Here is a 60948-nt window from a genome sequence, read left to right as displayed (position 1 = left end):
AATGGTTGGATTAAAAAAAAAACTCTCACCTAATAGAAATTCTCTTTTTTTTATGATGTGCACTGATCCAGTGAATTTGGAAGTTATTTTTTTTCTGGCACCAATATAACATTCAACCTCACCTTTAAATGCTGATGCAATCATTTAATTTTTATGTGTCTTCTGCAGAGTTCACCGTCTGTCAAATCAAAACTCAGAGCTGCTGAGTATTTCTACATGAGGCAGCGGGTCTACCGGGACTCTCTGGTTGTTTACCCTTAACTTGAAAAGAAGCTGGAATGCCATCTAGAGTAAGTATCTAATTGTTATGTATCCAAGGCATAATCACTTTAAATATCACATTAAAACAGTTAATGTGTAGTGTAATCAAATTTAATCAAGGTTAAGAAGTGGAAATTACACTTCTTTACTTGAGCTAGCTTGAGCCTCATCCTGTACTGGTTTCTCATTCATGGATGAAGTCTTCACTATATCCCTCTCAGTGGCAATTCTCCATGGAGAGGCACTAAGACCATATTGACCTATATTAGTTCATGTATTTTCAGCATACAGTATGTCTTCAGCTATTCTTCCTTGATGTGACTCAATATCCATAATCCCTTTGTGTGGGTTGGATTGATCTTTTATTTGTGTCTATGTCACTGGATGGTTTCCACGGCCAGGTTGGCAGGTTGCTGTCAATGTGTAACCAAGGTGAGCCAGCAGGGTCACGTGACTCACAGGATTTCACAGGGTGCCATTGTACTGCATTTGCCTTTTTGTACAGTACAAGATGAAATGTTACAGGCTGATCACATACGGCAGGGTAATGATGAATCATAACAGGAAATTAAAATTTAAAACATACCTTTGTTGAAGTGTTTGAAAGCATCAGTATGAACTTGTTCTAAAAGGTGTGTGTGGATCAGGGTTGTGAAAGAAAACGGTAAAGGCACAGTTTGCTCTGACAAAGTGGCAGCCTGGTTGGTTTAATGACATTTTAAGAACTTCATCTGAATATCCCATTGAGCCTAATGAGGGATACATCCTTTTCCCTGGAGCTAAAGTCCTGTCTCTGTGGGAACCGACTGATAGCAGGTAGACTTTGCCCTGAAGGGGAACCAACACTACAGGAAGAGCGACAGAGCTGATTCCTGGTCGTCACAGAAGAGGTAAGACACGTTATAATGGATTGTAGTTGTAATTTATTGATTTATGTGAACAAATCTGTAACGTCAAACAGCAATTGATCACTTTTTGAAGACTTGAACATGAGAGCTACTTCTGAAAGTGCCTCATTAATCATATGTCAGAAGTGATGTTGAAGTCTTTCGGGCCATGTAAACGAACAGAAACAAAGTCCACTTCATGTCATTCAAATGTTAGAAAATGCGTTTAAACATATTTTCACCTCGTTTCTGTCCAGTCTGAACTGCGGAAGCTTAAATAGGAAACAAAAGTCAAAATGGGGTTTTAGTGGCAGGATGATTTATTGCTGCTACTTCAATAGTCATTATTAATTACTTATTATCAGTCATGTGTATGTGCAGCGCTGATGTCTTGTGGGCTTAGTAATGATTTTTTATCTACAGTTGTGTAATTGTTGCTTTACTGTAGTTTTATGTCATTTGATGGTCTTTGTGTAGCTTATTATAACTTCATTTCTTTTCTGATTTATGCAAAACAAGGCGCCTTAAACTCGCATGTCTTCAATATATATGCAAAATAAATCCCTGAGTTTACTGTCTGTCTGTCTCCCTTGATGACAACTGAATTTCCTCTGAGATCAATTAACCACAACCTATTTGGCCATTAAATATACATACAGCTCTATTAAATGGAGGCTTAAGGCCATAATTATGGATGTTAGTCATGGATGGCTCTCAGTGTTTGTGTGATGCATCATTTTGTAATTACCCATTTATTTGTTCCACACTGACGTTACCCCATTTGCCAATTTAACATCACCGATGAAAGCGCTGACACTGTTCAAAAGGATGCTTTCGTGTCTCAGCCAAGACCTTAACTTACCTGTCTGTTTCTTCGCTGGCAGTTTTGTGCCTCAGTCAGTGAAAAGATCTGCTGGCTTTTGGTGGAATGGACCAAACTAATGGCAGCAGTAATGGCGGTTATGGAGCTCGTCCCCCTCCGTACAACCCTCAGGACTACAGAGAGAGTACTTACACGGGGGTGAGCTATCAGGTTAGTGGCTGTATTAGAACATGTTTATTTCAGAAGAAAGAGGAACGAGGTAGTGAGATAAAATCTGGTTTCGCAGATTAAATGTTCAACTATTATGTACAGCATCAGCCAAAATCATACACTGGGACTTTGATCACAGGATCATTATAAAACCTTAATCATAACAATGTCCACAAATACTGTTTGCTCATTTGATTACATGCAGATGGTGATTGATTTTTTTTTTTTTATTAATTAACTTTAAAGAGAATATTAAGACCACTGTTTACATTATTTTATGGGGGTTCTTTTTCTAACTTTTGTTCAAAAACATTATTTTGTGTAGCTTGAACTGCCTGTCATGTCCTTTGTTTGCATGGTCCAGGTAGGGAAAGGGAATGTTGCGGTGGTCTCCCCTCCTGGCACATATGATAACATGGTCCATCCTGAGGGTGCAGCTGCAGCTGGAGGAGACCAGCAGTACGGTCAAGCTCCACCTGACTACTCTCACGGCTTAGAGGATAGCGGCTTCAGCGATGCTGCCATACGAAGAGGTGAGGGCTAAAAGAAGGGAGAAACAGAAAGCGAGAGAAATGAATATGTTTTTGTTTCCATGGTCAGAGCTGAAAAAGGATAAACAGTATTTACTCCCTAATTTGTTTTGCAGTGTTTTCTCGAGATTGATTTGGAATTGAAAAATATTCCCTGATCTATGCTGTAACCTGCCTTAGCTCCTCACCTCCTACACAACACAAATCATTTCAAATGAGAGGATGAAATGCAGGTTGGATGAAAAACAACCATTTTGAAACGTGGTGCAGCATAAACAACCTTACATGCCTGTCTGCTTCGCTCTGGTAGAATTTTGTCATTGTTGTCTGTCTCCTGTCTGTTTAACTCTCTGTCTGTCATGGCTCAATAAGCGTCTGTGCTTCTCTTTTTGAACAGGTTTCATAAGGAAAGTCTACTTGACCTTGATGATTCAGCTGCTGGTGACTGTGGGGATCATCTGCGCTTTTCTGTACTGGTGAGGCTCCATCGCACAAGGGAATTCCTTCCTAAAAGAGAGGAGATCCATGACAGGCACCTATCCATCTATCTACCTTTAGTGTAGTCTGGCAGCATGTAAGAGCAGCCGACATCACAGAGTAGCACAAGTACCATAATTGTTCCTGCAAAAACTTTGAGCATGCAACAGAGAACTGCTCAAATCATCATAAATATGTGAGTTGAGACAAGTTGGTAGAGAATAAAAGAGCATTTCTACCACATAATATTTTTTTTCTGGCAGCAGTGTGAAAGCTTTATATGTTTTGTATAATGGATGTGGTAGAACGCTGCCACAGTCATTTCTTTTCATATATTGTATTCAGCTCCCATGTGCGCAATGCTCTGTCCTCTGTTAATATTTAATAAAATCATTCTACTGCCTCTCTCAAATAAATGGCGCCTCTATTAAACACTTCCCTCTCCCTCTCTTCCTCTTTCTTCTCAAATAACAGGGACACTCTCAGGAGATGGGTGTGGGCCAACTACTGGTTCTCCTACTCCATGATGTAAGCTTTCTAAAACATTCACTTAGATTGTCACTTTCTTGTTTTAACCAGTTGGACCGTCAGCAGATCTCCTGTCTGGTGAGTTACCTGAATGAAAATACCACTCATGGAAATTTACAGAAGTAAATCACAAACTGTCACCCTGGTCCGAATCCCAGTCCAGGAAACTGCCAGCTATGCTGTGCATAAATAATGCACTTGGTGAATTCACATACTGAAGACAGGGCTTTTTTCCCCTGTTTATAGCCTGTTTATTTGCTATTTACGATACACTCTATATTCTCTGTGAAACAGGGCAGCGGTGATGGTGCTCATCGTGGTCCTGTCCTGCTGTGACAACCTCCGTCGTCAAGTACCCCTCAATTTCATTGCCCTGGGCCTGTTTGTGAGTAGAGGCAGTACCAGCCAGGCATCAAATTAAACCCCCACCACACCTGCTCTATTTCGCAGTTTGTTTCTTTTTTTTTTTCTTGTATTTACTTTCCATTTGTCGCCCTCTCCCTCACTCTCTCCCTTTCCCTATCTCAGACTATTGCAGAGGGCCTGATGCTTGGATCTGTGGCAGTGTAAGTGTTTGATTCCAAGGATGAATCCCCACCTGGCGCTGACTCATTTCCACAATAACAACCCTGTTTGATCCATATCTGATGGATGCGTTCGATGCCAACGTTGAAGCCATCAAACCTGATAAACAGTTATCATTGCTGGTTTACCAAATTAAAAAGCATATGGAATCATATTTTGCAGATTTTCGGCTGAAGATAAATTAGAAGCATCACAAACGGTTCAAAACCAATTTTTCTGTTCCAGTGCTTGCGTAAACACAAGTTACCTCTTCCACCTGAGATATATTTCTTTTTTAGCAGCATGTCACTCTGTCAGAAAAGGCATCAGCTGAGGCCTGACTATCAATAATACATTCAAATTATCATATTTATAGGACATTGCCATAACTGAAGCTGTAACTGATATGAAATGAAAATAGGCGATACATTATGCAACGCACATCCGCTGGGGGTCTCTGGCATCACTTTAGCTGAGACATATAATTCAGACTATTAAATGGAAAAATACCACATGTCTTGCAAGAAAGAAATATTTCCCTTTTAGGATAAAACAGAACCCCACAGTTCATGTATCCACTCTGCCTGCTGACTGGTTAGACATGATGCAGTGGGGTGCCTTTCCCGTCGCATGTCTGTTTGATACTTCTGTCTGCAGGTACTTTGCTGCCGAAGCGGTTCTGTGGGCAATGGGGGCAACAGCGCTGGTGTCCTTTGCCTTGAGTCTGTTTGCTATGCAGTCAAAGGTAAGATCTGTCACACACTCTGAGCTCAGTTTGCAGTGGAGTCAAAAGTGAGATTTCATAAACTGCGGCGACTTTGCTATGCAGTCGGTGGTAAATGTCCACATACCGAGCTGTGTTTCCTGTGCAGTCAACGAGAAAGTGTTAAGCTGAGCTGTTGGCAGTGTTTTCTACATGCAGTCACCAGCAAAAGTTCAGAACTCTGATGGGTTTGCTGTCCAGGCAAAACTATGTTTACTGCTGAGATCAGTGTGTTTGCCAATCAAGTTAATTCCTTGTGTCCAGTGGTGGGACAGAGTTAAACCCCTGCCTGGGCTGTCCTCATGCTGGCTGAGGCTCCTACCATAAATCTTGCGTTCAGAAATGGCCTGAAGCCTTTTGTTATTTTCTGAATCCCCCCTCGTCCTTTTTTTGTCTGTCTCTTATCACCATGAGCTGTCTAATAAAGCAAACACATTCTGGAATGAATCTTTAAAAAAGCCTTTTCAGGGACACACTGGGAGACATGATGCTCCTCCAGCGAGATACATTTTAATATTTAAAAGCTAATTTCTGATGCATTTTGTGCAGTGGCACGTATTCCTGAACTCTTATCTAAAACTTGCAATAACACAGTAATTGAACGTGAATGACTCTGATAAAATAAAGAACTTTTTCCTCCAGAAAGACACTTCACATTTTATTTTATATTGTATATGTGTGTACTTTAACAGTATTAACCTTGCAAGATGATGATGACACTGTTTATATATAATAGCTTGTGTAAGTTACATTTAAAAGTTCCATTACTAGTTGGAAAAGTGTTATTAGTAAAAGTCACAAGTGAGGAGACCCTTTGAGAATAGCTTGGTTTGCTCCTTCTACAAATGGCTCATATTCAGAACAAAAGTTAGCGTACAAGCAGCGGGGTAAAAAATTAGACAAGTGAAACAGATGTGGCCAAATTCAAATAGCATTTTAAGTCCCTCTTAATTGCTTCCGAATGCAGTTTGGCATTTCACACATTGTGCCAGTTTTTGCATCTGCACACATTTAATTATTTCTGCTTAGATTTGATAAAACGAGCAAGCAGGTGTCTAATGATTTTACTGAGAATATATCAGCTTTGAAATGCTCTTTCTCATTATTAATCCGCAGTAGGAAGGCAAATACATCAGGTTTAAATAGCCTGCATATCAAAAATAATACTGTGATATTAATAGACCCTCAGCCCATAAAAGATATAGTTATTTTTTATAGCTTCACATTCATCTCGCAGTTTCCAGCATCTCTTGTTATGTAGTTCACTTAGAGCAGCGGGCTATTTTTTGTCTCTGTTGCTGTCATATAAATGCCACACAGACTTCCCTGCATGTTTAGCCACAGCTCCTCAGGTGATCAGTATTAGTGTTGTAGTAACTGCCATCTTTTTTTCCTGTCGGTCTGTGAGGAGCACGCATGCCAAAAGACCCCCTCCACACCCCTCCTCTTTGCCTGCGTTGCATCTTGTTCATTAATTATCCAGGATCAATGTATCCAGAATCATTAGGATTTTGTTGTGTGTTGAACTGCAATATGTCTTCATCATTGTGTAATCTGCGGTGTCTCGCAGTACAGCTGCAATGCAGATGACCTTGAGTGTCCTGGCTTTTGTGGCAATGATGAGTTTAAACGAGAGATGTTCTGTCTACAGTTTTCTGTTTGAGAGGCTCGTCACATTCAGTGTCTGTCTCTTCTCCCCCCTTTTCTGGCACCAGTGGGACTTCACTGCAGCAAATGGGAGCCTGTGGGTGTTTGCCTGGACCCTCTTTTCGTTTGCATTGCTCTGTGCAATCCTGCGATCTCAGGTAAATCAAGGAGCCATTGTGTTTACACCTGTGTTTGGAGTGAGAACAGGTTTGAAATGCATTGCAGCGGCGTGCAGATAGAGGCAGACAGTATGTACAGCCTCATAGATTTTATTCCCAGTATGTACTGTCGCTGACCTATGTGCTGAGCAGACTATAAAGAGGACAGCGTGCACTCTCGAACCTTTCAGCGGTCGCACTTATCTCAGACTGATTCATTTACATGTACGCTAGTGTTTACAGTGATGGCTGTTTTAGCCTAAAGCAGGGAATTTACAGAGATAAGCATACCATTGATTTTAAACTGCCATTTTTCTGAATCTGACCAATGGACTGGAACAGAAAACAAACACTGCTGTCTTCAAGGAGATTGTGTCCACCCTCTATCAGCCTTTAACACTGTTTATTTACTGTTTACAACTATTTACTGTACAGAAAAACTAGAGAGGAAAAAAAGGATAGAAGTACGCTCACTTTTTCAGCTGCGGAGTTAATGGATGAGACTTGCTGTATCTGCAGCAAGCACCAGTTAGACAATCACAAACATTTCATTTTAAATGTCTTTTTAAGAGTCTTTTTAAACTATATATATATCATACTCATTTGTGGTAGAAATAATCACAGATCAGTATAAAGTCATTTGTGTTGCTGAACACCTCTGCTGATTTCATGTCTGATTCTTTCAACAGTATCTTTACATCCTATACGCCTGCCTGGGAACCCTGCTCTTTTCCTTAGTAAGTACACTCAAACTTTGACAGAATATGGTCTTCTGAAACACTGGCTGAAATGAGAACAGACTGAAAGTGACCTTTTAAAATGAAAGAAACCATCACCAAAGAACGCTTAATGTCAAGTGAGTGTATGTGATGGAAGATTTGATCCCCGGGCCAAGCAGGCTGCCACCAGAGTTCGTCACAGTAGTTAGTGTAAAGAGAGAGACTCTGATGTCCTCGTGCCCTTTAATTTCAATTATGCACTGCATAACAGCAGTGGGCTTCATTCTCACAGCCACCTCTCTGCGTGCCTTTGGCATTAACAGCAAATGTTGTGACCCATCCCGTCAGCTGGTGGAACAAACTGCGACTGCACACAGAGCCGAACGGGCTGACAGCAGCAAGTCACAACTTATTTTCAGCTGCACAACTCCGACTTCTCTGATTATTTATATGGTCTGTTTATCTGCACAGTCCCCGCTTTCAATGATAAAAAAATAGTGCCTGTGTTTTCTTTCATACCGGTTCCTATAAACGGTGCTGTGTCTCTTTCATCCCGCAAACATGCTGCCTTCAGACGTCATTGTTGGTAGTGTTGAAGTGTCTCATCTTTCTGTGTTTCTCTGCAGTACTTGGTGTTTGATACCCAGCTTATCCTGGGTGGGAAACACAGGAAGTATGAAGTGTCTCCTGAGGAATATGTGTTTGCTGCTCTCAACCTCTATTTGGACATTGTCTCCTTGTTCCTGCTCCTGCTGCAGCTCATCGGCCTCTGCCGCTGACACCAAACCCCCATGACAGACAAACCAAACACAACACTGAAACACAAGACTCCAACTTACCGTTAAATATCAAACTGTACAGAAAAGTACAAGCGGTATTTTACTGAGTTAAGATTGACAGCCCACTTGAAGCTCACCACACATGCTATCATATTTAAGCATGACAATGTCTACGATCCAAGTCCAAGATGTAAGATGCAACACACTGTGTGCAACATTTTTTGACATTTGGATTTTATGGTGCAGTAGAATGTTTTCCCGCCTAGATATCAAAATTCAGTGTACTTAACATTTGTTTTTTGTGTTGTTTTCAGTGTTGTGTAAGTAGAAACTGAGATTTAAGGCAAACAGAAAATAACTAAACAGCCACTCAACAAATAATGGACAGTAATATTGTCACATCAAAGTAGTTCAGCCATCCTGTGATCTGTGCTGCATTTACCAAAGCTTTAAGTCTCGTTGAACTAATGATCACCGTCGAGAGCATCCGTTTAAATGAAGCTTCAAGATTATAGCAGCAAACCAGATTCCAGAAACCAAACTAACTCCATTAAAGGACAGAATCTGTCGGGTTCAGCACTCCCATAAAACCAGCCGGTTGCTCTGTGATCTTTTTCTCTTCAAAATATGATGTCTGTTCAGAATGTAGGTGTCTAAATGACCAATAAAACTCTAGAGCAAATGTCTCATCTGTATGAATAATAAAAAAAAACAAACCACAAATTAAAACTCAACACATAGTTTATTGGCATCACACGTCAAACATTTTTTCATATAAAGAGGGAATGTATCAAGTATAGACTATGAAAGTGCAAATAGCATTTCAAGGATTAGTTGCTTTACAATAGAAAATCTCAATGAGTTACAAAATGTTATATGCCATTTTAAAATAAATCACCTGGACATTAGAGGTGAAATACAAAGGAAGTACAAATTCCATTAAACTTTCCCATTTCATGCACAGCATACCGTTACACAAAAAGAGCAACATATGCTATCTCCTCCTTTGTTTAACCCACTTACATTAACCAAGTCCAACAAAGTTGGTTAAACCATATGGCACTCACAGTTTCACAACTTCAAGACACTTGTCAAAGCAATCACTATTTTTAGACTTAATGGGTCTCTATACATCTGCTGGAAAAGAGGGGTGATTTACTTCACTCAGACATTAGTCTGTACAATAACAATTAAGCCTTAACTGTAAAACACTGATGTGTTCATTTCATATTGGTTATTCACAATCCATTTTTGTTTAATGGATCAGTTTAATTTCAAATAAATACCTACTTTATATTGCAACATTCCTCCATTTTAGTGTATTCGGGTAAGATACATGATACACATACAGTAGGTCAACTCATTCCAAAGTCAATACAGTGATTTTTAGTTTCTAAACCACAGAAGAACCAACTGTTTCAATGTTTTCACTGTAGGACAAGAAGCCCTACTGCGCCAAAAAAAAACCCCTTTCTTCAAAATATTTGGGAAGAAGATTTGAAAACATAAACCGTTGCCCATTATAACAAATTATATAAAATCAGTGTTATTTGTTAAAATAATACTACTAGAACCAACAAAAAGCCTCATGCTACAAATATTTTGATGGGAAAAAAAAGAAATCAAGAGCTCATGTCTGCACACTACAAACTTTATGTGAGAGAAATAACTTTAAGGTAACAGGTGTTTGTTTTGTTTACACTGTAAATGCTGTGTAATTAGCACTCCGAAAAAAATGTGTGGAAAAGGATTAAATAACGGTGATTGACATAAAGGCACTGTGTCTCTAACTGCGTAGAGAACCGTTTCAAAAACATGGACTCCCCATGTGTTTGAGATGCAATACACATTCACATTTTCTCCATGCATTACCCTGCAGCCCAAAACATCTGCAGAGCTCTAAGAAGGCGTTGCTTATGTTACACTTAAATAGGACCCAGAGATTAATTACAGTGACTTGGGCTTGATTGATTAATTCACTGAAATCTGAATGTGATTGCTTGATTATCTCTTTCTCTGGCCTTTCCTGCGGTGTATAAACAAGACTGCTTACTGTCTACTTAGTCTGTCACGCTCCTCGTTCAGCTGCAGTGCCCAAACATTAATTTAAGACAAGCTACAGAGGAATTCATAATACGCTGTAACAAAGGTGTGAACTGAATGATGCTGAGCGGCCCCTCCGGGCCTGTCAGCGTTTGCTGAAGCTCAGAAGACATTTCCTATTGAAAGTGTTTTAGGACTGAGGCTTTGAGATGAATCCTTGTCAAGTCCATTCTGAAATGTTTGCGAGCAGGCCAGCCCCTGTTCATCTGAATCACTAATCCTTAAAATGTTTCAGAATGTGAATGTTTCACATAATAAAGTACACAACCATTATGGTCTTAAACTACAGATTTACACAGCACACTACAGCTTTTAGATAGTGAGATCTGAAAATTTCACTCAGCCGCCATCTCAAATAAAAATATGGCTCGAGACTTTCACATTAAAGTTCAGCTGAGTTGTAGAGATTGTAACAAGCAGGCACAATTTGCTTTGAAGGATCCACTTGGTGACTGCAAACTGTGCTTTTGCTAGTCAGTGTTTGGCATAAAGTAGGCAGATATGGACAGGAGCGAGAACTATTTCTCAGCCTGTACCCTACAGATTGAATATTGGATATTAATCTGCTCCCTGCGTACAGGTGAAAAATCTCCCACAGACCTGATCCAGACACATACAGTAGGCTTTAACTCCAGTGGAAAAAAAAAACCTGTACAAGGCCAAAGTCTCTACATCTATTATCTCCTCTAGAATTGTTTCAGAAAAAAAGCAACTTCTTCATATTTCTATCAGCACAGAATCATTTTAGGAAATACATCATTGAAAATCATAATCAAATGTAATGTCTGTCCTTCAGTTAGTGCTTTCTTTTCAGGAGGGCTGGGTGGGTGGGTGGGTGGGTGGGGGCTAACTGACAATACAGTGAATACAGGAAACTGATCTGCAATTCTAATCTAAGCTAAGAGTCTAAATACTTCTTCCCCCACTTTCCAACCAGGTACAAACTGAAACATTCTTCATTCTGTATACATTCCACCTGGATAGCTACTATTCCTCAACTCTATTTAATTTGCAATCTCTAGTGGTTTTTGGCCTTTCTGAAAAAGCTCTTTCCCATCTCAGCCAGTCAGATCATACCAGGTGCACTTGCTCCTCCCACTCAGAGGAGCTGGTGCTGGGCAACTGGTCGGATACAGAATCACATCGCGGAGTGTCGACATGGCAGACCTTCGAGCCTCCACGCTCAGCATGGTCTCCAGTTGGGTCAAGGGTGGCCATGTAAGGTAGCGGCATGGTGTCCAGCCCCACTAGGTCTAACTGGGTTGGCCTCTCAGCAACGGCACACTCCTTTTCCTCCATGTCACTCAGTCTCTGAGAGCAGAAACCCATGTCTGCCATCACTTCCTGAGGCAGGACGACGACACCGGCTTTCTCATCATCTTGCAGGCAGCCCCCTCCACCTGCGTGGAGCGCACCCAGGTTTGAATCGGTGTCGGAGGAGGTTGACGGAACCAGAGTGATACCTTGAGGATTCATGTCATGGAACCAAGCCATGATGTTGCCCAGCAGGTTAGCGTTTGCAGCTAACGCAGAGGATGAGGATGGGTCGTGGCTGCCACATGTAGTCGAGTCTACCGTGTCACTAGAAGAAGAGAAGAGGCCTGTCGATGAGTTGCTACCACCTGGAGCAACTGGTATTGGCAAAGAGGCCCCATAGGCCCGGTGGCGACTGTCACAGTGCTGCACAGAGACGGAAACACTCGTAGCAGCAGAGTACTGGCTGCTGATGTTGATGTTGCCAAGTCTTGCTAAGTTATCTCCCAGCTCCAGCAGTTCTGAGCTGCTTAGGGAAGCTCTGGGGAGGACCTCTACACCAGGAGCACTCTGTTCAAGCCTAGAAGGCAGGGAGGTGCCAATAGCGCCAAGTGAGGCTTCGTTGGCAAGGACATCATGGCTGGACCCACTTCCTGCCACCCCAGAGTCCTGGAGTGACAGCTGAATGGCCAGTAGAATGTTAGGGTCATCATCATCCAAGGACCCAAGACCCTGCAAGAAAATAAAAGATAAGCAGTGACAGTGATGCAAAGTACTTGAAACCAGGCCACGGCGGTATCATCCAGTTACAGAGCACCAGCAGTTTCAGACCTGCAGTTAAACTCAAACCTGCACCACCTTTTGGCAAAGAAAGGCTGGAGCAGCAGCAGCTTAGAAGTGCTGATATAGACATGCTGTGCACCCCCTACAGGCAAGGATAATAATGCAGTTTTGCCCTACTGCCAATGGCAGATTTTTTTTTTCCTTTTTTTTTATAGCTATATGCTTTTTGCTGTGTGTGTGTGTGTGTGTGTGTGGTTTTGAGGTTTTACACTTTACAGCTCCAAAATGGGAAAGGATGAGGCAGGCGATATTGTATATTTTTTGCTGTAAACAAATCCCATTAAAGAACCGTGATTTAGTCTCTCTCTGTACGTTCTGACTTCCCCAGTAAGTCTAGGGAGGTTAGACTGAATGGGGAAGTCAGTGTCAGTGCCATGTTCAACAGTGAAGGTTCTCGTATCTAAAACCTAAGACAATTTTACTATTGTACATTATGTACATGTATTTGGTCTTTTTATTTTACCAATTAGAAATCAACAAGATTCACAAGACCAAAGGTGTCACCATTCTCGTACTCGACATCAAAATTTGTCTTGTGGTCCTGTTTTGTACTGATACCAACTGTCAATTGGATTCTGAGGCTGTGACTCTAGAATCAATCTTCTATCTTTTGTATAACTGAACAGTGTGCAAAACAGTAGGTGGAGGTGTGTTAGAAAAATGTTTTCTTAAAAAAATAAATAAAACTAAGAAATGGTTCAGCAAAATCTTGTTACTGCAGCACTGTCAAGCCACAATGACTACAAGGGAATAAAGAAAATCAATTTAGCTACACTAATGCTGAAGTTTTATGACAGTTTCACAAGCTAAATCCTGTAGTTTGAGATGAAAATGGTAACTGTGGACTCACCATCAGAGAACCTTGTCTTCGTTCACCTCCGACCTCATGTGTGTCTTTGCAGAAAAAGAAATGAACAAAAACGCCCGCAGTCAGTCTTTACAGCAGCACTTGGACAGCAATTTAACACATTGCTAATTACCTCATTTAGGAAAATCATTTTCATTTTAGTGAACACTGCAAAATGATCAAGTAATAGCAACCTGACAGAGCATGTGCCTTCAGCATTTTCCCAGGAAATTCACTAATTCAGTGTCTTCGTCTGAAATCAATTAATCCTTCTTGGCACAACAGAACCTGTTAGCTGGCTTCAAAACTGCTCACTCCGTCCATCTATCACTCCACACAGCCAAAAACAAAGCTGCACTGTGATGGAAGACATTGATGGATTAGAAATATTGGCTTGTTGAACTTGAGAAGTTGTGATTTCCCAAAGTTTGGGCTTCTGTACATATCAGTCTATCAAAGACTGAGGGCAGAATACCAGATCAGTGTAGTTTAATTATCACACAATCTACATATATGATATTAGGAAGAGTTCTATTATTGTTTCGTTGAAGTATGCCCAGGAACATACTTTAATCTGGAGAGGTGCTGTCACAAGCCTCTGTGACCCAGGCTTGTTGAACAGCTTGGCAGCAGTGCTGAGTTATTTCCTTCTTAATTTTTTGAGCCAGCCTCGCCCTCCTTACCAATCAGAGAAGGCCACAGTCAGGGGTGGGAGTTCACGGCTGGAAATCAATACGTGAAGGTGTTTCTGGTCTACTACTCCTCTCACACTGAGGCCTCAAGCAATTATTATCTGCCAGAAGTTGTTGTTGTGGCTGACTCACAGGCTGGGAAGTTCCGCTTCCTGCATTAGCTGAGACACAGTGTGCCTGACGAGGATGAAGGTGAAGGGCCAGAAGGAGCGGTTTGCTTTTCTGAACTTGCATATTTTAGCTTTATTGAGGACTTTAACTGTGCAAATAACGAACTGTGGCAAATAACCCAATCCACCACCAAGAAAAAAGTAAAAAAAAGAAAAGAAAAGAGAAAGACACCCCTGAGGGAGAATGCTCTATGTCCACTCCAGTACCTAAAGTGCTGTCACTGGGGTCATCAGGGTCAGGAGTGTCACTTCGCAGACTGGACATGTCGCCTCTTCTCCGCTGCCTATGTCTCCGTCTATACTGGAACTCTGCATACTCCTTAAAACAACAGCAAAAAATAGCGTTTTAAAAACACTCTAATCATGTAGCTCATCCAGTCACTATGTCCCAAAATCTCATCATCAACATACCAACGCCTGACCTTTCTTTTATCTGACCAGATAAAAGAATTGCCATGTGTTGCTGATCGGGGGCCACGGTTGCACATTTACCTGTTGTTTTATTTTGTTACAAACATTTAATAAGTGAATATGTAAACTGGTAACTTTGTTTCAAATGTTGTCTGTCTGAGTCTCCTGTTCCAGGAAAGATGGGCACGTACAACGAGACAACTTCCAACCCTTTCATCTACAGACCAAGCCTTCAGTCATTAGGCTCCAGTCTAGGCTGAATCCAAGCAGAACACATGCTCCCTGGTAAGGAATTGGAAATTATGCAACATGAGGACTGAGGTTCATTTGTGTGTATGCCCTAATCTCAAAGGCAACCAGGATGCCTTATCAAACATGAAAATGATGTTATTAAAAATGAAACTATATTAAATATTTATTTATTAGCAAGCTTTAACAACGCAAGTCAAAATGAATTAAAATATATATTTTGCCCCGTTTCAGTTATAATAGGTTATGAAATAGTGACACCTCAGATTTAACGATCCTAAAAGCAGTCTTACAGAACTGTATGTTCTCTGCATTAGACGTAGTGAGAAGATGCTGCAGCATATCTTTCGTTATTATGACAAACAGCAACACTCTAATTTGATATTTCCGGCACGCTGTCACTCGGGGGAGCTTAAATGATGTAGAATCAATTACCACAGACCAGGTTTCACATGTGTAAATGAAATTACAAAGAAACACTACAGTGCAATAGGTGGGCATGCATGCATGTTTGTGACTACAGGATATGTGTGTGTGTCAAGGTCCTTTGTATCACACAATGACTGATATGTATCAAGAGTCTGGAGATTCAGTGATTATAATCCAGTGACATGATGGTATCAGGCGATGAATTATATAATACAGCCTAATTAAGTCAGAAAAGAATATTCAATGAAACAAAGTTTTACTGGAGGTATATACCTGGTCTAAGCTGAGTTCTTCCAGCTGAGACTAAAAAAGTGTAAGTGTCTGTCAGTCTCAGTTCAACTTCAACCTAGGCTGCGGTTAATCTGCAAATATTGAAACATGAAAAGGTTTCATATACTAAACTTGCACTTCTGCATTTCATAGCTCGGGAAATAATCAACTGCATTCTACATTCATTATCTCATACATTTGCAAAAGTCATTGAGTCAAATTCTTATAATCAAAAGCCTGTCTTTCATGTTTCCGCCGCTCTAAAAATAGCCCACTATGAAGTGATCTGCAGGCATTGTAAGAACCATGGAGCAGACCATCTGTAGCTGTGCCTGTGAGGCAGTCTCATCAGGCTTTGATTATTACTATGGTGTTCCCATTAACTACTGCAGCTGAGAGACAGAGGCTCTTAATTAGGGGATAAAAATAAAAATATATATTTTTTTGGAATGGCATGGTGTGCAGCACCTGGTGGCAGCATTTACTGTTATCTTCCTCATAGATATAGGTGCTCAAAATAATTTGCTGATGATAGAGTATTGTCTGGCTTTGATTGTGATTTAAACCCTGTAGGAGAAATGGGGGTGCAGGTAAGATGAGCATCTCAGCTAAATTTATAATTTGTTCTTTTGAAGATAAGGCACATTTTTGTGGTGTGTGCCGAGCTTCATTAAATCTGTCCTTGTAGCATGTATACTTGTATGCACTTCAGTCAGCTTGTCTTCTACATTTGTCAGCGATGAAGACTGTTCTAGCACCATACAGTAAACAAACAGATATGCATTACGGTATAGCAGAGATTAGTCGTCAAAAGAAACACATAATATGCCTAGTCAATTCCATGTCGTGTTGTAGCTCCATATTTTATAACTTAAAAAACAACAAAGGATCTGACTGGATCATGTAAGGACTGAGATCTGTCACCTTGACCAAGAATTTCATACAACATGTTTTTTGACTGAACACAGGAACTGGTTGCAGACATCCTTCTTGCATCTGTGTGAGGCCTGTCTTTGCAGACCAACTCAGGTTTTCTAGTTTGGTAGCTTGCTGCTTTTTGTTTGGAAATAGCAAAAAGACTTAGATTAACACAGTGGGTCCAGGTTTGAATAATCAAACCATGTGTCCAGCTGTGGACGTTTACTCTGTAAACCTTAAGTATACGAAAACTTTACAAAGCTTAGCCTATGCCTCACTGCATGTTGCTGAGTAGGAAGAGGATAAGGAGTTTCAAAGTCCGTTTATCAAACTGGCAAACCGATTTTGTCATTTGTTTTCCTGGCAATAGGGAAATGCCTGCTTCATGCTGTGAAAAGATGTGCACAATAACCTGAGAGGCTTAGGCTTGATGCACAATGTGCATATTTGTGTTGTGGTTTTAACACTTGAGATGGAAGCACCACTACGCCTGAGAGGTGATGTTGAGCTGAGTGAATTTGTTCCATATGTAAACCCTGTATGTTTGAAAGCTGCTGCAGTGTGGTGACTGAACGATAATAGAAACTTAGAGTAGGAACTGCAGTGTATTGACTTATGCACCACTATCTAGTGCATGCATCAAGCTGTGCATGAAAAGTAGGCAGATCAATAATCAAACCATTATGTGGTCGTTAGTTTTATGAGTGTTAACTACAAGCGTCTGTTACTAATGTGCAATGATCGAGAGCAACCTGCTTAGGTGTTTGCCAGAGCACTGTGCTTTCAGTCATTCCAACTGTGTGCACAGGGGAACACTGAACCAGCTGGCTTCTCCAGTGTGTTGAATAACGTGGCCATCTTTGGGTCATCATGGTCTGTCAGTGCCAAAGTCAAACCAGCAGCATTAAAAAAATTAGACTTACATACTGATGTAGGGTTGGATGTAGTAATCATGATTTAACTTTCTGCAATGAACTGATATTAAACCTGATTAGGTGTGATATTAGCAGAGTGGTTCCTACATTAGCGCATTAAATCAAGTGCTCCCTTCCAATCACAGTTAACTATTTTCAAGCACACTAATTTCACTTGCAGCCTCAAACATGGGTGTGATGGCTGATGAAAGCTTCAAGTGTAATATAACTGCATCTTCTGTGGGGACTAATCTATTCATTTGGCTGCATACTGTGGTGGTGGTGTTATTACTGAATTCAGTTTTTTTTAACTCTCTGCAAAGAAAGTCAACAGGAAGTTTTAATTAGATATAAAACTTGTTTGATTTTTACAACTGGTTTTTATATTACAGCACACTATTGGTAATAGATTTTAAATGTGGATTTATCACATCATATGTATAAATTAAGGCAGTTTTGTCACTTTAACATGCAGAAGCACAATTCGATTTTTTTTGTTTCAACATGTTTCATCTAGAACAATGATGAATGACTGTGATCTAAATATGAAGTAAAAGAATTATGATTACTTTAGCCATAACCTCTAATCTCTTCAGATATGCTGTGCCAAAATGCCAGATTTGAAAATATGCATTTAGGGCAGAATCAGATATCTGTCATGCCATAATTTACAGTGTCAAAAGACACTTGTAAATTTTGTTTAAGTGTGGGTTCAAACATCACAGTAGATACTTCAACTAACAAGACTCCACTGAAACGTAATGTAGGCTTGTTCTGTTACCTCAGGTGATGCAAAGCCTAAGTATTCCCAGTCCCACGTTCCGCCAGCGAAACTGTAAGAGAGCAAGAGACAGAGGCTTTTCTTAGAATGAGATTAATTGCTGAATTTTTAGAACTACACTGAAATTTTTGTCTCTTTTGATCATTTTAACATGATGAGTGTTTTGTTATATTGTAATACTGTTTCTCTCTTCTGTGAAGATTATTCTGGGACATTCAGTGACCTGCACGTCTGCACGTTACCTGCGTCTGGGGGCCTCAGGAGAGTCATTGGGGGCCACTCCCCTGGCTACTGAGGCCAGGAACTCCTGCCTCTTCTGCTGTACCAGACATGCTGCACGGATGATCTTGTGGCGTGGCGTCCGCAGGTAAGGCCGGTTCACTTTTTGTGCCAGGTCCTCAGTCACCATCTCCAAGTCCGTCTGAGGACAGAAAGAAAGCTGCCTGAGAGATTTTTTTTAATGAAAACTCACAGAGCAGGTAGTTTTAGTGTATGAATACACAATTTCACATTTAACTTTGTGTCTTATAAAATAATTTGTACCTAAGCTGGGATGTTCAAAGACAAAGTGACTTTCAAAGTAGCCCTCTAAGTGAACTACTTCTAGGGCCACTGTTGATGTATGTACTTTAAAAATGTGTAAATTTAAAGCCTTTTAAGAAATTGTAAGACCTATGGGACCATTGCACATTTATTTCACAGTGTTTGAAAGGCCACAACCTAAAAGATAGAAGGAAAGTACATTTTGTGTCTATGGGAGTGATCACAAATTATATAACATTACAACTTTAACTAAAAGCTGAGATGTGAAGGTATAACTGGGGCAGACTGAAGATTATGAAGCTGAAAGCTTTGTTTCTACATCTCTAATGGCCCTTTGAAAGGTGGCTGCTGTGAACAGTTGTTTTTCTTTCCTCAATAAGTAGAACTGAAACCTGCATAAGCTCGTAGATCTCTTTTTTTGTGCTTTTGGGCTCCAGAAAGAACCCATAAGGATAAGAGCACTTGAGGATGCGGCGAGTCTTTAGTAGCTCTAGGACCGCATCTTCAATGAACGTAGTGTCAGGTGGGCCTCCTTCCCCTGGGAAAGAGAAAGAGAGTGTGTCAGGTAACAAAATGAATATCAGCTTTACTTTTGTAGAATACATCCCTCATTTCTGCTTAAATTACCTAGTCTTCTAAGCAGACCAGTACTAAATGTTGAGAAATTCTGAAACAAAGCATATGAAAGCAAAGCTCACATTGTATTAAATATATTGTAGGTAATGTTTTAAATTACATCTCTGGGGGTTTAGTTGGATGAAAAACAAGGGCCAGGAACTGCACTGGCCTTTGGTGAACTGTGAACTTCTCTTTTTCTCTTGAAGTTCTTAAGGGTAAAATAACTTCTTTTATTTCCTAGATGAGTATTATGCTCCAACTGTAACCTGCTCATTTGAATCTTTTTTAGCAAAAGTGCATCAAAGTAATGAGTAATCATCAGACATTTTTAATAACCAAAAGAGAATAAAACCTGTAATCTGCAATTGTGTTATGCAGGACGAATTTTGGAAACTTTCAACTAAGTCAAACTCATTACCACTGAGTCATGGCTATTTCCATTTCACTGACAGCTGGCAGCCATATTTATCTAAGCACGAACACTGCAATCCCAATCTACTGAAACTTGAACTGAGTGTTGTGTATCAGAACAAAACCTGACTATGCTAAACAAGTGGAAATTGCCTGGGGGTTTAAAGGACACCAGACAAAGCTTATTCACAAAGCACAACTTTCTTGTAACGTAAACGTGCCTGCTGAATAATAACGATATCCACTGTTGTCAATACATTATTAAAAAACACCTTTGTGTTTTTCTCCCTCCTGCCTACTTCCCAAAGCTCAATATCAGCACACTAGATTAAGATGTGTCTAAATGTGTAATAAAGAGTGACACTGTTTTGGCAGACTGTTCACTCACTTCCACTCAGGGCTCGACTGAGCTGCTCCATCTTCTCTTTGGCAGTTTTCAGCAAGCGCTGCTCCAGCTATTTTGTGGAACACAGAAGCTGTTAGGTTTTACTGTTAGGTAAAAACATCTCAATCAAACAGTGTCCAACCAAACAGTGAAGGGAATACCAGAATGTGAGGCAGGACAGTCTCCAGTAATATAAAAAATATAATAGACCATGTGGCAGTTTTACATTAGATGACAAGTTCCCACTGGCTACATCCACTGCCTCAGCTACTGCATGACTGTACACTATGTAAAGCAGACATCATTGGAAGGCAAAGTCAGACCTGTTTACCTGATAGCTGTGCTCATGGTTCTTGAAGCGTGTGTAGTAGTGCATAAAACGGTCGAGTTCCTGAAAGCTCTTGTGCTTCTTCTCTGCCTGCGAAACCATGATGAGACACCAGTCACAGTTAATAAATTCCTGAGCATGTTGTTCCCCCTCACAGAGGAGGACTGCGTAGGTACTCTGGTTGAGAGCAGTCAAAGTAAGTGCGTAGTGCCACAGATGAAATCAGTACTTGTGATTGGGAGGAGTGCTGGTGAAGAATGAGAATGAACTTCTTTTCACCTTTGATGAAGGTAGACAGGATTGACTGTGCACGGCTCGATGATCAACAGTCTAGACATAGGTTGGTTGTGTGTGTGTGTGTGAATGTTTGTGTGAATCCTACTCAGCTTCATAGATGAAACCATTTACCAGTTAGTATGTAACCACACAAACAAGTACTGTTCTTGGCTATTTTCATATATATGTGTATGTTTGGCTCCGCATACATTTTTCTCTATAAAAATTCCTTTGGATTAATGTTTCAATGAACTACACATCTTGGTGGTTTGAGACACTATCGTGTTATTTGCATCTATAAGTTAGGGTTGAGCAGATTGACAAATTCACTATCAATGGCTGAAGAGACGATTGTCTATGCTGATGTTCCTACCACTTTTAAGATTTAATTTATGGTGGTGGTGGGGCAAAATGTATTTATCAGTTGTAAAAAAAAAAAAATCCTAATTAGTCTGCTTCCTAAATGTGTTTAAAGGGGAACTTCACTGATTTTACACATCAAAGTCTGTTTGCAGGTCTTCAGGAGTACTACTGCATATGTTAAAAAAGTTCTCTTAAGCTTTTTGTGTCTTCAGCTGCAAAAAATCTGATAAGCTGCCTCCAGTCATGTAGACTGAGGCACCACTGGGGCTAAAGATGACAAATTTGAAAATGAGTTGGGCTTGAAGTGAGCGTAGCAAACCTCTGTGGCCTGCTCCTCATTTCTGTAAGAGACTTGAGGCTGCATTACCACCTACCAGCAAAATGCACCCAAGTCGCCAGCTAAATTGTTGGGGGTTGCAATGTGGGTAATGCAGTCCACAGGCTTTGATAGGGAAGAATCAAGAGTCCAATTATAGAAGCATAATCTGAGGAATACTCTTTTAACATATAAAACTAAATTAATGTAAAACAGCCCAAGCTCTACCCAGCTCTACTCTTTCTTAGTCCGTAGTGGCACATACCGCTGAGAAGTCACATTTTGGAAAGGCAACAGTTAACTGGGCTAAAACACATGATGAATGTGGTGTTGATCAACTAAACCACTTCTTGATTTTGTTTAGTTTAATTGTGAACTCTAGTTTGTCTATATATATATATGTGTGTGTGTGCATGTGTGTACCTCTTCAGTCATCTCCTTTGACTGTTCCTCCACCTGCTGGATCACCTCATAGCGGGTGCAGCGATAGTAGCCTCCTGTTGATGAGCTGTGCTTTTTCCACTCCTCCAGACAGATCCAGCAGAAGTCATACTTACACTACAGGGACAGAATAGACATGTTAGACTTAGATCTGCTCTTGTCAGCCATCACACCAATAACTGGCTGGGCAGTTACTAATTCTAGTCCAGGTGATTTACTTTTCATGACATCCATAAAAAACTCACTACATGCCTTTTTTTTTAATTGCCAGAAAACCAGTGACTGTGTCATGGTTTGTGAACTGATAGCTATAATTATCCCACTCGACAAACACACACATTGTTCAGAATTATTTTCACCTGATTATTCCCCCTGAAAGTAAAAAGACTGACAAAACTTCACAACTCAGCTGGTGTGCTGTAGCTGCTAATATTATCAAGCCTGGACCTGTAAGGATATGAAAGCTACAAAGTTTATACTTCAGCAAGTCCTAAATAAAAAAAAAAAGGCTCTCAAAATCAGAACAGAATTATAATAAATGGTGAAGGTTATTCTTATGAGCCTGTAAACCTGGTAACTTGGGACTCAAGATCTACTTTGCTGTCTTTTCTCTATCTCAATCTTCTTCCCATCTATATATTTTTTTTCTTCAACAAATGGCAGAGCAGTTGTTTGAACCTAGTGGTGAATCCCTCAGCTTGCTGCCACTAGAAGGCACTCAAACAACATCTGAGATCAGCTAGTCCCATCGGGTACTGTAGAACAACAAAGCACTACAGCCACTCCAATCTGAAGCCTATTTGGGTGTAAGTGATTTCTCTCCCCGTGCCACAAGTACTTCTGTGAGTGACAAGTTAGCCAGAGCAACACAAAACCCTAAAGGCTAAGACCTCTGTTGTCCTGGAAACACTGCTTACATGACACTTCAGAAAAATCAATAGAAAATGCAAGAGGGGGCATGAATGGAAAGACCGAGAGATACAAAAAGACAGTGTGTGAAATGGAGATACTTTAGATAACAAAGTGTAAGGCCACACTGGAGGAAAGGAAGTGGCAGTGAAAAGACAAAGAAATGTTCCTTGGCAACAGTGAACCCTGTGTTTCCAAGCAACAGAGGTAAAGCCATTTCTTACCAGGTAATAACAGGTCAAGAGGCTGAGCCCTCTGTGGCCTCTCAGCTTGTGAAAGCTGCACCATTCCTCCCAAACTAATCTCCATCTCTAGTCAGCCTCTTTAACCAGGACGGAGACAGTGACAGGGCTGTCACAAAAACAAAGGGAGCCCGGTTGTATGACTGCACTGAGCTCCTTTCATGGCCTGCTCTCTACCAACAGTGGTAGTAACAGAGACAGTCAGGCAACACGTCTGTGCGATTATTAATCTGGCACTCTCTCCCTCCACTCTCTGGATGTCTGTGTTTTACTCTCCATCACCTTTGTATTACTCTCTGTTGTCCATCTCTGTAAGAGAAGTTGCTGATTAACTACAGGGCTTACTGGCTTCCCAGCTCTTTGATGGATTGCTTGTGAGCATGACAGTATCATAAGCCACCATTCATACAGTAAACTTTTAGAACAGCTGCAAAATGCTAAACTTGACTGACAGCATCTTAAATGTGATTCAGCACATTCTCACATTTATTATTACAACACCATTACCTTCACCAGAACAAGAGAGCTTCTTACCTCCTCCTGTCTATAGAAAAATATGTCAGCAATTTAACACAAGAACTGTTTCATACTTAATTAATCATTAATATCAGATGAGTCCCGGTGTAGATTATAATCTGACAAACTGATGCAAAAAATAACACACCGCCACTGGAAAATGTTGTGTAATGAATGAAAGAACTGAGCAAAGTCAATAACCAAGAGCAAATTCATCAAGAGTGTTGTTAGATATTTGAAAGTTAAATAAGGTAAACCATCACAAGAATCCAAAATAGTGCTACAACACAACGAAGTCTGCCCTACAGGAAAATATTTAATTAGCCACTACTTTACATCTTTTGCTTCCACAAGGCCTCTGAAGTTTGAAGGCAGCAACTATTCACTAAGTTTCTGAGAAAGTCACAGTAACCATCTGTGTGCTGCTAAATAGATGTATGGTACTACTGAGCCTTCAGATATAAAGTGTTTCCCTGGTGATAATCCAAATCCAGGCATTAACATCAAACCAGTACACTGAAAGTACGTCCCACTTACAAGTTACAATTTGCAACTTCTTAAACCTGTTGTGTCATTGATTGCCAACTACTATGTCAGCTTCCGGGCTAACAAATAACTGAAATATTAAAGTAATATATATAAATGGGAGCAAAATTGGCGTATACATAAAATTGAATCACATTATCTACAAAACAGTAGCAAAATGGAACTAGAAGCAGGTCACAGCCCTGCTCTAGCTGCCTGGTAAAGGAGCCAAAATATTCAAAAAAAAAAAAAAAAAACATGTTAATAAAACTATTTTTTCTAAAGCTGCCTACAGGTCGTCCACTGAATATGATTTAGTACATTTAGCTGATGAAAATCTCTGTGCTGACCCAGTCAGCAAGGCCAAAGGCTGAAATGTGTTTGTAAGTCTGCAACTGCAATGTTTTTAATCGTAAACTCTGATTCTGCCTTTTAGTTTGTTTTCCCAATATGACAACAGTCTACTCATTATGAACTGAAAATATCCTAGCTAGAATAGCCCCTGAGATAAATTTGTCACCTATTAATATTCCTCATTAGTAAGGAAAGTATGTGAAACTTCCCAGCCTAACTTACCTTAGCACACTGCATGTGGTTGCAACCCTCGTTTTTCTGTATCGGAGACTTGCAATTGGCGCAGGGTTTGGAGTTCGTGAGCAACCATAAGCAGTTGGCTGCATCCTCATAAGCTTCGCTCACACCAGCCACTTCATGAGGAGGAGGGGGAGGTAAACAGAACAAATAAAGGCATAATGAGACAGAATGAGAATGACTATTACCGCGGCATCTAAACAGACCCCTGCACTGAGTGGGAAATTGTCCTGCCTGACTAATGTGTATTGCTTATATATTTTGCTAACATCTCCCAAGATGCTCATGCACCCACCCACACACATACAGAATAATTGGCTATTATCAAAGCACCTCTGATGTGCTGTTTGAAATGCCAAGATAAAACAGAATCTGGGGAAATTGAAGGGGAAGATAGTTCAAAAATAAAAGAAGTCCTTTTATCTTTCGACCGTCACATCAATGAAGTGGCACTTTGGAGCGACTTGGCTGATCTTGAATTATCTATTAGATTGCCCACAGTAAAATTACTGCTTCTTGACATTGCATACTTTCAATCAGTGGGTTGTTCATTTTAATTAATAATTTATCATCAGCATGGTGGATTTTAATTGGCTTAGACCTAAACTGTTTGTAATTACTGTGGTTGAGTTCCAGACAATTTAACTCCAAATCAATCACTTGACTGCAACCCAAAAAATCTAAGCAAGTAATGGGAATGGCTAATAAACTAAACTTCTTTGTATAACAATTTACCAACAGGTGGCTAAATATACACAATCAGGGACAACATTAAAACCACCTGCCTAATATTGTGTAGGTCCCCTTTGTGCTGCCAAAACAGCTCTGACCTGTCGAGACATGAACTTCACAAGACCTCTGAAGGTGTCCTGTGGGTGTCAGGTACCAAGACGTTAGCAGCAGATCCTTTAAGTCCTGTAAGTTACAGGTTGTGGCCTCTGTGGATCGGATTTGTTTTTCCAGCACACTCCACAGATGCTCAATCAGACTGAGATCTGGGGATTATGGAGGCCAAGTCAACTCCTTGAACTCTTTGTCATGTTCCTCACACCATTCCTGAAAAATTTTTGCTGTGTGACAAGGGGCATTATCCTGCTGCCATGAATGGGTGTACTCGGTCTGTTAAAGTAGGTGGTACAAGTCAAAGTAACATCCACCTGAATGCCAGGACCCACAATTTCCAGGCAGAACTTTGCCCAGAGCAGCACACTGCCTCAGGCTTGCCTTTTCCCCATAGTCCATCCTGCTGCCATCTCTGCCCCAGATAAACGACGCACACGCACCTGGCCATCCACATGATGTAAAAGAAAATGTGATTCATCAGACCAGGCCACCTTTCTCCAGAGCTCCACAGTCCAGTTCTTATACTCACATGCCCATTGTAGGCACTTTTAAAGGTGGACAAGCGTCAGCATGGGAACTCTGACCGGTCTGCAGCTATGCAGCACCACACACAGCGAGCTGTGATCCACTGTGTGTTCAGACACCTACCTGTCATAGCCAACATTAAGCTTTACTGCAATTTGTACTACAGTTGTTCTTCTGTGGGATCAGACCAGATGGGCTAGCCTTTGTTCCCTACACATAGCAGTGAGCCTCACGGGGCCATGACCTTGTCACTGGCTCAGCAGCTGTCCGTCCTTAGACCACTTTTGGTTTTGGAGCTCCTCTGACCCAGTCATCTAGCCATAACAATTCAGCCCTTTTCAATGTTGCTCAGATAGTCTACAGACTACAGATCCTTATGGTTGCACATTTTTTGTGCTACCAACATATTAACTTCAAGAACTGACCATTCACCTGTTATCTAATACATCCCACCCCTTGACAGGTGCCATTATAAAATGATAATCAATGGTAGTGGTTGTAAAGTTGTGGCTGTAATGCGGTATAAAGACTGAGTTATGTGATCTAAGAATGTAAAGACTATGCAATTATTCCTTAAAACCATTTCACATTATGTCTGTAAAAACAGCATGGACTTAGAAGTTTAAGTCAGAACCCGGTACATTTTGTAAATTCAGGTCTAATATCATGTCTAAAACACCCCAAATTTAAAATAAGTAAATTACTGTCAATACTCACATTCCTCAGGCCTCATCTCAGTGACTTTCTGTAGCCACAACTTCCAGGTCTCACAGTCACAGGGCTCATGGGCCTCACCTTGACACTCCCTGGAATACACACAGAGAGGTAAAAATGAAGACTGGAGTTGAAATGAACTATCCAACGCAAACACCTGGCTCCCGACTACACCTGAAACTAAGACAAATGATGAACACACTAATCACACAGTGCTGTCAAAACTGTCAACAACCATCAATTGGCCATTTCTGCTTTTCAGCTTAATGCCTTCCTTGTGTCAAGGCAACTGTAGAGTGTGGACTGGTGTTACATCCAGTTTGATTACATTGTTTTCCATACACTGATTTATTTGCGCCAGCCCACCACAATGTCAGTATTAACTGCCACATATTGATTTTCTTTTTTTTTTACTATTCCAAATGGGTAAAATATCATTTCATTGTAGAGCTGTGTGCAGTGCATCGATTCGCTCAGCCTCTCCTTGCTCCTCTCTTTGTCACAAACACACTGACATCAGACCTGTCTGTGAACAGCCCCTCCTCTCTGTGCACAGTCTGAATCAAAACATGATCGTGCGCAGAAGGAAAGATTGTTGCTGGCTTTTCCCCACAGAGAAGATGGCTAGCGTGGTTGCCAGTCAATATCAACTGCTTTAACTCTGAATGCTTGCTCCCTCAATCCAGATGAATACTTTCAAAGACTCAAAAGGGCTCGTCCTGAGGAGGAGCAAAGACAGTCTGGACCAGAGGTATTAGCAAAACAGAATACCTAGAAACTTAAGAAAACACATTTGGGAAAGCAGTTCGACCAATAAGATTAGCTATCTGATTACTTTGTTTCAAGGCTGTGGCAGCTGAAGCAGCAAGAGAGGGTTAGGAGGGGGTAGCTGTAGCTAATGAAGAGAGAGATGTAGGAGAGGAGGAGGAGGACAGCGGTCAACATGCTGCTGTGGGAGAGCAAGCAAGGGCAGAAGCAATAGGTGAAAGCAAATACAGTGAAGGAGCTGTATATATTCTTCAGTTATTTATTTGTGTACTTGGCAATTAAAATATTAGCCGTGGAGCTTTATACACGGTATAATTTAATAACTAAGAAAGCCTCCCCCCAGTTAGCTACCACCACAAATAGAATCTCTTTCTGTAAGAAACACTGCTTTAGCACACGTGACGTCCACTGAATTCTCAAGTGAACCTGACAGGTGAACCTAATGGCCATTTTGAGGAACCTTGTAGCGAGGTGAGGTGCAGCGAGGTATGTAATATTAAACATGGCGGAGTTAAGGTCATGATATGATGGTGAGGGAGCTGTGGGGGCAGTCTGCAGGGTTCTGAGAGTATGAGTACATAGGACAGAAGGTGGAGGACTACACAGCATCTAGGCTCCTCTGCCCTTGAGCATGCTACTAAGCTAGCACAAGCAGAGAGATAACATGAGTAGTTACAAATATGTGTACACAAAAATAAATGGATGCCCATACAAACACATACAAACAGATTAGAAGCTTGACATTGGCTTTCAAGAGCACAGACAATGTGTGTTCACACCACACATATGAGCATATAGAATATTAAAAATTATTAATACTAATTTACTATTAATACTAATAACTTTGTTATGAAAAACTTCCCTATGCACATTTTCTATGATGACAAAATTGTTTAACACCGTAACAAAATGTGTGTACATGTATTAGAAGGCAAAGGAATAGTTCAACATTTTAGGAAATGTGGTTAAAATCAATCTCTGTCCGTTAGTTCAGTATGAAGCTTGAGCTGGAAGGAGGTTAGCCTAGCTGGGCATGAAGACTTGGCCTGATCATGACCTAGTTTTTACCAAAGTGCTTGGTGTCCTGATCTGTTCTGTTCTGAAGAGTTTTATTCCTGTCTTATCAGATTAGAAAATATTTTCCCCCTACTCTCAGATTTCTGCTGTTTGGCAAACTCCAGGCAGGCTGTCATACGCCTTTTATTACAAATGGCTTCCATCTAGACACTCTATCCTTAAGAAATGATCGATGGAGTGCTGTTTTTTAGAGGGATGGTTGCGAACAGAGCTTCAGAGCTCTCCGTTGGAGAGGTCATTGAATTCTTGGTTGGCTCACTGAAAATGGCCATTCTTTCCTAGTTGCTGGGTTTGAACTGACACCCAACTCTCAGATGAGTCTGGGTGATATCAAACTTTTTCTATTTCACAATGACAGAGCACAAGAGAACTTGAATGATTTTAAAGTGAAAAAAAAAATCTAAATATGTTTCCAGTTTATCATTTTAGGGTAGTGTGTGTAAATGAATGCCAAAAATGAGGGTACATCCGCTCAGCCATAGATATACAGATATACGCAGACACTTGTGAAGTTTCTAGTGTTTTCCTATTTTAATAAAAAAATCAGTCAGACTTCTGCTTAAACTGATAAAAACAGATAGTACGCTTTCCAATGTTATCTTTTCTGTAATCTCCATTATTACTGTGACATTAGAATATTATAATGAGTACTGACCAGCAGAAGAGGTGGCCTTTACCACAGTCTACAGCAGGGGCCCGAAGGAGGGGAAAGCTAAGAGGGTCTGAGGTGGAGGTTCCAGGACCCTGAGTGTTTAGTCGCACAGCCCTTTCACACCCTGCCACAGGACACCAGCGGATTGCTGGATTGTTTTCCACAAATGCCTGTAACAGAAGACGCAAAATAGATTAAAATCAATTGGTGATTCAGGCATCTATTGCTGAAGTGTAGGTATTTCAGTGAAGGCGATTGATTGCCTCTTAAATCTACCACAAGATTATCAGCAAGTGGCTTAAAATTCTAAAAGGTAACAAATTCAGGCCATTAGTCCAGCAACTACAACAGGATTCTAAGTGCTGCCCTATTTTGAGAGTAAGATTGATCTTGAACCAACAAGTAAAAATAATCACCAGGAATATGACGACTGTGTCTGTGCAGATTAAATGAGAAAATGTGTCTATGGCAACTCAAACAAAGAGGCTGGTTACTTATTTGAGATGTGTACCCCTTGGACTTTTCAGTTAATAACAGTTACAGGTGGATAACAGATACTTGTGCTGAAACCATAAATGGTTGGTAGTTGCATCTGGCAATCTGATGAAGACAAGATAGCCAAAAAATTAAAGCAAGGTGTACTGGAGAAGAGTTGTGTGACGTGTTTTGGCTGTGGTGAACTTGCACTGAGGTTCACACTGGCCTGTAATTTACTTTGTGTGTGCTCCCAAAGTAAGAAACTGATTTCTGAACTTTATGCCTTACCTTTCATGTCCAAGAATACCTCTCTATTTTCATCTGTGTTTGCCCCTTTGCCCCCTTCCATGTCAGTCAACTGGCATCTATAGTCATTGTATTCTTCAGTGTACACTGACGTTTAACTGCAGGAGTCATGTGTTTATCCCTCAAGGTGACAATATAATTTCAATATTCTGTGTAGAAGGCTCACAGTTAAAAGAAATCTGTTTACTCTGTACTTGTCTGTGTTTTTCATCTCTTTTACCTTGATGTCAAACTGCAGGTAGCGCCTGTCCATTTCTCTAGACACAACGCTCTCTATGACTTCCACAGGCACAAGCTGGTAGCAGTCAAAGGCCGGGCAGAAGATGTTATGGGCTTCACCCTCTTGGATCTTTAGATTTAGAAACCTGAGGATGCATTGCAGACAGCCATTAGCTAAACAGAAAAGCACTGAAAAAGTGGAGGCAAATTAAGGGCACCCCAAGCCAAACCAAAATACAGCATACCCTTCCCAGCATGCTCTGCAGAACTCGTGGCCACAGGACATGTCAACAGGTTCCTCAAAGACAGAGATGGAAGACATGCAGATACCGCACTGTAAGACAAAAGAAAGAAGATACCATCTGCACATTGTTTCAAGTTTGTCTATATAAATATAGATAAAAGATAATTTTCAGAGCAATTCTTCAAGTGAAATTTCACAAAGTCCTCCATTACAATCCATGCATTATTTGACATCACACTTTGAATGAAATTAATGGATATTCAATGGAATGACAAGGCAGTAAAAAAATTATGCCTTAATGAGATGAAACATCAGTGTGCCAAAAAGTAAAACTCTGTGCCAAAAAGCCAACAACCCAGGCCAAGATGATGACCTCTCCTTAGCATGTGGCTTACTGATTACTGTTCAGATCAGATGTATTCTCTCACACCCACAGAAACTTGAGACACACACAGATACAAATAGGAACAAACACACACGCTGACACACACAGGCCTCGTTACAGTCAAAGACTGACCCTCACAAAAGACATAAAGGACGCACTGTACTTCAACAATGTAAGTATTGATTTGTGAAAGAGCAGAATGTGATATAATCAACTGTAACCTTTAAACAGGCCCTTGAGCAGACCCGGTCGATTGGCACAGTGCAGTTCAAGGCTTGCCTCTCAGAGACACGACAAAAGACAGACAAACACAACCAATAATTTCTCATAGAGTAATTGATAAATCAAGTCTGTCAGCTTCAGCTATCATCTCTCAGCAGTCTAGTTCACATACTGAAACACTGGATCGAAATGTCCACTGAAGGATAAATCATCATCCAAAAAGATTGTCTTCTGGCACCCTGTGACACATCTGATTTTCCCCACAGGTGACGATGTCATTTCAAAAGTTTAAAAGATCCTGGTCAACTATGTCAGGTGTCAAAAACTGAATAAGAAATAGCTGGATTTCACAAGATGTTGGAAATACTCCTCTGAGATTTTGGTCCATGTTGTCATAATTGCTTCACATCCTCTCTGCAGATTTGATCCATGGATTCATGCTGTCGATGCCAAATTTTGATCCTCTCATCTGCATGCCTCAACAGAAATCCAGATTCATCAAACCATTGATCAATCAAGTCTGTCAGCTTCCGTTATCATCTATCAACAGGATAAATTTCCAGTCTTCAACTGTCCAGTCTGGGTGAGCCTGTACCCGCTGCAGCCTAAGATTTCTGTTCTTTGCCAAGAGTGGAGCCTGACGTGGTCTTCAGCTGTTGTAAGTACAATACAATCCACAGTATTCAATGCAAACACTGAACTGTGCACAACAGTGATAACAAGCTCATAAGATAAGTTTTCTACCCTGAATTTCCACCCATCCAATTTTGCTGGTTGTTACACGGTGAAGTTGCTGGAAATAAACTGAAAATTGAAAAAAAGTTAACACTCCAAAGTACTAATCAAATGACAGGACAGCCGACTTTGCCCTTCTATGCTGCTGACCCCCTCTGGTATGCTGATTGCTATCCAGCGCACTTGATACCTACATTGGCAGTCACTGTGTGGTCGAACAAGACGAATTGCTAACAGCATAAAATTAGCTAAAGGCCAGGTGCCCACTAAACATTGTTTTGGTGCATGACATCTCAGAGAGAGGATTGCTAAGGAAAACGTTTAGCATCAGTAAATCTGAGACAAGGTCAGGTCACATTTCTATGACACATGGGAGCTGTAGTTGTTGAAAGCTAACAAAATATTTGTTTTAAATTTTACTTTGCAGACCATATTTGATACCTGTTTATGTTAGCTGTAGAGTGAAAATAATTAGCAGACAGCCACAGTGACACTTACGCAGCCTTGCATAAACATACCTTAACTAGTTCAGTTTCTCCATAGGCTAATAACCCCCTAACCCTAACCCTAATAGTTATACGCTAATAACATTTTTTAGAAAGTATTTTCATACTGTCTTTATTTCAAAACTTGCCACACCATAATTAACGAACCCCTGGTTCTCCTAAGAGTAGAGGAAGTCCTGCTTGTGTTTATGTTTGTGGGGGAAAACCACTGGCATGAATACTAATGACTGCTAGCAATATAAGGCTGGGAAATAATGCAGCATTATGCAGGAAAGACAGGTGTGGCAGTGAAAATTTAAAGAATTCAGCAGAAACACTTCAGGAAATCTGTGGCACCCTAGGGACTCAATTTAAATAAACATTGGTGTACAGTTTTTATAGTTACAGTGATAGTTACTTTTAGTGCAGTTCCAAGCTAGCTTTATTCTTTGCTGCTATACCAGCCTCTGCTACTCGTTCTGTGGTTTAATTTGATCTGATAGGGTTCAACAGTGATTTGGCTAGTAAAAAAAAAAGTACCCATTTCAGTTTTCCTCATGCCATATTATTCATTTGGCAAGAGGGAATCTGAAGACATTCTCTCTCTCTCTCTCTCTCTCTCTCTCTCTCTCTCTCTCTCTCTCTCACCAGAGAAGACTCCTCATCCGCAGGCAAAAGGCTAATTTGGTCTGGGGAAGTGACAGAGGAGCGGGTGGTGCGTGGCGTCCGGGGGGAGGGCAAGGTGTCCCAGGCATTGCAGCCACTTGGAGGCGGGTTGGGCATCTGTACCCCTGAGCGTTGGCAGCATTCCTCTGCATTGGTCATCCAGGCCTCTAAGAGCTTTTCTCTGTCCCAATCTGATGCCAAAAAGTAAAGACACAGGCAAAGAGAAAGAAATGTTAACACGTAAAAAAAAACAGAGAAGCATAATCAAAGGAAACCTTTTGGTTTTGTTATGAGCACATGACAATGAGGCATAAAGAATTCTGGACGACAGTCAAGAAAAAGAAAAGCTGAGAGAGGGTAAATGGGAGATTATTGCTAAAAGAGAAATGAATAAAGTTAGAATGACCAGTTGAGTTGTTTTTTTTTAAACATAGCTAAGATTTTTTTTACCCATGTGATAATGAAACAGACCAGGCTCAAGCAAAGCTTCTAAAAATAGCAGCTCTGATTTAGAATCATAAGGTTGATTTAAAAAAAACAAACAAACAAAACTTCTGAATATTTTCTGATAATAGTTTTTACAACATTTCATGAATGTAGGCCTTAAACAGACATGGATAAGCATCAAAGACAGCGTATGGCAGAATTTCCATTCAACAAGACTTCTTGTTCTCAGCTGAACTCTCATTTCATTCACACCAAATGTATTCACATAAAACAGCTGCTTTCAGCCCATCCTGTCTTATATTTAAGACAGAAGTAAGAGTATTGTAAGACGTGGTAAGCACAATGCTGAACCCACCAAAGCCCACACAAATCCCACTCCAGTGGCAACACTACCGCCTAAGCCTTTCAAACAGCCAACAACATAGACCTGCTGCCATCTGGTTTTCTGTTTTAGAATAGCTGTTCGATCTCACATTAGCACAAGAGCAGGTTTGAGAGCTTTTCAGTATAAATATTGAATGACTTGTGGACTGTGCCAGAGTCAAAATATTCTGATGAAAAAGTCCCCTCCTAAAATAAGGAACATGACCCGGTCAACTGTGCAATTAGGCCATTATCAGCCTCAAGACACGTTCCACCACCAATCAAATGCCTCAGACTCTAAATGGCCTCGTTTAGATAATGAATACTGCAACAATTTCCCCCATCTCCATTCAATTAAAACTCATTAATGAGTATGACCCTATCTTCATGCTTTTGGCCATTAAAAAGGAGTCTGGAAATAAAAGTCTTCATATTTAGTCTTAAATATCAAAAATTAGGTACAGAAAGACTGACAGGCTTGCAGCTCAGCGGGAAAGCACCACCATTGCGATAAGAAAACTGAAAATGTCAAACATGGAAATGTAAAAGTTAGGAAGTGTGGAAATTTCTTAAAGTTTTTACAAGAATTAAAGATACACAAGTCCAAAAACCCTTCTCCAACACATTACCAAAAATCTTAAAATGTTCCATTCCTATTAAAGAGGCAGGCAGCATTCCCATGATAGAGGTGAATAAATATAGCACTATTCTGGGGTCAAATTCTCAAAAGTATGTCTAATATGTAGCACACATGGCTCTACAGACAGCCATTCAGCCCACTGAATGAGGATATTTAAAGACTCAAAAATCAACCGCAAACTGTGACTAATTTTTTGAAGTTTACTCTTCTAACACAGTCTGAGCTAAGTTAAATTAAGTAGGGTGAAGGTTTTCAAATGCTTAAAATCAAATAACAAAAATTTCTGAACATTTGAAGTTCTTCAGACAGATTCTCTTAGCTAGGTTAAGTGAAACTAGTTCGGAATTGGTGGCTTAAGACTGCAAATCAAATCAAAATGGTGACACTCTTACTCAGTACTTGGCCAAATCTAAGTTAGAAGATCATCGGTGAGTAAGTCAGGCCAAGTGACTGATATTTCTGGGCACAAAGAATTTGGCAAAATGAAATTCCTTCCGTCTGCCTAGGCTAAAATACTTTCAGCGATTTGGCCTAATGCTATTGGTTGTTAGGGGTGTATGATCAAACTGATGACTGGAAATTGACTGGACAGAATAATATGTACTGTACTGTGTGGATATGAACATAATGTTTGTGAATGTGGATGTGTTAAACTGAAAACCAGTAACAGGGCGTTTAATTCATAGCTACCATTACTTCACACCAATAGATTTAATAAGGCAACTAAAATTTTACACCCTGTGTCACTCTAGACTCTAATCTCATACTTCATATTCCTTTTGGCTTTAAATTTACACTGCGAGCACACACAGTTTGCTTTCAGGCAATCTTATGAGTGACCAAAAAGCAAGCCATTAGTTTCAGACATAATGCATTACTTTGCTAACATTTTTCATGACTTAACAACCTCAATGTCAGCATGCCATTTGTGGTGATTTGAAATGAGGATGCCTACTAAATATTTAGAAATATAAGCTTACAAATAATGCAAACGAGTAATGTATAGTTCTTTGCAATGAGCTATGATGTAGCCCAAGCAACTTTCCACTGCACGCTATTGTTTTAGTAAGAATAGAATGGAGAAGAATAATCCTGAAAAACCCATGGCAAACAAACCTCTATTAGCTACAGCAATGTAGTATAAAATAAAAAAGTACATGGTTCAGTTTGTTTGTGGATTTTCTTCACATATTTGGTGAAGAGGAGAAGCCTCACATGTAATAATGGTACACTCCACTGAGCACAATTCAAGTGAAATTCTTTTAGATAACAAAGGCTGTTCACAATGTGCTTCTTTTCTAATGTCTAATCCCCAAACAAATAAAGCATAAGACAAATTAAAAAATAAATACTTTCTCTACAAGTAAAAAGCAAAACAAGAGGTACAAAATCAACAACATTTCAAGATTGTTTAAAGCATCTCTCAGGTGAAAAAGCAGTATTTGTAGCAAATTGTCCAATAGTAATAATGTAAGAACACACATGAAACATAGGGACACAGAGAAAAAAAACTACAAAAGCAGTCAATCTCTCCGGCTTGAATAAAACCAGGCACATTGCGCTTACATGGTATTTAAACACTCGGCTACTAGGACGTTCCCAGTGCCAGTAATTTTAAGGACCAGCAGATACCACCATGTGAGTGACTGAGTGTGTATGTGTGTGTTTAATAGTACCATGGGCACGTAGCAGTGCCTCTGCAGTGAAGAGCGGGGCCTGCAGCATGTCAGCTGTCTCCACTATCAGCATGTCCTTCAGCCTTCGTAGATCCTGAGGCCGCAAGCCCTCGTATAGCTAGAGGAGAGGAAAGGACAGAGTAAGCACAGGAGGAAGGGATGATGATGAAAGAAAGTGGGCAAAAAACAGGACGGAACAGGCCAGAAAGGTAATGAGAGAGGAGAGGGAGACAAATGGCGAGATCAGGGAAAGAGAAGGTCAAGGAATGAGGGTGGGAGTAGAAAGAAAGATGGGGCAAAGGGGAGAGGAGAATAGAAGTATTAAAAGCAAGTCAAATATAGACGATTACTGAGGCATGACTAAGTCAGACCCAATGAACAAACAGACTGATGATGATAGGAGTCACATGCCTTATGGAAGACTATTTTGTGTGACTAATTTGTATGTGTTGTGTGTTTAAAACTCTATGAAACGGTTTCAGTTCTTACAAAATGCATCTCTTCTGTTCATTACTTATGCACCCTAAAACATAAAGAGTTTTTAAATTGTGGGTCTGTATCAGTACCAATATTACACCACTGACAAAAGGATGTTCTGTAACACAGCACTGTGTGGATATGCGTAGGTGAGGGTATCTACGATGCTTGCTCAAAAGAGTTTTATCTGTAACAGGAATGTGATGATGAAAGCTGTTAAGGCATTTGTTAGATTCTTGAACAGTAGGTGGGGACTACATGGAAGTTTTAAATACGCATGTTGTGAGTGACACCAGTTGAGCAGGACAAACTGAAGGCTGTGTACCCACTGCCTCTTCGTGTGTTATTCTCTACCTCTCTCCTGTCGAGGGCTGCGTACTCTGCCTCTATACCCTCCGCCTCAGGGGCAATCGAAAAGACCATCTGCGACTCCAGGCACAGGGCCAGCTCCTTGTGGTGCTGCTTCTCCGCACAGTCACATGGAGTCTCGCGGTTTTCGTTCTCCGCAAACAGGTCTGCTTGTCTCTGCACCAGGGCCTGAACAAGTAAAAGCAAAGGGAAAATCTGTCTGTGAATCATGGGGTACACACTATATGCAGGAACATGCACTAAAGCTCAGTGGCTATATATCTACACTAAGACACCTTAAAGTACCACTAACTTTGTGATAGTAGTTGAGGGAAAGGCTACACAACTATGGCAGAAGTGCTAATCACAATCATTCTGATATAAATTGTGATCATGATTATTTCTGCAGTTTCAGAACCCATGAGTGGACATGTGCACTTTATGCATCTTATCATAAATTTTCATGTGTAGAAGTGCAGCCTTTCTTACAAGTAGCAGGAAAGACAACGTCTCCTTTTGATTGTCATTTTGGTGCTCCTGAACAAAATTTAAGCAATGGCTGAGACACTTTAGGAAGATAGAATGAAATTGATCTCATGTATGAATGTGTTATTTATGTCCAATTCAATCTTTTCCACTTTGCTTTTTGTAACATTTTTCAAATTTCTATGTAGGCAGACCTGCCTACATCCAAATGTTGACATTTTGTTTTGCAGATGGTACAAATTGCATTTTGTTATATACCACTCTGAGGCTTTTAGAAAAAATTAATACATAAACAAAATTTAAAAAAAAAAGTTTCACAGTAGACAATTACATAATTATGAGTCATGGAAATGAATGATATAGTGCACTGAAATTTGATTATCTACATTTAGATGTGTAGCGATAGTTGAATCCAGCTGATAATTGTGGTTGTTCATATTGTAAACTAAAGTCTTCATCATGGGGATTACACAACTAAGTTATATACAAACTCTCTTTCAAAATAAACTCAGGGTCTTAACAAAAGCAGATTCTGAAAGAAAAACAATGACAGCTTAATTAATCTGTGACTTTTACATGTCATGCATCCTGCCCCTGGGATTAATAAAGATGTTTTGTGTTGCACAGTATCTTCCCAAAACTGACCAGGGAGGGCTTTGATCAAACTTAATAGAATGAATCTGAATATGCAAATTATTGTCCCTTACCCAGGGTCGCGAGTGGATCTAACACAAGGCCACACACCAGTCACAATTCTACAGATATTCACAGTGCAAAAGGGCAGATACTGAATAATTTGTGTTAACATCACAGTTACTCCGGCCCCTTTTATTTTCCTTCCACTCAAATTGCTCTCTGTCTTAGTGAGGCTCTTCAATTTCCATCTATGAAGCCTTTGATCTAGTCCTAAAACGTGATACTTGTGAATATCTTACATTAGCCCTGACTGAAAAATATCCACTGGATTTTGTAATCTCACCTCAACACACGTCTTCATGCCTGAGGCAGCAGCGTAGTGCAGGCAGGTGTTTTTCTTGTTGTCAGTGGCATTGATATCAGCACTCTCATACTCTCCATGGTCCAACTTTGCTCCGGTCCATGCCAAGATGATTTGTAGACATTCAGACCGACGCTGTTCGTCTTCATGTGGCCGCGAGATCCGAGGTTGCAGCGCCCCCTCTGAGATTAAGATTTGGGGCCCCATGCAGAGCATGTGCAGAGACGTCTCATTGTGCACATTACGCTTGTTAGGATTTCCATCTTTGTTTAGGAGAAACGACCTAAAAGAATAAGACAAGGACAGGAATAGCTAAAAAAGTAACCTATTAGGGTTTACAATTTTTACCCTGCATTGTTTTTTTCTTCTCATTTTGTAAGATTATTTGAGGGGCTATAACATGTTTTTACAACATAGTAAAAACTCAAAAACCATTTCATCATCTGACAAACCAAGAAAGGGTGAAAATAACCAACAACCAATATCACTTATTTCTGTAACGCACAATGTCTTTTGAGAGTTAGTGTAACTATACATTCTAAATAATTTTAAGTAGTCTACTTCATAATAGTCCACATAAAATCTACAGAACTAAACAGTAGAGACCCATGTGGAAATGCGTGTCGCACTTCAGGTAAATTATTCTTCAAATTAGTTAATCAGTCTTGATTCTCAGAATTTTGGGGCTTTATGTGGAAACTAGAAGAATCAGAATACTGTGCTATGTCCATCCAGACATAGCATTTTCAGTCATGCACGAATGCAAAGGTGAGCAAGCATAATATTAGTGAAGTATGAATAGGGCCTGAGAAAAGACAAACAAATGCAAGGTTGTTAGCTTGTCGGATGGGAAGCTCTTGGAGTTCCATCCTATTTCATCCCAGCATGCTGCATTCCTAAGAGCTGTTAACAGATGGCTATGTGGAGAGACAGATGGGACAGAGATATATAGATGAAACATGAAAATTTTTCTCTTATGATGCAGCAACAGAGTAGTAGATGGGACCGGTTGATCATCACACAGTGCTAAGAAGTAAGAGAAGTGCTCAAAGGAAACCTGATATCGAAACAGGTACCACATAAGCAATAAAATTAATAATTTAACTGATCAAAAGAATTAATCTGTAGAATAGCAACAACAAATTTGTGCTTCATCTGTCAACCCTTAGATGTGCAATTTTCCCTCACAGATAGAATCCAGTCCAAAAATATATAATTTTGAATGTGTGTGCTATGTCTGCTTGCTTGCTTGGTTGTTTGTTTGATTTTGTCTGGGCCACATCCTGACCTGAGTAGGCGTGTCATGGCGTGCCGGGCAGCATAGTGCAGTGGAGTGTTGTGCTGGTAGGACTCTCCGTATGTAGAGTTGGGATCCAGAGCCTCCTTGAACTGCGGGTTGCTCTCATAAAGTTGGCAGGCCAGCACCTCATCCCCATTGATGAGAGCTTTACGGAACTTGGTTGCTGTGTTCCCCATCTCTTCACCTACCGTGGGTTCAAGCTCTAACTGACACAGCAGTCTCTTAAGTCGTCTTCAACCTGCTCAAGTCCAACTGACCAGCATACTGAAGGTCCTAAAGAAAAGGAGGACAACAGGTGAAATTCCTTTATGAGTCTGAGTCCAACAAGGCCTTGCTAGCAGAAAAATAGTCACTGAGCACGTCTGTCCCTATAAAAAAAAACTCCAATATAGCAAGCCAGTATTTTTATGAGTTTCAAAAAGCAGCCCTGCATGCATCTAGGAGTATTAATTACTTCCACTCCTTCTGAATCACAAGGAAGAGAGAAGCATCTCCAAGGTTGCTCCAACTGCTCTGCCACAAGCCCCTGTGTCAGCATCACCACTGCACTGTAAACCACCTCACTGTGTTTCTCTTTTTATTTTTTGTTTAGGATAACTAAACATAGTGCCAACAAGGCTCACACAGAGAGAAGGACAAGACTTCCTCTGGCATCACCAGGTGCTTCCGCCTCTCTGTGCCAATGCTGCCCATCCTACTGAGGCCAGGAGTCATTGTGAAGCAAGAGATCCTCAACTCAAGAACAACATGCAGCGAGTCAGCATTTCGCTTCCACCAGAGCACCATATGGTCATGACTGTTTGGCCAGTATGATGCTTTTATGAATTTCTGGTGAGCTACAGCACAAAACCACAAAACACAACATCTCTTACAGCCCACTATGCACTACTTCATGATACTAAAATTAGTGAATTCATGATACTCAATGTCTTGATGTAGGCAAGCTCTGAACACAAGCAAACGAAAAAAATGCTCCGTGAATAGTGTGCATAATGCCCAGCTCTCCACAGGTTAGCAAGTAGGGCAAAGGAAATGGTAAGCAAATTTCAACATTACACTTGTAGAACAGCTGACTGTTTTCTACAGTTTATGTAAACATGAATTGGTCTGACTCATTATTGTCTCATCAGACAGTCTTTACACCAATAACAGCAATCTAAAACTACAAAGGAGACTATGCATGCATGTCATAGATAAGCATGGAAAAGAAGTTAACTCCAGGTCTTATTCATAATCCTTGGTCATTTTCCAGGAAAAGGTATTACTCACTGTAATTTGGGGAATTTCCAGTGTTATACTCTAACAATACAATTGACATGATAAAATAAATATTTAAAAAAATAAATAAGCATCTACATGCATACACACATTTGGACGATGAAGACTCCTGCAGTGACTTTAGTTATTTAATGCTGCCAAAGCAATAGGTATATATGTGTAATAAAGTTATGAGGTGCTCACGTGGTTCAGTCACATACAGAGGCAGATACAGATCTAGCTTAAAATATGACCATAATTCCCCACTGTCAGTTTCAGTTTTTTACAAAAACCCTCTATGAAAAAAATCCTTTGTAGAATGGAGGTAGTGTAAAAGGGGCTGGACCACAGTGGGACAGGACTTTGTCTCCTCCTCACACTGTGTACCAGATATATAATAAGTCACTTGACACGCATGATTTATTATTTGATCTTTATCCAGTCAACCTAAGTAAGTAAATAATGTATACGTACTCAAAAGCGTTATTACAGTTGTATTAGGATAGAACATCGTATCCAGCCATCCTTGCAGTAGGACGGCTGAAGAAACAAATATTCGTCATGTAAACAAAGACGGGAGATAGCACAAGTTAACTTACTTTGCATCAGTAGATCTGTGTCAAGCTTGTGCCATGTGACTGACACCCTGATAGCCCCACACACTCAGAGGACAAGACGAACCGACAGTGTCCCACCTTGGGCAACACTTGTAAGCACCTGATCTTTGAACAGAGTTTCATAACCTGGTATAACACATACTAGTCGATTGGGTTACACTCCAAATGCATAACTAATTAACCTATGTGACAATAGTTAACGACACTCCCCCCGTAACAGCGCCAACAAACGACATCTAATTATAGCTTTATAACAGCTAGCATTTAAAACTGAAAAATCAGTTTGTTACTAAACTCCTTCATGCAGGCCTTTCCCAGTGTTGTGTTGTGTTTATCGTTTTCGCTAGTTAGCTCAAACCGATAGCAATGTGTTGTGTTGTGTTAATGAACAGTCTACGACTACGCTTTGTTACATTTCTGGTAAGTGAAAACATTCACCAGCCAACTGACCTTAGATAACGTTAGCTCCAAACCAGTCCGTTTGTTGAAAGGCCCAGTGTTAATCATAATACACAATCTTGCTTGCCAGCTGTGTGTTATTCAAAACAAAAAAAACATCATGACGCTAGCATCTGCGTTGGCTAACGTCAGTGCATACGCTAGCGGGTCAGTTAGCAAGCTAGCCCTGTTTCTAACCAAGTTAGCTAGCACAGTTCATAAACTCGTAATAAACAATGAGTAACAAGTATTTCGACTTACACAAATGGTGCATCTCGCTGTGGTAGACCTGACCTTGTGAACTGACTGTCAGTCGCTAGCGCAAGAAAACAGAGGCTTTTCTGGCTGAGTGAGGCAATGCTTCCCCATAAATAATGCGTGTACAGAGCAGTGATGTTGTTCCTGTCAACTGTCCGTTGACTCTCTGCTGTCTGCTAGTCGGGTTGCCAGGTTTCAACACAACCCCCCAAAACAGGCGGAGAAACATGACTCTTTTTTTTTTTTTTTTCCAAACACTAAATGGTGTCATAATGCTAATGCCAAAGCTAACTCCAAAGACAACGATATTAGTTAAGTTAAACTTAAACAATAAAGTTAAGTTTCATTGTTTGTATCCTTCACAATAATGTTACAATATATATTGCACTGGAAATGCATGATGCATGGAAATGCATTTTGTTTTAGGTCCATCGTATTTTTTTTACCTCCTTATTTATCCTAAATAAGAAGCATCAGAACTGTGCATGTTTGTGGCGCTACATGACAATAAGAATTGCATACTATGTAGCCTTATTCTATTCATATTTTTATTCAATGTGTGCCAGGTTCCCATGGACGGAGTAGAAATGGGATTCTTCAGAACAAAAATCTTCAATTTTGGCTGGTGGTTAAGAGGAGCCTGAAGTCAACGTAGTGTCAGAAGCCCTAAGTCTCCATCACAACTCAACAGGCTGCTGAGGTAAGTGGTTTGTTGAGGCTGTGAGTACCACAAATGAACACTAGAGTGCGGCAGAGTCCACGGAAACAAATCATACCTTTGGAAGGATATGAAGTTGTGCTTTGTAGCGTATCCCTTGAGTAGTCGAGTCTTAAGATGATTTAAACCGGTTTTGAGACTTGGCATTTGTTGTTCACCATAGAAAAAAAACAAACAAATTAAATAAAGTCTAAAAAGGAAAAGGTGGGTCAGGTCAATTTAAGTTCTTTTATCCTCCTTCACAACCCTGTGCAGGCTTTGATTCTTATGTGCAATGTACCAATCAAATTTTATAAAAGCAAAAAACAAAGTTTATTGTGAGTAATTATAGACATTAGTAGTTATAGAAACTGTGCATTCATATACAAAAAAAAAAGCTGAATTTTAAATGTACACTTCGGCCAATCACATGTAAGGTATGCTGTCTTTAAGGGCAAAAGTGTCTTAACTTGAAATAACCACTCACATACTCCATAGAACACATATGCCTTTTATTATCAAATATCTGAACATTGCAATGAAGGTATATACAGCATAGTATTCTCACATTTAAGAGTGCACAAATTTCATATCAGCAGGCCTTCAATAAATAATCTGTAAACACATAATCTAAGTGTAAAGCCAGATACAGTAATGTATGCAACAATGGAACATACATAATGCTGTTGTTTTGTTGTTTGTTTGTTTGTTTGTTTGTTTGTTTGTTTGTTTGTTTTTCAAAAATGGGGCAACAAATGCTTTGGCGCTTTCAGAATTGCAAATACAGAGTTACATGAATGGGATTTTGAAGAAATATATAGTCCAGGAAAACAGACAGACTTTAGAAAGACAAAACAAGCCCATATCTCAACGTGGCATTGCTTATTGTGGGGTACATCTCGTGACTCTCAGTCTCATTATTATAATGTGTTCTTGATATTTCCTGTGTCACCACAGAAGAAAAAAACATTTGCACCACCAAAGCAAATTCTGGGTATGTACATACCATTAAAAGCAAAATAATAGTTTTTTTGTTAACGGTGGCAGACGAAGAACAACCAAAATGACAACATAAGGCCTTTTTTTTCAGAGACAAATCATTCAAGGGTTTGTGTAAAAGGAGTAGTACGCTGCCATGCCTTTGGATGAGGGGGTTTCCTTGCTATAGGCGGTACTGTTGGTGGCAGCTGAGACCAAGTCCTCACACTTGATGTCAGCGGGTGAGTCCTCTGTGCTTGGACCACTAAGAGACAAACGCCTTCGTTTGCAGGCAGTGGAATAAGAATCAGCCTTGTCAAGGGAAAGAGCTGATGTCTGTGTCTCTGTCCACGAGGAGATCAGGCCTCCACTGCCATTCACCTCCTCCTCTATCTGTGGTTTAACTTTATCTGAGTCCTCTGGGAAACCAGCACTGGGACTGGGTCTGGGTGACCAAGGCAGACTCGGAGTGACCTTTCTCTGGTATGCTGCTCTGGGCCCCCACCCTGCAGACATGGTGGTGAAAGGAGAGTCTGGGTAGTAGCTGAGAGCGTGGGATGTTTGCATGGACAGGGATTTGATACCATAAGGAAGCAGAGAGCTTGAGTATTCACCCTCATAAGGTGTGAGATCTAGCTTGTTGCTGGTGCTAGTGCTGTTTCCCCCTTGCTGCATAGAGGTGACAAACCACCTCTGCGAAGCTCCGTCTTCGATCTGAGGTGAGAGGAGGCTGCTAGTCTGTGGTACAGCTCTCTCACTGTTGTAGAAGCGACTCTGGGGAGGGTTGTTGACAAATTGGTCCTGGAAGAGGGGCTGCATGGTGTAGCGGGCGCCAGGGACAATCTGGTGGGCACGTGGAGAGTCGGTTGGAGATGGGGTGAGGCGGTCATTCTCTGGAGCTGTGTACATCCTAAAAAATATGTGTACTTATGAACTTGAGGTCAAGAAAGGGTGATGTCTGGATGAAAAAATATGGTGTGAAAACATCTTTCGAAATGACTCAGCCCACTCATTTGAAATAAACAATTTTAAGGTGTTAAATTTAAAAATAAAATGCCTACACAGTAAGACAGTCGATGCAATATAACATATCATTTGGTTCATTTCTGTACTGTGAAAAGGTTATAGTGATACTAAATTTAAATGCTTATGAGCACTGCACAACAATGAAGTAAAACACTCACGAATCATAATTATCTCTGAATCCTTTGGCGAAGGGGTTGTGATCAATTTTCAGCTGTGTGATCTAAAAGAAAGCAGAACAGAAGAATAAGCAACGTACTGTAATATGAAGATACAGAGAGAACAAATGTAAAGAAGCACCATGTCTATTAACTACATGCACGTCAACCTATTCTAGGAAATAGCAGAGATAACATTCAAAATCGTTGTTCATATCCAATGGATGAGTTTCAGTGATTAGAAGCTACAAATGGGTAAAAAAAAATGTAACAAAGCAATTTATGCAGCATGGATACTGATCTGAGTAAAATAAAATAATAATTTTTAAAAATCGTATCATAGAAGAGCTGTAGATGGGGATGTTTCATGCTTACATCAGTGTTCTGGTAGGCAGTGACAGCAATAAACTGGGTCTCTGGAAAAGTGAAGCTCTGAGTCTTGTCACTGTTAATGTCCTCCACTCCGTCCTCCGTCACCTCCACGATGTGCAGCCTTGGCTGGTACTTATGCAGCGACTGCAGGACAATCATCTGCAAACAGAGTAGGAAAAAAATGCATCCATTAATTGTTAAAATTAAACACTTGATTTGTGCTAAACGGTTATTTTTCTGCCAGTGGTGTGGAATGACTATACATTTATTCCTACACTTATTCCGCCACCGACAATTTTATTTGATTAAAGTATTCGTTTGCACAATTTCTGCTGAGAGCAAAAAGCATCATGTTCTCCATGTGAACGCGGCTCATTTAAGCCTGCAATTTAATTTCCAAACGTCAATATGAAAACTGAAACACTCAACTGTGGTACGCGTAAAACTACTGAGGGTAATAATTACATCCAGTATATTTTACTTATTTACTGGGTATTGGTGATAATAAAAAAAAAACTAAATATGTCCAGTACGACGAAAATTATTTTTTGACATTTTAATACAGTTTGTTTAAATCTTCGGTGAGGATTAAAGGCCTTACTTCAGGGTTTATGTGTGTCGTACCTGAGAAGTACTGTGGCTGGTTCCTTTGTTGTTGGTGAGTTTCAGTTTGCTGAAGGAGATTTCTTGTCTCATCCAGTGGGCCCCTGTGTTTGGAGACTCTGGATGGATATACACTTTGTTCCCTGAAATAAAGAAATAAAATTTCCAACATCAAAATCCAGTAGCCAACCCCTACTAAACTGCTTAATAAGCTAAATACTGCGGGGGAGGCGGTTCAGATTGCACGCCTGTGTTTGCAAACCTATAGATTTCTCATGATAATCCGTATTTTGTTTCGAAATATATATTTTTTGCAAATATAAAAAAATCCGTCAATTTGATAATCTTACATTTTTCCCATTTCAGTTCTGTTATTTTTTTTTTTTTTTTTTTTTTTACAGCGTGGTAAACGATTCAATGAAAACTTCCAACAAGAAACTAAACTAAATACCAGATATCGACCTGTTTCCATACCTTGGCTGCTGCTGTCCGCCTTCCCACAGGTAACCCACTTGCCTCCTTGAAACCTCCAGTGGTTTGGATCCGCCAGCACCACCTCCACAAAGACGTTGTAGTGCGCTGTCAGGCTGAGACCAGCAATGTTAAAACTGAGAAACGGGAACATCCGTCTGCAAACACAAAACCAAAGCAAATGATCAGACAGCACTGAAACTAAATGCACTTCAAACATACTCATTGGTTATTGTCTAGCATTTATAATAGGCCGAAATCATTTTAATTTGACATCAGATTTAAAAAATCGTTCACTTGAGCTGACATACGTTTGCGTCCCTCGAATATAAATAAAAACATTCATCTAATCTCCGTTATTACTGCCATCTCACCTGCCCTGCTTGGTGATGATCATCTCGGTCTGGTGCCGGTGGAACTTGAGCCACAGCGGCCGGTTGCAGAGGTAGACCTGGGCCCTCATCCCCGGATCGGCGGTAGGAAGAGTCATACTGCTGAGAGCGGAACCTGAGCCGGTGTAGGGCGGGTAGATGCAGCCGGGGCTCTGTCCGAGGTGGTAAGTCGAGCTGAAGTGACTGCGACCGGCTGTGGTGGGAGAAAACCCCGCGGGAGGCAACACGGAGCCTAAGTGGAGAGATGAGGGGTACCTGCCAGCGCTGGACGGCGTGTAAACCGTCCCGCTGGGGGTGTAAGGGATAAAAGAACAGGGATTCGATGTCTCTGGGCATTGTTTGGGAACTGTCGGAGCGTACCGGTCAGCACCCAACCCGTGCTCCGTGTACCTGCTGCGAGTGGTCGGGTCATCCCCGTCCACAGCTGGAGACTTGCGTCTCTCATCCGCTGCTTCCTTCGTAGAAGAGAAGGTGCTGCTGTCAGCTTCACCGCCGAGCATGGTCTCTTTTCTGGTCTTTACTCAGTCGTGTCTAAGAGGTCGATTTCTTCCGTTGATCCCAGTTGACACCAAACTTCTCCAGGGATTTTCTCCCCCACACCTCCCTCCCTTAGGAGTCACTATTTTATTTCAGGACGTCTTCTGCTTAAATCGAAAACCCTCTTCTTCTCACTGCATCCACTGAAGTCAGGATCCTTGAGACAGAAAAAGATTAGGGTTGAGGACAGCCTTGGCTGCACATCTGAAGTCACTTACAGGCTACCTGAGTCACCAGCGCTTGAGAGGCCTGATACAAGTGCCAAACTGGGACTGTGAGCGTAAACGAAATTACACTGACATGGGTTGTGGAAAGTGACTGTCATATCAAAACAGAGGATCTTTGTGGGCGTTATCAGGGTGTGGCTGTGAAGTCTATGATATCAAACTTCAAATGTTCAATTTCGGCCATTGTCTTCTTTTAAAAATCCGTGGCTTTACTGCTTTACTGTAACTTCAAAAACAAGTCATCTTTAGCATGGAGCTTACTGGCATTTGCCATTTTCTTCTTCTTATTATTATCATTATTATTATTATTATTATTGCTAGTTTAGGATTATTACGTTTATTAGGTAAAGTATTCCATTAAATATAGAGTAAGGCACCATTTGCCTTTTTTTCAGATTTCAAATTCGAGAGACTACATCTGCGATGTGATTCAGGTTAATAGTTCAGTATGGATGCAATGCAACCATCAGTGGCACTGTCTGGTCAACATTTAAAAAAAAACGAGGTGAAATGATGACTTTTGTTTTATATGGACAATATTGGAGGGGAATCGCCTCGAGGTAAGAGCCCGTTTCCTGTAAATCATATGACAAACTTGAAGTATAGCACAGATTTCTTGGGGTGGCATTGCGGTGCAAAACTGAACTGAAATCTCGCCCACAGTTCTTGAGATCCGTGGCATATTTTGAGAGAATCAAATGTAAACGGCAAATTCTTCGGTTATAGTACTGTTTTTTTTTTTCTTTCAAACTCACATAAGCCTACGTCTTTACAAAAATAGCTGCGTGTTATTTATAAGATGAGCGAGCCATTTATCTTATAAATATATTTAGACTTTTTTTTAATATTGTGGACAAATGTAGTGACTTTCTTAGTAATAGATGTGGTGCTGTTAATCCTATATTATTATTCAGAGTTAATGAATTTGCATTAATTCAATTCTGATGCGGTTCTGTGTCCCAACGGGATACCCGACGTGAACCCGAAGTGAAAAAGGGAAATAGCCAATTATTTTTCCGTTTGAAGAAACCTGTGATGTTTCTTGGATCAGACAGGTCCGATGTGAGAATTGACAACAAACAAATCTAAACGACGCTGTTGAGAAAAAAAGGATATAGATATACCTCAAATATATCCGGTACATAGACAAATAAAATCATGTGGTTATGATTTACAGGAAACGGGATTCCCTGTAAATAACGCCAAAGGTTTCATTATTTGTTGGCTGTATTTTAGGGCAAATAACGTTTTCATTTGTCATTTATTACACTAAGAAGTATATTTAATTGGAGAGTGTAATAAAAAAACTTAAAGTATTCAAATTAATATATCTCATATAAAAATGTATTAAAACACATAAACTTACCAAAGCGATGCTTCCTCCTGCTTCCGTTTGCCAATCAAGTTCAAGACAGGCACCAAAAAATATTATAACTGAATTTACAAAAAATAAAAAAAAAAAATAAATAAAAATCTTAGGCAACGTCAAACGAGCGAAACAACCTGTGAAGCTGAGCCCATACTAACACATGACATCATGTTGTGTCTGGGGTCGAGGAGGGAGTGTAAGTAAAACCTGAGCCATGGAGGCGGACTTATCAGAGAGTGGCGGCGCACTCACGGCTTTCACCGCTGCTCGCTCTTTGTGGCCATGACGCACAGATAGCAGCCTATTATCAGATTTTCCTCCGATCTCCAGGGGAGGGGCAGGGGATCCTCGGCATCGTAGCCAAGGTGTGTAAGAGCGAGGCGGCTTCCCAATCCACCCGTGATCTGTTTCCATCCCATCATCCTCACAAAGACATCACTAGACTAACATTCCCATCAGGGCTCAGAGTGCGTCTGTGGGGGTCCACAGTGAGTTTATGTGAGTTACTGTGCCTCATATTGTAATATGACATGGATTATTTTACTTTCATTGTTGTTGAACACTACCGTGTCTATGAAACCCAAATTCAACACAAAGAGAAAAATAAATTGTGGTGGTGCTGATCTGGAGTTGGCCTCAAGATTGTCATGGACTTTTTAAAACTTTTACAGGGTTCCATAGACGGAATGCATAAAATCAACCATATGAAAATCGCTGCTCAAGTTCAACTTCAAGTAGCATCCTGGTAATTTCATGCTTCTGCCATTGTGGTATTTTTACCTACAGCTATATGCTGTGCAAAATGTGTCAGACTGTGAACTAAGAACTTGGAAAGTAAATGTATCTCAGTGACAACAATAAAGACGTCAAAGTAAAAATTATAAATACAGTTCTTTCATTTTCATGTCTGTGTTGCCACAATAGCTGCAGGCATGGAACTTGTCATGACTGAAACTCAGCCACATCACCTTCTGTAGCTGTGAAAGACTTGTACAGATATAGAATCGGTATGATTCCCTCCATTGTAAGTGCTAATGGGGCTGCAGAGTAAGGAGCCCATACTAGAGGAGCAACCAAGTCATGATAAGGGATTGTCATGAGAGGGCTGCGTGTGATTTTGTCACAAGTGTGCTGAAAAAAGTGAACACGCGATGGAAGAAAAAGATGTGTGTTGCCACTGTAATAGAGAAACAAAAGGGGCGGTTTATTCTAAATATATGAGAAGCTCAAACTGTTAACACTGGAACTCACGTACAATCTGTACAATGCTGATGAAATATGTTGCCCGTTTGTCACCCCCGATTTACAGTAAGGTTTGTCACAAAAATACATAGAATTCGCTGATAATTTTAGCCCTGCAAGGGGCCCATATGAGACAGTTTCCTCCTTGATACCTTCCACTTCTTCAGTTCAAAGAAAACCAGTTTCAGACTTTAAAATATGCTGCATTACTGTGTTAACGACACACCTTTTAACAACTTAAAGACCCACTCTCCTATCAAGACCAGACGATGTTCAGCCGCAGCTGCTGCATGCTTGGAGAAAAGTTTACATGACAAAGACAGTGAGAGGATTAGCGAAGCAGGTCGCCACCTCTGAAATAAACACACTGCACATCAAACAGGACAAATCAACTGTTTGGGTAAACTATTTGAGCAGCAAACAGTCTAAAGCTAATACACTTTTGCTGATTGCACTGATAAACTAATTGAGTTGTTTGATTCTTTCAGGAAGTCATGAATATAAAGTAAGAATTCGCAGATCTCGGTGAAGGCAGTTTCATTGGTCCTCGATTTACTCTGAACTAGCAGCATTTCCCCATGCCTGCCTGCAAACCCCTATGGCCACGTGCTTTGATGATAAAACCAATGAGTCAGAAGTGAGAATGTGTGTAGTTTTCTATTGCAGTTTCTATATAAGCCTCTTTTTGTCCCAGCAATGCAGGGGACAAATACTGTGGCAGCAGTGCACACTCACCAGCACAAAAATTCGCTGCATTCCCCCTCCTTCAGAAATCTCTTACAGTCCCCCTCCACTCAAAAAATATATTTTGCATGTTGTTCCTTGAATTGAATGTCTGAACTTAATTGAGCAGAATGAGGTATGTGCAAAGTTTGACACTAGAAAGGGTGTTTTCACATTCAGCTGCCGAAAGGGTAAAGTTTGTCTGAGCTCACCTTAAATCTCAGATTAACACGTATATGCACCAGCACTGATGACATGGCAAGCGTGGAGCCAGCCACAGCTCAACATGCCACTTACACAAGTGTGATGTGGAAATTTGAAACCTACATTACACTGAGAATCTAGACTTTTAAAAAATTCTCAATGAGGTAGTTGAACTTTTTGCGGAAAAAAATGAGTCAGACACAAATTATTACTCAAAGCAGAGATCATTTTTTGTATGATTAATACATGTTTGGAGAGAATCTTTAAAATGTGTTTTTCAGCATTTGCCTTGTACCCTGCTCTTCAAACACATACAGGTTTGGCCCCTTTGGTCATTGAATATAGCACTCCTTAATAATGAAAACATACAATTTCTAGCTTAAATCAGCTTATGTCACTACTAAAAACATACCTTTTTTATATAACCTCTATACATCATGTAATGCTGTTCGGCTGTTGCGTGTTTATTGGGCAGCCTGTCTGACTGGCCTCACTCCTCGCTCTGTCACACTCGATGAGCAGCTTCCCCTAGCTGTGCCTGCTTTTTGACACATCTAAAGGGCTGTTTCTGACATCTTGCCATCCTGCCGGTCACCTCTCCCGCAGTGCTCATGCCAGGCAGGAAAAAGCTGGTGACCTGGCCATCGCCGCCCTGCCCTAGGCCACTGCCACCCTGCTGGCAGCAGAAGGTCTGTTGGTCTGAAGCCATGCCAGGGACTCTGCCCGCCATGGCTTGTGATGTCACGACAGGCACGCTCTCAAAGGAGAGCTCTGATTGGCTCTGAAGGTTTGCCTTTCTCACTTCCTGGGAAATACCCTCTCAACAACTTACAGACGCACAAACCAAATTAATTATCGCTTTAATTGAATGCGGTCTCAGCTTTCCAGCCTTTGTGGTTGATCAGCTGCCTTCACAGATCATACAGAAAACCAGAAAGACGTTATACCCTTATGCGATGTCATTTGCATATGAAGAGTTTCATTTAAAAAAAAAAAAAAAGAAAAAACTTACAGTCAGTACATGAACATTTATAATTAAAATGTTTACAACTCATTGCTGTAATTAGTTACCACTGCATAAAGAACAGACTTCATTTGTCACACATTTTTCTTGCCAGATCAAAACTAAACTTTCATGCTCAGATGCACTTGAAGAGTTTGACAGTAGAGCATGAAAGTGACTGTTACAAAATAAAGAGAGAGAGAAGACAATGTGCAGTAGATGGTGCAGAAACTTGTTTATGATCAATGTAACGATGTACTATGAAAGGTACATTTTTACAGTGTATGAAGCCAAAATGGAAATATACGCTAATGCACACTGACATAACAGTTGGCAGCAAATTGTACAGCACTTTGGATAAAAGCTCTCCGGAAGGCAGCCATATCAAATCTTATTTCACAAAGTAATGTTCACCACTGACCGTTTTTACACCAGGGCTTCAAATGGCAGAAGATGAAGGCTTCCAGTGACCTCTTCCTCAATCCCCCCCCCCCACCCTTACATTTATGGTTTGATCCTGCATCCTGTTAAGAGTAGCAGCAGGAGCGGACCATCACATTTGGTGCTCAGCGTGGGGGCGGTTGGTGAGCTGTCATGTTCCAGCTATCCCATGGAGATACACTTCTGCCTCTCTGCGAAGATTTGGTGTTTTCTCATTTGCATTTGCTAATGAGATCCTGTTTGCATGACTTTATACTGGAAGACTATCTCTCTGAATATCTCCTAACAAATGCAGGAGGTGGATGAAGTCCTGTTTGTTTAACCTTTATTACCCAGTTAGTCCCATTAAGATTAAGGATATCATTTGCAGGAAAGACCTGGCTGAGAAAGTAGCATTTGGTACTAAAATAGCACGTTCAGAGACAACCCTTGTTAGTTACAATGAAATTGTACATATTTATAAGTGGCTCCCAACTTCTTTTCATTTTGGATTCTCAAATTTATGTAAATCAGGAAAAAGATTGGCACTTTGAGATATCACCTCCATTTTGAGTCACGATGGAGCAACAGTTCGAACAACTTCAAAGTAATACTGCGAAAGCTCTTACTCTGACATTCAACAAAGGCAAAGGACAGCTTAATGCTGTGGTGCTAACCTAGTCGAACCTTTGAAATTTGTCCAAACCGAAAGTAAAACACCTCCTTTTTCTTTCTTTTTTTTACTGTCAGTGTTTACTACAAGGGACAAGGGAGCATACCATTTTACCGATGATCAAGCCTCTTAGCATGCCCTCATGAGCTCACCCTGATCACAACTTCACACAAGAGTGTCATCTTCCCATAAGCTTTCTTCAGCCAAGAGCAATGATTCCCAAAATCACTTATCTGACGGGAAGTTGTGGAAGTCTAAGGCCAAAGCCAATTAGGGCCTGTTCAGAGCACTTCCTTGTTATCACCCAATCTGTACTGTTAAGAATTCCTGCCCACCAATCTGCCAGAGTCAGCAGCCCCCTGAAAATCAGTCACAATTTGATCTCAGGTCACAGTCATGAGCTAATGCCTTCATAAAACCAAGCTGATCCTCAAAAACAGTGATGCCTTTAAGGTCGAACAAAAACTGACAAGTGATAGAAGTGCACATTTGTGCAGGTTAAAAGCCTAAAAAAATAGATGGAGTGTCCAGACTCTGTGGCGACTACTATTCCTACAGAAGTGCTGCTGAGCAAGTCGTTTACATACGATTTTTTTTTTTTTATATACCTAGATGACCTCTGACCTCCCTGTGAAAGAAGGCAATCACTTGGAGAAATCCCTACAGGGTTCACTTGAGTATCCCATTATATAATTCACACAATACTGTATATAGTATATGTCGACTGCTCCCCCAGTGATATTTTAACAGAATAAATTTATTTCAGCAATTAAAATCTAAGTAAATCAGTCACTGTAATGTAACAGTTCTCTCAAAGAACAAATACTGTACACTCTTCGCATTGTTTCGAAGACTATCCCTTTGTCCAGTGGGGTGGAAAGAATATTTTCTGCATTATGTCCCCTCTCCGAGCAGATAGGACCCTGAGCATGTTTTTCTCATATGGGGAATCTGCTGACTGTGGTATCACGTTATGATTAACAATTTAACTACGATCCCCTTCTTTCCCATTGTTATTCCACAGATGACAACGAATGAGAGCAAAATGCCAGCGACGGCACACAGGCTTCATTAGATTCATTGATTGATTTATTGTTTTCCATGGTTGTAATCACTTCCCCCAAGGTAATTTGTAAGCTCTTTATGGTTCAGAGGTATAAGCCTGAGAGTTAATTAATCGGCTTTGTTTAGAAGTTTGGAAGTAGAAATGCCCCTCTGAATTGGTAACCGCTTGGAAGGCACAGTCTCTGTGACAGAATCCCTTCTTTACTGCAATAAAACATCAAAGCTAAGCCGGTAAACCGACATAATTATATCTGGATGATTTCTAGATGTTTTGCATTTTCCTTGATTCACATTTACCCTGTTAATTTTTTTCTTGTCAAATCCAAATTTAGGATTTGGTCATGATTCAGAAGACAAAATCTTCAGCATCTTGTTAAAAACTACAAAACAGTCACAAAAAAGTCATGGCCCAATCAAAAATCCTGCCATCGCTCACCAAACAACAAACAATATGACACTGCACAAAAGCATTTTCTTACCAAATAAGACTAAATTGTTAATGACATTGGCACACAGTTGATATTTTGAGGCGATTCAAACTTATAATAAAACAAATTTGTAACCAAAAGCATTTTTACAGTGTACTCTCACTCCCAGACCCATGTTGTGCTTTTATTCTTGCCCTTGCCACTTAAACCAGCCTTCCTCATCCAAAAAGGACAGACGTGATATTGTCTGTCCTTTGTCAGGCTTAATTGAAGTCCCGGCTTGCTTTAATTGGTATGTGAATGGGAACTGCTGTTTATGGGTTAAGTGCATCTTGATCAGAGCTTTAATCCAGTCATTAACAGAGAAACATGAGGTGTTGAGAGCAGTGAGGAGAGGTTGATAATTGAGAGGCTGCTTCCTTGCTCCCTGTGCTATGTGCGTGAGTACGTGTAGGCTAGGTGTATGTGCATGTGCATGTGTATGCATATGTTCACTTTAGGGGTGCTAGGAGTTATGCAGCTCAAACTGGCAAGACAACATGTAGAAGGAAGATATCTAGTCTACAACGTACTAGATAGGATTCAAAGATCAAAAATATGCCACAGTGCTTTCAGAGCAAAATAAAATCTGCCCTAGAAAAAAAAATCTTTATTTTAGACCATACATTTGTTTCCTGATGAAAATATATACCACTACAGATAGTAAAAATAGATTATTGTCTGTAAAACGCAACTCCTCCATACCCGCCCCATTCTTTCCTATTGCTCAGCTGTCAAATTCTCACTGAGTTTTTCTCACTGTATATTTTAGCACCTATCCCCTGTGTGAGGCCTGTGTTCTTCCGTACCCCCACTCTTGCACCCGTCTCGCACACACACACGTACACACACACACGTACACACACACACGCACAGAGCGTTGAATCAACGAGTCTATGTTGAATAAACATGCTGCTTTTAGATAGGGTCCTGATTTGCATCATCCTTTGCAAAGTGTATTTTTCACTTTTTAGAGTAATTTATTACAGACTTACACACACCTACTGATCCTATAAAAGCACTGTCAAGTGCTCACAAACCTCCAGTGCTAGTCACCTTCTCAGGGAGGATCATTGACAAATAAAATTACAAAAGTATACCCATTCATATTTTGTCAGTGGCATAGAGGCTGAGCAAATGAGACACTTAAATGAATTATAGTAGGCTTTGCTTTTACAGTTTTAAGGAACAAAAGTTATAAATAGCTTGAGTCAGTTCAAAGAAATGAAACTGTGAGTTTTGCAAGAAAGTTTACGTATTTGCAAATGTTTGTACATTTAGTTTTGCTGATAAAATGAGGATGTAGATTAAGAAAAATACAACTTGATTTGAAGGATTTAGAGATTTATTTGATTTGGGTCTTAATATTAATATTAGCTTTGAATCCAACCTCAAACACAACACTTGTGCCAACCTGTAAATAAATCAGTCAGTACCACATGTGTACAACATATTTCTCATTTGTACAACACCTTGCACATTGTGTGTGTGAGTGCTGTGTGTATTTGTGCATTATTTTAAGGTGTGAAAGACCTGATGACAAAATGAATACTATGGGCCAAGCTTGACCTCTCCCAAAGCTTCATCACACACGACTCTCCCTGTGAAAGTGTGAAAACATTTATGGGCCATTTACAGCACGAGATAGCACTTCCTCCCAGGTCAGTGGCTCACACACACACACACACACACACCACTGTCATCTTAACAAACAAGCAACATCTCTCTCAAGCGCTGTCCGAGATGAAAGAGGAAACAGCCCTCTTCTCCTCAGTATTTATTACATTGAATAGAATGAAGAAAAACAAAAAACAAGGATGGTTGAGAAGAATGTGGCTGCCTTTTGTGGAAGCATTTGAATAACTTCTCTGAGCACACATGCAGGAAGCACAGATTAAGACAAAAGTGTCTTTGGCATACTGACTATAGGACTGAAGACATAATGCTGTAGTCTGGACAGCGCTTTTGTACGTTTCTAAGTCACAAATGTAATTTTATTTGAGCACACACATAAGCACACTCTCTCTCTCTCACACACACACACACACACACACAAACTGATGCACATAACTCGTTACTTTTGAGATGTTATAAAAACTTCTCTTTTATCCATTAAAAAACTATCGATCTTGTGCTTTGCCTTCTCTACTTGATAGGTTTTTTTTCCTGTCATAATGGAAAGCCTCCCTGGCCATTTCTTTAGCCTATTCTTCATTTGGAGTAATTATAGATGGAGAGGTAAAAGATGTTTTTTTCCCTTTCCTTTTCTTTTCTGCGTCCTACCTATCTTCCCCTCTCCTGCTTGCATTCAGAGGAGCTCTCACCACTGCATTCTTATTAGGGACACGTCTGAAAGGCTCTCCGCAGCATGTGGTGTCCTCTGACCATCCGCTATGGCTGCTTTTTGTTGGCATTAACAAGCCAAGCAGCCAAGGATAGCTTTTCAACAGGTACAAACTTTTCCTTTTAGATAATTAACCGCATTCAGACACTCTGCGCAGTGTAGGCAATGTGGGTACAGAAACCTAGAGAGGATCATATTCTAGAAAAAAGGACAGAGAAAAGGGAGAGAGATGGAGAAAAAACTTGATCAAAAGACAAGATGTTCTCTTTGGGTGTTGTTTAGTGCTAGTGGATTCTATACCAAACTCCTATTCAAATGGTGTGGTCTTCATTTCTGTTCTCCTCGTCGTCCTCATCTCTGTCCTCTTCATCTTTTCATCAAGATGGACCATGTAATGAGGGAAAACTCTGGTCAATGTAGAGCGGTCAAAGGTTTGCTGCCTTAATGAATGAAAGAAACACAAGAAGGGCTGAATGCTCCCCCTCATTCCTGTTTGCCTCGCAGCAAAAGCCCCAGGATGCCTCCTGAAGAAGGCCTCCTCCATCCATTGCCGTCTCATCTCTTGTTAAAGGGGGCATAAAGCGAAGGCAGAGGGGAAAAGTAATTTTCTTCTCCTGTCTATCCATTCTTTTGGTGGGCTTCTTCTACTTTTTGCTGTGTACTTTCATAAAGCTTATAATTACCTAGGTGAGAGCCCCTCAAGTGAGAACGAATGGAGTCTTTGTACCCTTCTCTCTTCAGCCCTCTCCTGTTTCTAGGTAGGAGGAAGTCATATTAACATTTGGTCTTTCCCTTTTACAGATGCAGTGAGAAAGCCAGATGTGACTCTAAAAAAAAAAAAGAAAAAAAAAACCCTTTCAACAACTTAATTTTACAAACATATTTTCGGAATCACCTCCGAGCATGTCAGAACAGAACAGGACAGGAGGATAATCCAGTAACTGGATGGAGCTGTCAAACTTTTATGTCACATTGATCACCTTCACCCTACCATAATTAGCAGACTGTTGATTGTTTAATCATTTTTTTATGTGAGATGTACAGCGCTTTTGTGCAAAACAAGAGACTGAGAGAAATGTGCCATTCCTATTGTCTTGCTGCATTGTTTTTAAAAATCGATAGTAGTGTCAGAGGGGCCCCAGAAAATCATCACCAGTTTAGTGACCACCAGGCTTGGCAACAGCAAGATCTTTACTCACCTGGCAGCAGAGATCACTGGTTTAGGGTCAGCCTCTCTCCCTCTACCAAATCTATCCAAAACCTTCCTCCGCTCGCTCACCCCTCCCTCCATCCCTCTGACCTCCATCCCCAACTCTTCCGGCTGATTACTCCTAATGTAATTTTAATTAAAAACTGTGGTGTCAAAGGGTTTAGCCTGCCTGAGAAGCGGGTGCAGATTGTGGCACAGTGGCAGACCCCTTCACTTGCTTGAGAGGAAATGCATCCTGACATTACTCGGGTGGTGCCAACACAACCGGAGCCAGGTTAAGCAAAAAAGGCTTTCTGGCCCATTTAGATATCATTGTATAATTTTTTTTCTGAGGAGGTGAGCGATCTGGCCAGAGAAAATGGGATTTCAAAAATATGATTTATATCAGTTTTTGATCCTTTTAAATTTGAATTGTCTGCTTTTTACAAATAGATGTCAGATGATTTAAGACATGCTAAATACCATAATTTTGGTGCACACAGATTGCTATCAATGCTTCATACCTGTTCATGTTTAGCTACATACTGTTGTCATCATAATTAAAAAAAATATATCAGTGTCCTTCCTCTTCTGTGACACATATTGAGTCTGGTTAAAGAGAAGAGCTATATAAGCAAAAACAGGAAGGCAGAGGGATTGATGATGAGGTAAAAAGACAACAGAAGCTTCTGCTTACTTTACCATCAGTCATTCTAAAAAACTCCGTCAGCAGAATTTTTTAAATCTTGAGTCAAATAAATCAGTACCACAAGCCAGCAAACAGGAAAAGTTGAAACCACCAAGCTATGACTCATTCCTTTATCAAGATACACTTAGCTGACATTGACAATGATTGCCACTTTGAAATTTCACAGGGGTGACCTGAGGAAGGCGCCCCACAGCAGGACTCAACAGCAGAGGTCTGCCTGTAGGTTTGTAATCCCCTCACCCGAGCTGTTGGATTATCTGCTCTCCATCGACCCTGAAGAGGCTCCCCGTGGCTCAGGCTTAAACACTCTCTAAAATCTCATCTCCACACCCCATCTGCCGGCCAAGCGACGTCTTGGAAGTCACAGATATGGAGGAGTGGGGACTGAGGCAGCCGAGCACACAAGGAAATCTGAACACGCCTCCTCCCTCTCGCTGTGGCACCATGCAACAGAGAGACGGATCCTCGATGAAAACAAGCCTGGCTTTTGCATTATGCTCATCAAAATGACTTTAAGATTTATATTGTACTTTCCTCTGTGGTTTTCTGGAGACTCACAACTACAAGAGGCGTTAGTGTCAATGACCCTTCAACATTCTCTGACAGGGGCCTTGTTTTGTGGCCGTCAGTGGACAGTTGGAAGAGCTGGTGGTTGGCCCTGAGCAGTGAGGCATGTAGTAAGAGGGTTTAACTTTGCTAACCTCCTTCTGCCAGGTTCATGGGGCCCTGCTGCTCGGGTAATATTGGATCAATGTTGGGAGTCCGTGCCCCTGCCATATCAACCAGCACGATTCTTGGGGTAGTGAGCACTTCTCACTATAGAGCCAACTGGATCTGTTCGGGCTTAGATTCTGTATTATCCATGTTCCCGAAATTCCACAATATAGAAATTATGTGATTTTTTTCCAATCTTGTACAGTATTTTATAGACCAGAACATAGTTTCAAAGGCCCACTAAATTATATTTTTTATCTAATACATGACAGAAAAGGACAACAACATGTATATGTGGGCATGGTTGCTAATTAGTAACTGGGGATCAACAAATACTTCCCATGGTGTTAAGCTGACTGTCCAGATTGTACCACGTACAATATAATACAATGAGCATTTTTCTTTAGTAATGGATTTTGACAAAGCAGATCAGTTAGTAGAGCTACAAAAAACAAACAGTTTGAAGTGTTCACAGTTGGTGCTACCACTGGCTGCAGGTGAAAGGGGGAAGCAGGGCCTGTCTTTTTGGTTAAAAAAAAAAGAAAAAAAGAAAAAAATAACATAATGGATTAGGGACGTGTTTTCTTTGGTTAAGGTGTTTGTATGTAGTCATGTCATAGTCATGAGAACAGAGTTCAGTGGTTAGCCAACACTGGCAGAAAAAAGTAATATCCTGTCAGAGCAAAAATGCAGCCAGAAGCCAAAATGTGAAAACCCTATTACCATACACATGAAAGAGGTGCACATATTGTGTTTTCTCAATAGAGAAACCTACAATGATTTAGCTACGGTCTCTGCTCATGCACAGTAGAAAGTGTTTGGCCCAGCACACTGTGTATGAAAACTGCTGATTTGTTATTACAGTTTGGCTAATCTAATGGCTTTATTTTGTTCTTGCCGTTTTGTCTAAATGGCCGCCCTTATAATTGTGTGCCCACTTGCGTCTGTCAAGAATTGGACAAAAATAAAATATTAGCAAAATATTTGCCCAGAAAAATAAGGCTTTCAAACCAGCCTGACATCATCAAAGCATCAGATTGTAGCTTTTCTGTTGA

General features: G+C 40.5%; 3 protein-coding genes across 6 annotated transcripts; 1 reads left to right on the top strand and 2 right to left on the bottom strand.

Annotated features, from left to right (window-relative positions):
- The first annotated feature begins 229 nt into the window (after nucleotides 1-229).
- On the top strand, nucleotides 230-9039 carry zgc:110410 (uncharacterized protein LOC553618 homolog). 3 transcript variants are annotated; one of them, XM_041043447.1, is made up of 12 exons: nucleotides 230-290; nucleotides 1075-1151; nucleotides 2033-2181; nucleotides 2546-2714; nucleotides 3109-3187; nucleotides 3663-3716; nucleotides 4011-4101; nucleotides 4245-4282; nucleotides 4938-5025; nucleotides 6759-6848; nucleotides 7538-7585; nucleotides 8194-9037. In XM_041043447.1, the coding sequence occupies exons 3-12, from the start codon at nucleotides 2077-2079 to the stop codon at nucleotides 8344-8346; spliced, it is 915 nt and encodes a 304-aa protein (XP_040899381.1). In that variant the 5' UTR covers nucleotides 230-290; nucleotides 1075-1151; nucleotides 2033-2076; the 3' UTR covers nucleotides 8347-9037. The 3 variants fall into 3 exon arrangements, with proteins under 3 accessions (XP_040899381.1, XP_040899382.1, XP_040899380.1); XM_041043448.1 differs by lacking the exon at nucleotides 230-290 and having other exon boundaries at nucleotides 1015-1151; nucleotides 2033-2169; nucleotides 8194-9039; XM_041043446.1 differs by lacking the exon at nucleotides 230-290 and having other exon boundaries at nucleotides 1015-1151; nucleotides 8194-9036.
- Nucleotides 9040-9077: 38 nt separating this feature from the next.
- LOC121185394 (ankyrin repeat and IBR domain-containing protein 1-like) lies at nucleotides 9078-42464 on the bottom strand. Its single transcript, XM_041043443.1, has 20 exons — nucleotides 42317-42464; nucleotides 39732-40016; nucleotides 38426-38726; nucleotides 36967-37149; nucleotides 36136-36253; nucleotides 32992-33200; nucleotides 30518-30606; nucleotides 30274-30418; nucleotides 29274-29440; nucleotides 26777-26865; nucleotides 24677-24807; nucleotides 21891-22025; nucleotides 20516-20602; nucleotides 20188-20254; nucleotides 19163-19308; nucleotides 18470-18648; nucleotides 18228-18279; nucleotides 14463-14574; nucleotides 13397-13440; nucleotides 9078-12435 (listed from the first exon to the last, which is right to left on the bottom strand). Exons 2-20 carry the CDS (start codon nucleotides 39917-39919, stop codon nucleotides 11521-11523), a joined length of 3357 nt encoding a protein of 1118 aa, XP_040899377.1. The 5' UTR covers nucleotides 39920-40016; nucleotides 42317-42464; the 3' UTR covers nucleotides 9078-11520.
- Nucleotides 42465-43508: 1044 nt separating this feature from the next.
- Nucleotides 43509-49358, bottom strand: eomesb (eomesodermin homolog b). Of its 2 annotated transcripts, XM_041043445.1 has the most exons (7): nucleotides 49138-49358; nucleotides 46990-47701; nucleotides 46619-46773; nucleotides 46166-46287; nucleotides 45545-45700; nucleotides 45173-45234; nucleotides 43509-44898 (listed from the first exon to the last, which is right to left on the bottom strand). In XM_041043445.1, the coding sequence occupies exons 2-7, from the start codon at nucleotides 47505-47507 to the stop codon at nucleotides 44112-44114; spliced, it is 1800 nt and encodes a 599-aa protein (XP_040899379.1). In that variant the 5' UTR covers nucleotides 47508-47701; nucleotides 49138-49358; the 3' UTR covers nucleotides 43509-44111. The 2 variants fall into 2 exon arrangements, with proteins under 2 accessions (XP_040899379.1, XP_040899378.1); XM_041043444.1 differs by lacking the exon at nucleotides 49138-49358 and having other exon boundaries at nucleotides 46990-47815.
- Between the last annotated feature and the right edge of the window lie 11590 nt (nucleotides 49359-60948).

The sequence above is a fragment of the Toxotes jaculatrix genome, chromosome 8 (assembly GCF_017976425.1).
Source record: "Toxotes jaculatrix isolate fToxJac2 chromosome 8, fToxJac2.pri, whole genome shotgun sequence".
In the NCBI taxonomy this organism is placed as follows: Eukaryota; Metazoa; Chordata; class Actinopteri; family Toxotidae; genus Toxotes; species Toxotes jaculatrix.
Note: the sequence above shows the minus strand (reverse complement) of the source record. Positions and strands in the feature narration are given on the sequence as shown.

Excerpts from the sequence above, each read along its gene's own strand:
- zgc:110410 (XM_041043447.1), top strand. The coding sequence starts at position 2,077 with ATGGACCAAACTAATGGCAGCAGTAATGGCGGTTATGGAGCTCGTCCC. Across the intron at positions 3,188-3,662 it reads ATCTGCGCTTTTCTGTACTG|GGACACTCTCAGGAGATGGG; the intron begins GTGAGGCTCCAT and ends CTCAAATAACAG. Across the intron at positions 7,586-8,193 it reads GAACCCTGCTCTTTTCCTTA|TACTTGGTGTTTGATACCCA; the intron begins GTAAGTACACTC and ends GTTTCTCTGCAG.
- LOC121185394 (XM_041043443.1), bottom strand. The coding sequence starts at position 39,919 with ATGGGGAACACAGCAACCAAGTTCCGTAAAGCTCTCATCAATGGGGAT. Across the intron at positions 37,150-38,425 it reads GCATGAAGACGTGTGTTGAG|GCCCTGGTGCAGAGACAAGC; the intron begins GTGAGATTACAA and ends TTACTTGTTCAG. Across the intron at positions 14,575-18,227 it reads TAGGCTTTGCATCACCTGAG|GAGTATGCAGAGTTCCAGTA; the intron begins GTAACAGAACAA and ends TGTTGTTTTAAG.
- eomesb (XM_041043445.1), bottom strand. The coding sequence starts at position 47,507 with ATGCTCGGCGGTGAAGCTGACAGCAGCACCTTCTCTTCTACGAAGGAA. Across the intron at positions 46,774-46,989 it reads ATCATCACCAAGCAGGGCAG|ACGGATGTTCCCGTTTCTCA; the intron begins GTGAGATGGCAG and ends TTGTGTTTGCAG. Across the intron at positions 45,235-45,544 it reads CTGCCTACCAGAACACTGAT|ATCACACAGCTGAAAATTGA; the intron begins GTAAGCATGAAA and ends GCTTTCTTTTAG.